Raw genomic sequence first — 72089 nt, forward strand, 5'->3', positions numbered from 1 at the left:
GTAAATGGGGTTTAAAATATGAACAGGTCGCAAAACGAAGGTCAGTAGTTCAAAGGATAAAGTCACAGATTCAGCTCAAAAGTCAAATCTGATGTCATATTTATAAGCTAATCCAGGTATTGTCGCCAAACGTAATATCCAGGTAAATGGCGATGAGACGACATGCAGAGCACGAGGACTGGTCAAAGGTTTAGATAAAAAATTGTATTCAGAGGTCAAGGGGGTCCATCAAATTTCCCGTCCGTAAGCATAACTTAAAACTGTTCAAGGTACTGACTATAGGAAGGTTGTGATGAGACGATGTGTAATTTGAAATGACCCATATTAGTCTCCCTTCTCCCTTACGCAACCCGCCACCGCCACCCCTCACCCACTCACTCTTACATTTACGTTTAGTTTGATGTGCCTTATATCCCGTCAATACTGCCACCCGGCCAGTTCCAACCCTCAACAGCAAATTTATCCTGTGGTGATCCCCAAGGTTAATTTTAGGTCCTTTGCTTTTTTGATTTACGTGAACGATATGTTTGCCGCTATAAAGAACAAATTCTACTTTATGCGGATGATTCAGCAATCGTTGTCTCGGCCAAAAACAAGCGAGACCTCGAAAAGATTTTGAGTCCTGACTTGAATATTGTCAGTCAGTGGCTTGTTTGTAATAAGCTGTTTTCGAATCTTGGCAAAACAGAATCTGTTTTATATGGGTTCCAAAAGAGGTTAATATCCAGGTCCAATCTTGATATCAACTGCAATGGTCAAACAATCGAATCCGAAAACTAAGTTGAATATATTGATGCCACCTTTGATCAGTGTTTGTCTTTTGATTCTATGGCTAGTTCTGCAATCAAGAAATACAATTTTTGTATCGTAAAAGTGAATTTCTCACCCCTTTAAGTCTCTTCCCTTTCAGAGTTCATTTTGACTATGCTTCCTCTGTTTGGTTCAACAGTTTATTTCAAGAGTTAAAACACAAGTAACAGGTTACTCAAAATAAGCTCATCAGATTTGTATTTAGTTTACATGCTAGGTCTCATATAGGTAAAGAGCATTTTTTTTTAAAATATTAAGTGGTTACCTGTTGCCGACAGAGTGAACCAAATAACTCTTTGTCATATTTTCAAAATTATTTCAAACCTTGCTCCCTCATATATGAGTGATAATGTTACACCTGTCAATGCTTCCATTATTACTCTACTAGGTTCAGGGTAAAGGCTGGTTCCAACTTTGACAGTCAATATGAGATAGTGTCAGATAGCAAGAGATATGCTATTCCTATTGTCAAATTCTCACTCATTGATATCTTCCTATGTCATACGGCACTACATCTCAAGGACCACAATAGAAATAAGAATTCATTTTAACTCTTTCTTGTATTATCCTTGACATATAATGTTAATTGACATGGCTATACTAATTCATGCAATGTTTATTGTTTGTTGTATTATTGTATCATTAATATCATACTTGCTATGTAATAGTACATTTTATGTTGAAATCAATCTATCTATCTGATCCCATTCATATTTCCCCCTCCTCATTTGGACTAACACTTTAGATGTATATTCGCTGTCTTTGTTGAGCTTTTGTTCTTGCCTTATGTTGTATCCTAACCTAATTTTGTTGTAGATGGGATTTGCAGGCATAGCTATCGGCGCAGCTATGGTATGTAGGTTTTCATTTTGTGTCATTGTGCAACGTTATATATTTATTAAATAAGTTGTGTTTACCTTAAGTATTTTATTCTAATGAAAAGCAACGATTAAGTATAGGTAGCCAAATTCTCTAAGATTAACTTCTTCTTTGTGGCTTATTTTATAATTTGATAAGACATTACATTAGAAATTTATTCATTCTATAAAAAATGACACATCGTCTTTAAGGGACGGTATTGCGATACTACGATGTGAAGATGCAATGTTTGATCTGTTGGGTTTCCGATTCTACTGAATAAATTAACTCCATTAGGCCAAATTCAATATTCCAATGGTGGTGACCTAGTATCTATCACAAGGAAAAGAACATTTCCCTTCTGTCTTTAATCCAGGGCGTATGTGCTGCAGTGTTAAACATTCCCTTAAGCCAAGCTCACTCTCATTGTATGCTGATTACCTTGTTTTGACATTTCAAGGTCTATCTTGTTGTCTAGACACGACTCTGGAATACTGTAAATGGTAATATGTTTACCGTATTTGCATATGTCTGTTTAACAACCTGTCCATTTGTTACTTTGGATTCAACATTGACAAAAATATATTTTCACTATGTGCATTGTCCTCGTAATATTTATCAACACTAGATTTGCACCTTTGTCCAAATTGATTTCATTCTTACATTCAAAACACTGTTTCCGTTTTGATAGGAAGGACTGAATAATTCCTTGTTTTTATACGTCTTTTGCCGTATGTGTCTTTCCTGAGGCTCATTTTACCATTTCTTTCCCCTGGCCTTGCGGTGTTATGGCCAAACAGCTGGCCTTGCAGAATTATGACCAGTTAGCTGGCCTTGGGAGTTATGACCAATATCCCATTGGTCCCGTGAGCTCCAGATACAGCTCCAGTTCATTTGTAGTGTTGGAATCTGAGATCTGAGATCTATCTTGCCACAAATTAAATCAATCAGGTTTCATATTAATTCAAGTTCAAGTCACATGCGCATTAAAGCTGTCATCATATAATGTTACTATGATGTGACAACGATTGTGCTCTTGTATGTCATGCTTTGCAAAACTGAAGAGTGACTCAGATTAAGCCTGAGCGAAAGGCAGACTACTATTCCAAGGTTGCTAGATAAGGTTACTGCATACTGTTACACAATGATTATATCGTGTCTTCGCATCGTATTGTCACATTTTCTCAGCGCATTTTGCGCTGTTGCGTCTTCGAATACTATTCACGCACTGCCGCCCTTACCAATCATGAGGGCAAGGGGTTGAAACAACGATGTCTCTAAAAGAATGCCGTACATATAACTTCTTCTTTCAGGCTGGCTTGAAGCCGGTTTGTGAGTTCATGTCGTTCAACTTTTCAATGCAGGCAATCGATCAGGTGAATATTTCTTTCCGTACGTTAGCTGTTTAAGATAATTTACTGATGTCTTGAGGTAGTCCTTAGAGAAACTTTTTACGTTCATTTGCTTTCTTTCGGTTTCTTTATCAGTATAATGAATGAGTTTGACTTTTCTGGCGAATAGACACAAGAAGGTCATATATCGCCGAAAAAAGTTAAACTGAAAGAAAAAACAAAGTAGAGTATCTTGAAATCCTACTGCAGCCATGCAGTGTTTATACCCCAACCAAATAATGTAGGTGTTTGAGTTGGATTGCTGTATAGGGATCACTTTGTCTCGTGCCGTTCCACCCCATCCTTCCATAATATCTCTGGAACAGCTACATTTCTCAATTTGAAACTGAAAAACAGAATTGTAGGATCATGAGACAAATTCACTTACCTGATCCTTAAACTCTGACATTTTTTAAAGTTATTTTCCTTTTCACTTGCAGAATGTCTTGTTGCGTCCATGCCCGTGACATGTCTGGGGCCGATAGAGATATCATTTTGAAACTTAAATCAGGCTTTAAGCATTATGAGACAAGTTCATATACCAATTCCTATAAGTGCGATTTTCCTTATACAGTAAACTTCACTTATAACGAATTTCTGGTTATGCATTATATGGAACAATTTCTTTGTTTTATGTGATAGATCAAAAGGATTTAAAATAACCAAGACAATACATTTTTTCCAAGTTGGCTTTTATGTATTAGTCAGAAATAACAACGTACAATACAAACGACGTCACGTCCGTTTGGGCGCGAACGTCAACGTGACAAAAAGCGCAAATATAGAATATATTTGTATTAATGTACATTTATTTTATGTAGAAATAAATAGTTATAGTGAGTTATCGAATATAAAAATGCATTGTTATAACAAACCCCATAATCAGAAGTATGTTTCTATCATACGCTTTTGAGGATTTATTTGCTATATTTGCATCAAACTCCGACTATGGTATAATTTATCATTTTAAAGAAATACAGAACTACATGCAGTTATAAACAGCAATATTTTCTGTAGAAATCTAAACGTATCAAAATTTTAAACAAGTAATGAACACACATCAAGTATCGAAGTATACAGAAACCTGTGTACGTTATTAAGGTAAGTTTCGAAAGTCATGAATAATCTTATTCATTTTGTTGATTTTCAAAGTAATAGTGTTGTCAAATCAAAATTTCTCGAGTCAAGATTATATTTTCAGTCTAGACATGTAACATTTATATCTCGCTTATATTTATCAAGAGATGTTCATACCTCAAATTTGCTTAATCACGTATGTAGTGAAATAATACAATCTTCAATAATCTTTGGGCGCCTTCGATACAAGTTATAACACATGTCATTAACTCTAGTAGTATCATATTAGTGACACAGTGAACTCTATAGTATTATTATTGGCACAGTGAACTCTATAGGGTTATAATTATGCGAGACAAATAAAGCCTGCATGTGATGTTCGTAACGTCCCATATATAAGTTTTAAGGCTTGAAGTTTAAATGTTAATTATGAATTTTAAACCCGTTTTTTACATCCGTCAGCATAGTTGGTTACAAATTTTAATATTTCATTTGTACAGGTTTATTATCGTATTAGTCAGACAAATTGCATTTTATTACTACACTGGAAAAAAGTGATATTAAGTGCACGTTCAACGTTTGTTATATAAAATAAGCGCACCAATTCAAATACTGTTTATCAGAAATTTGTTCGCTGTCAGTTAAAACAATCTCTTCTCGTCCTGACGAGTTCGCTATAACTGGAGTTTACTGTAGAAAATTATTTTCCTTTTTTGCACGTCCAATGAATATTTTTGAATATCTGGAACCGATATATATAATTCTTTTTGCAAAAGGGGTCATTAAACAACGTCACATGCCAAGTTATAATGCTGACATTTTTATTTCTATTTTACATTTGGAAAAATTCCTGTCTCATCTTGCACTGGTTTCCTTGAATATCTGTGGAGCTGATGTAGATAAGATTTTGAAATTAAAACAAGCTTTTATGATCATTAGACATGTTGAAATACAAGATCCCATAGCTTGGACTTTTCCTTTGACAAAATATTATTTCCCTTTTTGCTCTCGGAAAATGTACCAAAATGACATTTCCTTCAATATTTCTGATAATTACGCATATGCGTTTGAATTAAACATCAAATGTACATGAATATCTTTGAAACAATGGAGGAATTGAATCAGAACTTTATAAAAACCTCCAGAAACATACAGCAAGTTGAAGAAAGTCTCATAAATCTGACTGTCTTATAAACAAAATTGTCTCCCTGTTCATTCATATATGAATATTTAGGACAATAACTTTAAATCTAGTGAAGGAAATTTAGTTTTACTTGAAACAATGACAGATGGCAATAAGAAGAAGTGTAGAGGAAAAAACATAACTCTGATTTGAATGGTTTTAGAATTGTGTCCCTTTATGTTCTTACCTGTTCAAACTCTTCCACACTTTAAGCAAAAACCTTTGATTTCACTGAAGGGAATGCAAACATTATTACTTTATTGAAAACTGTTTATTACACAGTGAGGAATGGCAAAAAGAGCAAATGAAAGCATTACTGTCGAAATGTAACTTGTAGTATTTACTGAAAATATGATAGGAAATCTTGACTATTCCTATTTTCACTGACAACGCAGGGAAATCTCTAGTTGAACATGTTTTCCTAATACGTACTATTTCTACGAGTTTGTGGTCTGACAACTAAAACAGTACAGTTTTGAAGACCCCTACTCATTTCATATAAACAATAATACAATACAATGGAAATTATTTCATTATTTTGATTGTGTTTAAATTGTAAATCTTCTGTCATGTCCTCATTATTGGAAGAACCCCTGCTGAACAGAACTTTCCATTGACAAATAGTTGGTAGAATGTGGGTTTTAATAATGTCTTTGAATTTCTTATAGGTGATTAACTCTGCAGCCAAAGCGAGCTATATGTCGGCAGGAATAGTAAGTAATACGTTGTTTTGTCAACTTTTACAGCTCTACGGCAACACTCAGCCGGCAAAAGTTATCCAGTAAAGGTAAAAAAAAATGTCACCCAGATGCCAATGTGTCTACTAGCTCTCCTTAGTAACTTTCTAGAATAGGCACACGATTGTTACTTCTCATAGCGTCAGTTCAAGAGGGTTTAAATGATGTTTTCATTATTCTTGAGAGCGATTTTTATGCAATGTCTTATGCATGAATAGTTTAAATTTTTGTAAACATTCACAGATATAATTTTACAACTGCAATGACAGTGGTGAAATTGCACACGTCAATTAAATGAATTTGCATTTTCTGGAGTTTACAAGCCTTTCCTCTAGGTGTTTTGTCTTAAATATATTATCAATTAGCTACTTCTTTATTACTATTTTCATTGATGTACATATTATATTGACTCAGAACCTATGCCGCTGTAAAGAGGGAATCGTACACGTTTGATTTACTTAACCTTGAAAAATTGATAAAAGTTGTAGCGTTTAAACACATTTCCAACACGGGAAGTCACACGTCCCGCGGAATAACTGACGATTGAGCGTGTGTGAATTAAGTGAAACACAGTTCTTTTATATCATTTCGATAATAAAACGTCTTCTATGTAAAACAGATCAAATACAGTAGATCTCTTTTTCGGTGTCTATATGGACGAAGAATGAGAAAGAAGATAGGTGGTTAAATCGTTCCAAGTATATACTTTCCAACATTGTGTTTGGGACACTGTCATACATTTTTCTGTTAGCTTTGCGACATTGCAATGTTTGTGTAGAGTTTATAATTTTATTCGTAATTATAGTTCGACTGATTTTGCAAATATTTCATAGTAGTTAATATAGCTGTATCTCTTCAAACTGAAGAAAACGTACAATCAATTTTTTATTACACATAATAAATGAAACACCAAACCGTCTCGCACTGACCGACACCGTAACAATTGTCGTTGATGTTGTTACAAGTTATTGAGACACGACTTTCGTTGGAACGGACATCTCCCGGAGTATGCACAATAACAAAATCTTATGTCTCTCATTAAATTTATTACTTTTAAACAATTTTGTCCTCCTAAAAAAGAATCAAGCTGTAGCAATATTGTTTTGGTCATAGATTACCTCACATTGTATTTAGTTCTTAAAAGTATTAAGTAGGAGTAAGAATATTTAGTACAATAAAAAGATTACTGAATAGTGATGCAATGTCATTGAAATGTGTCTGGTCGCTACAACGTTTTCATCGTTTACTTTACTAGTTTATCAAAATTCACGACTCCCACATTAAAGTAGCATATGTTCTAAGTCAAGAACGAAAAAAGTAATGAACTTTCGGAAGTATTTGATCGATATTTCCTATATATTTACGACAAGACATCTACTGGAAAGGCCTGTAAACTCTAAACAATGCAAATTAATTAAGCTGTCTTATGCGATACCTCTACTGTCGCTTGTTCTTTGGGGGTTCAATGTTGCAATAACCTTTTGCTTTTGTAAGCATTAATTGTAAAACATACTGATACTTATTTAATTTGAATTTACTATTGAATGTGATGTAAATATTTAGTATTGACATGTGTTATGAGAAAGTAATAAAATCTTATTAAATAAATATATTTTCTTTGACTTTTTCAAAAGGTAGAAGAGGAATGCAACACTGCTATATCGCAAAAACGCTCACATTTTATTATTTTCTGTACCACACCTTCGTAAAATCAATTCTGGAACATTGAAAAGGTCGTAAAAACCCTAGAATCAACGCTAGAATTAGTAACAATCGTGTTCCCTTATCAGAAAAAGTTACTTGGGATAATCACCTTGAAATATGGAAGAACTATACAACCTTTATCTGACACCTGTCGACCTTGACAATGAGTGACAAAATTATGAGAACCGCATAATGTTATACTGCTTAAGTTTAAAACACAGATAAGTCAATAATAAACTTATTGCTTTGACGGGTACGAAAAATCATGGAAAAAGTCATTCCGATGTGGTTTGCCAATCGTTGACTGTTATTCTTGTTTAGTTCCTGATGCAAGAGAAATATATTTGAAGTCAGTAGGGTTTTATTTCCTTTCTGGTCCATAAAGCTGTCATCCATTAAGGCATTTTAATATTACTTGACACAAATGTTTCCCATGATGAAACAGTGTGTCATATGTGATACCCAGACAACTAGCTCAAAAGTCAACACTGATCTTTCCTGTCCAATCTGTAAAATATTTCAATGTAAGCTCATGTGTTATATGGACCCAATTAAAAAATATTCTTAGTATAGTTTCTTCAGAATTGCTTCCCTTTAATATGATGATTTCTTACACTTTTTCTCATAGTTTTCCCACCAATTTCAAAATAAAATGTTTATAAAAATTGAAATTAAATATTTTAATATTAATAGATGTTATAAGCAATGAACAACTGTAGATTTTTGTTTTAGCAAATTTCAATCTAGAAGTTGAGTTAAAACATATTGTGTATATAGTACAACATTGTTTAAACATCGTTGATAGATAAGAAAATTACTTGCCTTCCAGTAGGGGACTTTGTATTGTATGGCTGCTATGGCAGTACTTCATTCACTTGTTTCTATTAGATTTCAGATGCTGGCATCAGAGAACTGCTGAAACATATTCTTGTTACCTCTACATAGATTTCAGATGCTGACTGAGACTGTTTGAACTTGTTTGAATATTTACTTGCGTACCTCTGTTATATTTTAGGCGATCGTATCAGAGAAATGTTTGAAATGTTTACTTATTTTGCTCTAATAGATTTCAGTTCCGGTTGTGTTCCGAGGACCGAATGGTGCTCTACTTGGAGGATCAGCCTCTCATTCTCAGTGTTTTGCTGCATGGTACGGACACTGTCCCGGACTAAAAGTTGTCTCCCCTTATTCATCAGAAGACAGCAAAGGTCTGCTGAAAGCTTCCATTAGAGATCCCAATCCAGGTGATACTAAACAAGAGCTATCATAATTATAGTTTGATCTTCAATGTTTATTCAATTCAAGCGAATTTTGCTAGGCCTGGATTACAGGCGCCGAGTGTGACCCGGCGTAGTAAATTTCGGGGGAGCTGAATACATCCCAGGTTAAATTACTGTTGTACTGACACTACTTACCTCCACCTAGTTTCTTTTTCTATATATTTGCAAAGGCTCGATAGATATTTTGAAGAAAGACGATGCCTCCAAATTCTTTTTTATCATGCTTCAGGTGGGATTTAAGTGGAAATAAATGTTCACTTATTACAGAGAAACATGCCGAAAATTATAATTGGTACGTAGATTTTATATAGGTTTTATGTATAAAAATCAAAGGGCATTAACTCAGTTACAAATCTTTCAACAGTAAAACTCGTAATATGTATGCGTAACGAGACTTTCTACTGATTATACCAGAGGAGTTTTATTAAACTCTCATCAGTAGCATAGGAACAAGAGCAGTCTTAGGACAGCAACGATCGCTATTTATAAGCCATGTCAATTGAATGAATATAAATGTCAAAAAGGGGCATACTTTTGTAAAAACAGCAAGATACAGTTATGGGATATGTGTAATGTAAGTCAGTTTATCACAGTGAATAAGTGTATGAAGTTTCAATCATTCCCCACAAGTGGTTACTGAGATACCAGCTTACATATAAAATCTTACCCAAATGTGGGACGCCGACGCGGACACAGACGCCAAGGCACTCTGCAAAAAAGTAATTCATATGGTACAAGTCAATGATATGCAAAACTAGGAATTATATCAATTATTCTTGTGAAGTTACATTGAAAACTTGACAGAAGTTTAGAGATGAAGCACGGATATATGTTATGTAGAATAATCAAAGGGCCATAACTCAATTAAAATCAGTCAACCGCAAAATCCGTTATGTATACGCAACAAGGCTTAGTATTGATCATTCATATACCTTTTCAATTAAATGCCACCAAGGCTAAAGGAAAAGTAATCCGAACACATTTTATTTCAGCCTACGTGCACGAATATTGTGCAACAATCATAATTTACCGATAAGGGAAAACAACACTGTTGGACTTTGATTTATTTGAAGGGAAATGCAAGGTTGTGTTAATATAATGGCTGTAAAGTCATTTATGGCAATGGAAGAAATTTCAAAATTGGCGTAGTAATGAGAAAGCAATGAACATTAATATATCTGATCAAAATGACAGTCATTTTGTTTTCAAAATAACATAAAACAAAATGGCGGATTCTGTTCATTTTTAGATATCTATTCTAATTGTTTTATTTTAAATTCTTTGAGATTACTTCAATGTTTTCCCAGCTAGAATGAAAGCAATGATCATGCTTTATATTTTAAAGTGAAGAAACCATAGAAATTAATATCATTTCAGGGGTATTTGCTAAATAAATATTTCAGTAGGTTTCAAATGACGTCATGAACACACAAAAAATGGCGGCTTCCGTAGTAAAAAACAAAGACAAATATCAAACAGGGAATGCCACGTACCAAAATCGCAGCCTCCCCAAAACGAAACCTACAGCACGCAGACGTGCACACCACAAACACACACACACATACACGCGCACACACACAAAGCCAACACACGAGGACAAAACGAACAAACAAAGAAACACAGTGGGACACCGCCTTGGAATGGTCAGTGGCAAAAACACCACTGGGGAGCTTAAACCACTTTCTTAAAATTCAAAATATCATATCCTTTTCAATAGTGGCCTGATCTTAAAAATTCGTTCAGCATTAAAATGGTTGGACAACGGGATTCATATAAAATTACCATGCGGTTCGGCATTCCTTACATACTAAAATGAACTTTAAGGGACCATAACTCAACAAAAAGGAAGCCAGACGTTCCGACGATATACACAACTAGGCTTCATACCAATCGTTTTTGTGAAATTTCATTTAAATAAGACAGGATAAGCTAAATGCGAATTGACGGATGGTCAGACAGACAGCGAAGGCAAAAACAATATTACTCCCACGGAATGGGATGACATAATGACAAACTCCTTTAAAAAAATGTACGGTTTAAATATCGATGAACCTAGTTCGAATATAAGCTAAATATGGAAACGGTTTTCCCTCTGCTGAAATGCTGATCGAGACTTCTGTTAGTACGTGCTTTATGTGAAATACAAGCCGTATTTATAGATTATAATAAATCCTATTTCATGTAATAGCGAAATAAAGCGAATCGAAGAGCATCCAACTTTACAATGGTAATGGTGTCGTGTGGCTTCAGCAAAATTTATTGTGCCAAGCGTTAGCACCTTCGTGCAGGTAATCTTTCGCACCACAATCACCATGGCAGTGACCAGTATAGTTCCCGAACCGAAGTGGCTAATACCGATACTGGTACAATAAGGATAATTGGACAAAGCATTCTATCGTTTCGACGAAATTTGCGACGTTAGCTGAAACCAATCCTCTAACCATGAGCAATAGTCCTATAACATTGGAACAACACTAATATGTGATCAATTTCTTTATATTGTTTGTTATAGATCTAGAGTTATCAATTTAGTTATACCTTTATAAGGTTTCTTTTCAGTTATATTCTTAGAGAATAATTGTATGTATAATAAAGTATTCGAGATGTCGGATGAGGCGATGGACACAGATTTCTTACTCCCAATAGGAAAAGCTAAAGTCGAGCGGCAAGGTAAATGTTTGTTTAACTTATATCAATTTTTGATTTTTAATTTTGATAACACGCGCGGGGTATTAATGGTAATTTATTTCATTACACATATCGATTTAACGATTTGAAACTGAGACAAAACACCTGGTGGATCTCGTGGGATAGGTTGGTGTCCGAGCGCGGTAGGGCGAGGTACCGACATATCCCGAGCTTTTTTGCAGATGTAATAACATGAAACTAATATGCGCTAAACCTATTCTAGCACTAAACGTGTAAAAAGAACTCAAAACTGAATATATTGTACATCAACGTCATTAAATACCGATGAAATGCGCGGGAATGTCATCGTTGTTTGATGACGTCATCTAGCATAACGTCAAACATTATGCTTGACGACGCCACGTCTTCGCGTTCCAAACGTTGACGGTAAACAGCTTGTATGCTGAAGATTTCATTTCGCATCCAGCTTTTCGTCATATTATAAAGGTCAGTCACACTACACCATATAGCGTATACGGACGCCCAACGTATAGAACTTTTCGGCAGAAAGTTATACAGAGACAAAAGGCATCCTCCGCTGCTGCTCGGTACACAGGACGAACAACGTTCAAATGACGGACATCACCGTACTGGTAACGGACTTGTATCACGTAAAACGTAAGAGAAACTGACAGAACGTTCTTTGAACGTTTGACAAATGCACTGTCAGTTATCGTCCGAGGAACATACGTAACATCCGTTGCATGTCCGGTAGTAGTCCGGCCGTGAATCAGGTCCACCGGACAAGAACGGATGCGAACCAGACAAGTACAGAATAAGGAACGCACGAGTAACGAACAAAACGCATACCAGCACATTACTACCGTACATCTAACGGACAACTTTGTCCAGTAGTGTACGTTCCAAATTTTGAACATGCTTAAAACCTTCCACGGGATAGAACGAACATCGCCGGACAAGGAGTGCAGGCGCCGCATGAGAAACGGAAAAGAAACGCATGTGAACGGACACGAACGGATTAAAAATTTTGTTATACGTTGGACGTCCGTAATAACGCTATACGGTGTAGTGTGATTGACCCATTATACAATCAAATATCTATTTGTAATTCAGAAAAGGAGTAAGCTTTCCGTCGACGAAAAGTCAGAGAGCATATTTGACAATTATATCACCGTATAGGTTTCAACGGGCTTTTTATCTTAAAAGAAAAAAAGAAACCTTTTGAATTAAATGAATGCCCGAAAATCAAATCAATCGCCGTAAAAACGGCAACGTCACAACTATTAATGGCAAGGCTAAAACGTGATTTGTCGACGTCATGTGCGTAAAAAGTGTGCATTTGACCTTTTTAATAATTGTACATCGGGTGAAGATCAGCTTTTGCTATTATTTAAACAGGTTATCAAGGATGCAACTTGTTTTTGAAATTCCCGCTCATTACACCTTCTTTTCCTTAAAACGCTTTATTGCGGAATGCGCTCGTGTAAAATGTTGAGATATCATTGCGTGAGCGCGAAAATCTCATGTTTTCTCTCTTGCTGAAACATACCCTGAGAATGAAGAGCAACAGCAGTTTTATGCTAGAATATAGCTCAACGCGCACATGACTTTGCGTAAAAATCGGAGAAACCGCAAACGGGGAATAATGACAGTCGTTACTACCTTAATTAATATCACTAATTCGTGTAGGTACAGCTTTATATTGCTTTACCAAACCGGATCTTTCAATGACAAGGAAGGTGGGGAGGAAGCTAGGTAGGGAAACATTAAATCAGGAATGGATCTTTGTGCAATTTGACATATGCTTTTTCTTAATCTGCTTTTGCCGGTTTGCGTCCTCAATCAACAAAAGAACACATAACAGTCTGTTAAGTTAAGTTGATATTTATCAAACTACTCTTTGAATCAGTGTTTGGCCACTGTACAGCACGCACATTGGTGAAAATATTTCGCCGTAAAATTACATAAAATGTTTTCTCTGTTTACACCTTTCATGGATAAGGAGATACAAATTATAAACAAATAAATTTAATAAACATTTTAAATTTTAGGGGGCCTCCGTGGCCGAGTGGTTAAGGTCGCTGACTTCAAATCACTTGCCCCTCATCGATGTGGGTTCGAGCCTCACTCGGGGCGTTGAATTCTTCATGTGAGGAAGCCATCCAGCTGGCTTACGGAAGTTCGGTAGTTCTACCCGGGTGCCCGCTCGTGATGAAATAATGCACGGAGGGGCACCTGGGGTCTTCCTCTACCATTAGAGCTGGAAAGTCGCCATATGACCTATCATGTGTCGGTGCGACGTTAAATCCAACAAAATAAAATAAAACATTTTAAATTTTAAGGGAGGAGGCGGTCTGGTGATTAAGGTGTCGGCTGCTTAACCCGTGGGTTGTTGGTAAACTATATTATAAACAAACATATCAGAAGTCAATGAAATTTACTTTCTATGCAGGACACCATTGTACACTAGTGTCATTTTCAAAGTTTGTCGGGCTGTCCTTACAGGCAGCAGAAGAACTGGCGGGAATCGGTGTCGAATGTGAGGTAATTCTGTTAGTCATGACAATTGTCGATTACTGAATATCCCTTTTAAAGGCTAAAAAAATATCATATAGATGAAATGAAGTCTATTTTACGAAGTCGTATGTATTCCAAGCAGCAGGAACACACAGTGACTAGCACCCGCGGTTATAAAAAAAAAGTTAGGTAAAAATAGCACTCGCGGTTATTACAAAAAGGTAATTTTAAATGGTAGCAAAAATTAGCATAAAATGTAGTGAAAATACCGTGTTATTAAGAATTCATTACTACTTGTCAAATTTCTGCCATTTTGAAAAGTATCTTTAATAATCAAGAACAAATTCTCAGGCATGCTTCAGTACCGTTAGAATCGATATTTATACATGTATAACATAATCATATCTCATGCAAAATAAATAAGAAGTTCTTTTTTTGAAAAGGCCTGTAACGTCAAGTAACCAAAAATAGAATAAAAAAAAAAGAGCTTCTGTTGTTTTTAGGTGATCAACCTTAGGACAATTCGTCCAGTGGACGAGAAAGCCATTTTGAAATCAGTGAGGAAAACAAAACATCTTGTGACAATAGAAGGAGGCTGGCCACAGTTTGGTGTTGGTGCGGAAATTTGCTCAATAGTAGTTGAAAGTGAGTGGTATCTTATATATCTTAAAGAAATAGAAGTCATTCTGGTGTTCTTGTGTGTAGAATATTTCCTTTACGGGGTTACAAAGCAATACAAAAAATCTTTCACAAAATATTTTCTTTAGATATTTACCTTAAAATGTATAAAAATCCTCATCAAATGAATTTAACATGGATAAATGTATATATTATTTATCATTTGTGTATGTAGAGCTACATTTATAATTAAATGCTATCCAGTAACAGTCGTGTACTTAAAAAAAACTGCCAGTGTTTTTGTTTGTAGTGCATATTTGTACCGTGTTTGTGCATATTTGTACCGTGTTTGTGCAAATATGCACCGTGTTTGTGCATATTTGTACCGTGTTTGGCTGCTACACGTGCATTAAGCGCGTAATGTTTTAAACCTAATGCATAATACTGTCAACACACGAAAACTGCAACAAGGCATAATATCCTCTTTCAGTGTATCCGCAACATTGAAATCCATGTAAAGAATTAAAGTCGAATTAACGTCGACAGCGACACCCGACTATTTAACTTGATACATGTTTTGCAGGCGCATGATGAATCTATTTAACGTCATCTCCATCTGTGCATTATTTAGGCACGGGCTTTCTGGATAGATAGATTTAGATAGATAGATTTATTTCGGCAAAGGATAACATTTACATGATTAACAAACACAATACAGAATCAAACAATAAACATCATTAAATACTATATTATGCAGAAGAAAACCATGGCATGCTCCCAGGATAACTCAATAAAGAGCAAGCTCTTATTTCCATTGTGGTCCTTAGCATAGAGAGGCAATTATTAAAACATATTTTTGAATGAAATATTACATCTTTATCACAAATTGAAATTATCAAATTGATATTATCACAGTCAGTCTAAACATATTATTTAAATGAAAAATTAATCTTTATCACAAATTGAAATAATCAAATTATCAGAGTCACGCTATCACAAACTTTATCACATTGTTACTAACAGTATTAAAAAACCTGGTTAGAACCACAAATCATTCACTAGCCTGGCGAAAGGCATCTAAACATAAAGGAATTTTACATCCATTTAAGGGTTTCAGACTTTATGGTTTGACAAAACACGACTATAATCCGGATTAATCAATATAACTTATACAATCGATTTTTGATTCTGGTTCCCATTTTAAATAGATTGTTTCTATTTGTCTTGTAGGTGAAGTGTTTCACCACTTGAAGGCGCCAGTAAGCAGAGTGACAGGGGCCGATGTTCCGCTCCCATACGCTAAAACATTAGAACAAAATGCTGTGCCACAGATTGCCAATATAACTAGAAGTGTAAAGAAACTCCTTAACATAAAGTGATAGGCATTTAGCTTAACTTATTTGATCCTTTCACGTTACTTGGCTACGTCAATTTGGCCTCTTACTTAAGTCTTAATGCCTTTGTTTATAGGTTAAATAATTTTAAAACACACACATATTGCCAAATGGCTGATTCAAGTTATCGTGGTTAATATTTTGCACTGTAGGACGTTGCTCCTTCATTTCTTTGGAAAGTCGTACCGAAAAATCACATTGCAGGTTATTTAGCTACTATTTTCATCATGTAATGTTTACACATTAGAATTTGTAATGGAAATTTAGATTATACACCGTGCGTCTCACAGGCTGGTGGCCATTTTTCTTTTGATTTCGGATTAGTACTGGCACCTTGACTTTTAAAAGACATTCTAAAAGAACCGTGGTATGTACAGCAGAAACGTGCTAAGTTTGTTAACATTACATAAAATATAGATCATATACTCAGTGGGTTGATACCAAGTATTTGCCTTTGGAGGTATTTATTATAAATCCTCATAACCATTTTTTGCTTAAACCAACTTTTAAACACATCCTGAAAAAATCAGTCAATTTTTATTACTGATATTTTCGTTGTTTTCCTTAGCTGCATTCGCATGTTAGTTATTGTCTATCATTTTTAGATATTGCACATATTTAGATTAATTTATTTTAGGGATGGCAACGAATAGCATTTCTGTTAGTCAACCTTCCGAACGAATATTCGAATATTCGGTCATCAGCTGATCAACAAAACAACTCGAAATCTTATTTGTTTATCATACCCCCACGGCATACAAACACTAAATAGGAAAATGGCGAAAAAATGGTAGTCGCATAATAGAGGATTCAAATAGTCCTCATTTTTTGGTTTACTCTGTAGAGCTATTTTCCTTACTTTCTTTGCAAGTTTTTGCTGAAATCACATGACAGATCTATGCTTGACATGTAGGTAGCAGTTTCTTTATAAAATATTAACGTGACAGAATATGTCATGTGTACTTAGATCATACATCACCACTACAATTTAGGGTTTCATATTTTAGCTAATTTTGCAGTTTGTGTGTTTGACTGAAAATATTTTTCTTGCATCGAACATTACCCGAACTTATCTTTTTATTTTTATTCAACACTGACAATATCATTCATGAAAATATAATTTACAGACATTTAAATTGGGTCCTGATGTGTGCTGCAGTCATTGGAAATATGTCCATTTTACATAGAATAAAGAAGAACAGCTATTTAGTGTGTTGTAACCTATAAGGGAATATAGGCAAATATTGAAATCTGGCCACATGAGGGTTGAAATTGATAAGGGTTGAATTTGATGGAAAATGAAAAAATCATTGCAATTAAAATGCATTTACTCGTTATATACATTTTACGGAACATATTTTATATTCGTGTAATGAACGAATATTCGAATATACGTTGCCATCCTTATTTTAAGTTTATTTTTCACAAGTCGGTGTGCTGGTTCAATGTATTAGTGACACTTGTACATATATGTGATACATGTATATAAATTGTATCGCTTAACTTATGCATGAATAGACCCATTACACTAGTTGTTGCTTCATTTATGATTTAATACTTTGGGGTCGAAAATTACATACATATAATTTATGAAAATTTTCTTTTTTTTCATGTATTCTGTTACTGATTTATTTAAAGTACAGAAATATTAATTACAAATTCCTAGTAGAAACGTTCGTTCTATTTTTATTTTTTATTTTTTTGGCTAAAATTTCGAACTCTTGTAAGATTTGCTTGCAATTGATACTAAAGTAGTTCTGAATGCCGAAACACAAAGAAACTTTTCCATATGACAAATGCAAATGACGGGAATAGGACTCTTCCTATCAATCAATTTCTTTTCGAGGAAGGTTAGGAAAAATAGCTGCTTTTGCCCAAAATTTTGAACCCAGAATTTTTGCTTGCAAATGATGCTTCGATGGTCTTAAATGCCCAAGCATAAAGCAACTTTTCCATATAACCAGTGAAAATTTCGGGAATAGAGCTCTCCTAAATTGTCAACTTTCTTTACGAGGAGGTATGGAAAAATAGCTATTTTGCCAAAAATCTCGATTTTATGCAAGCAGTTGATCTAGAATGAACCTTCATGCCGAAGCACAAATAACTTTTCGATATAGCCGTCGAAAGTGACGGAAATTCGACCCTCCCAAACTGTCAATTTTCTCAACGTGGGGAGTCAAGAAAAATAGCTGTTTTTGGCCCAAAATATCCAACCTTGATTTCTGGCTTGCAATTAATGCTATGTTGGTCCCAGATACCAACGCACGAAATAACTTTTCAATATAACGGGAATGGGACCCCCAAATTTCTTTACGACGAGGGTCAGGAACATACCTAGTTTTCTCCCAAAATTTCAAACCAAATTTTTGGTTTGCAATAGATGCTAGGATCGTCCTAGTTGCCAAATCACAAAATAATTTTTCGATATAACCAGCGACAGTAACAGGGATAGTATCCTCCAAAGTCGTAAATTTTCCCTACGAGGACCGTAAGGAAAAATATCTGTTATAGCACAAAATTACGAAAACTGAATTTTTACTTGTAATTGCTGTGAGGATGGTCCTAGATGCCCAAGCACAAAACATCTTTTCGATATAACCAGCGAAAGTGACGGAAATAGAACCCTCCAAAATCGTAAATTTTCTCTTCGGAGGATGTTAGGAAAACTAGTTGTTTTTGTCCAAACTTTCGAAAGCTTTTGATATACAGGTATAAAATGATGGCCTCTGGTGCACTTATTGTCTAAATTTTGAGGTACTGGAGGGGTACTCCCCTTATTTTAGGGGGGTCAGAGGGTTCTCCCCCCTCGGCCTGGCCCTGGATCCGGGTCTGCGTATTCCGCCACAAAATGGTCATGCAACTTATTGTCTTAAACTCATACCGATTTGCTTTATTTCGAAATGAGGAGGGTATCTATGTTTTCAACGAATTTTACTGTTGTCTGCCTTTGCAAATATACTTTCATCATTTCTTGGAAAAAACCTAGTTAAACTGCTTCAAATCATAAGAAATAAATGGAAAAACAAATGATCTATATCTACACCAAAAGTAGTCGGTACACAGTGCATTGTTACCTTATATGAACTATGCCAGAAAATTAAATATGGAGACTCGAGCCTCGCTCTATCCACCGGAAGTGTGTGTTCTATATTAGATAACTACAAATTATGCTACATATAATACATTCTCTATTTGGTGTCTAGGATATTTATGAGAGCACGTCAAGTGACGTTGAGTAAAACCTTTCTAATATAAACTAGAATATACTTTTAACAGCATATTAAACATCGTTATTGTTTGAAAACATACAGAATACAAGTAGCTTACGAAGAAAATTGCATTCAATTTGTAATTTCTCACCTGTTTGGTACATGATAAATGTATAAGTTTTGTTGTTGTAGCATATAATTACCAAAAAGGTAGCAGATCTACATTGTTGATACTGTTAAGTCAGAACTAGACATTAATAGCAAATAGTTAGATTGACACAAGTCGCAACTAATGCCGTGGTGACTTAAGTTTGACTTATTTTTGTGTTACTATTTTCTTTAGTGCTTTCCATATACAATTTTATGGGAGCTAACTTTTCATGAGAGATGTGAACAACATTCAATCTTAACATCTCCCTTTAAATTCCGACTTCATTCGTTGTATTTAAGGTAAAAATTTGATTACAAATTCCAAAGTGAGAAAAGTAAACGAAAATTGATTCAACGAAAGATAATGATGTAACTGTTTACACACATTTAAATATTACCAATTCTTTTCTATTGTAGATTCTCTGAATCCAACTTTACCAAGCAAAACAATAGCTGACCGATTGTGTCTTATTATAAAAAGAAATTGAATGTGCAACATGTAGTAGATGACGAATATCACCAAAATAATAGCTAGCATACTTGATTTAATCACCGATCTACATCCAAATTCAATTATAAGCAGCGTGTTTAAAGTATTATTTCCATATTCGGGCTCACATCTGGCTTAATATATAAGATTTTGCATGTTTTACTGATTTATTGTCTCATCTTCAGGGAACGACTTAACTTGTTACAAGACCTTTGAATATCGAAAAGGTGTTCACCGATCTTTCAAGGTTTTGCTGACAACATTTATGTTTGGATAGTTTCACTAAGATAGTACTTAACGTTAAACTTTCTTCAGTCAGTCTTGGCTAGGAACATCTTCAACATTCAAGATATACTTAATAACTTCAGCGGTATAAGCGTTAGAAGCTCTAGGCCTTTTGCTGGCTGTACATTTTGTATATATCTGTGGACAGTGTTTCCTATTTTGATGCAAGCACATATATTTTAAGTATATTCTTTAAAATTTGAGTCGAACTACGGGAGTTCTACAGCAAGAGATTTTGTCCTGCAATCATAATAGTTACGTACAAGAAAGTCATTCCGGAACAAACCGTCTGTATATAATTTATGTAAAGCTTTGGTATTATATTACTTAATCGACCATAAGAGATAACTCGAAAACTATGGTATCATTATCACTGGTATTTGTTGTCTCGGTGATATCACAACTAGCATAGCTGTCAGAAGCAAACTCAACCTCTCATCACTGGTAATTTTATGTTTCAAAGGCATTTGGATAGGAAACATCATTATGAAATTGCAGTATTTAAAAGTTATAAAAATCTTACATTTATTGTTGGATGAGCAAGGTTAGGGATTACTTTCTGGAGAGAGTACGTATTAGAAACCTCGAGATTTCTAGATATTACCTTTCTTTGAAAGTACAAAAAAAAGAAAACTTTGCGGCAATTTATATTAGTTTTGACGTATCCGAAACAGTTGAAACCAGTGATAACAATTTCGACTACAAATCACGGTAGTAATCCCGGAGTAGCAACACCAATTTACAAGGAATTTTTGTCAGTATTTTTTCATAAGCAACATTTTATCCAAAAAACATGTAGTAATCATTGGAAATTAGATCACTTTTCCCCTTTTTACGCTTCTTGTCGGTCGAGTTTTTGTAATAAGAGGGCCGATTCTTAAGCTAGAAAGCAGATACTTCACCACACATATGATTTTTATAATCATGTTTGTGTCGAATGGCTCTTTGCTGTTTTCGATAACCTTCGTGAATGTATCCTAAGTAGCAAAACTAATAGTTCACCTACATAAAATTCTTTCTTTCTTACGAGCAACACCAGCACCGGACGCCGCGCAACCGCCGCCATTAAATTGCCCCTACTGGATGTGCGCACGTATTTAGTGTACACGTTTAACATAGGTTTGATAGTGTACATGCGTGAGAATTAATGCCGACCGTCGCGCTACCCATTTTAAGCGTTCTCCCTGAAGGAATGGTATTGCACGTTTGCCACCAGCGATTAAATGTTAACTTTTGTGCATTAAGACGGTTATTGTTATCCATAAATCCTGGTTGCCGAATTTGATTCAAATGGTCATTTTTTTGTAAAGTGTTGTACCTACGTGTCAACCAAGTTAATTGTTGCTTTACTGCTGCACTAATCCAACATTAGAGACACAGGCTCGCAGATACATTTATCCTCTAGATGCGACTGAAAGCAATACGCTTGCATCAGACCAGAGAATATTGCTCCCTGAATCCAGGTATGAGCCCAGGACAGAGCATCTCCGGCCAAATAAATAGTTTCAGTGGGTTTTGTCAGGAGATTCATGTGATTTATAAACTCATGGGGCTTCAAAAATGCGAAGGCGCCTTGAGCTACTGGATCACTGTGCCAAGCCTGAACGGTGCCAACCTCGAATTCGCTCTTTATTTCTGGATGTATTTTACTTATATCACGTACTGCGCTAAGGATAGCCATTTCTTTCGATTGAGAGCCATACGTCAGGGCACTTTCAGCCGTTGTAAATAGCGACAAGATTCCACGCTCATCGTCATCAATTCCAGAACTTTCATAATCCGGGTAACGTAACTGCCCGGTAGTCATTTTGCTGAAACCTCCTTGGCCCACATCTTTCTGCCAGAATCTTGTCTTGCACTGTAACATAATTTTCGTATAGGCAACACAATGAATATGGGAAAGAGCATTTTGTTGCTCTTTGCTGAACGGTATGTCCAACTGTCGCAGAATGTGTAGCGGTAATGTCAAAATAACGGCATCCGCTTCGGTAACTTCCATTTGTCCAGTAGTTCGGTTAATTCCCGTGACCTTGACTTTCTTTCTTTTTTTCATTGTTTCAAAGTTTTCGACAGCAGTAACCATGATGCCAAACTTTATATTTTTTGAGAGGTCAACATCAATGTTCCAACCTTTCTCGTTCTTTTTTGCAAACGCCTTTGGCAAGGTGTCCATTCCAAATTTAGGTGTTTTCATGGGCTCTTTCTGCAAAGTATCAAGATTTCCTCGAAGATGTGTAGCTAGATTCCTTTTAAGCGTTGGTATGAATGTAGATTCCTTTTATTGAAAAATATAAAAACAGAAATGCGACATGAAATGAAAAGTAAACCTAGGACGACAAGAAATAATGAACTTTTAAAGTTATCGCTGGATCCTACTTTGTGTGAAGAACAAACGGACAGACGGATGGACGGATGGACAAAGACTTTGGTGGACTGTCGGGGAGCAAACCATAAATCTTCTCCAGTGAAACATTGGTAGGGAACTAATAACACTTGCCATATATGTAAAAATTTACACTTCAAGAAAGCAGCGGGAAATCAAACAGAGAAAACTGTAACAACGCATCGCAAGAGTCTTTTCCTTTTCTTGTTTTCACATACATGTATACGGTGGTATGTTTAGGACATCCATTTGTTTTTTTTTAAGATTTTATATAAGCTTATGTATAGTCGCCACTGTTAACCCATATGGGCGACTCCTCCAGAATACTGTTTAGTAATGTAAGTAGGAGGATAGTGCAAGATACAGAAGACTCTCCAATTCTAGAAGCTTGCCTGGTTCTTAAGCGTGTCAGGTGCAACGCACCCATACACGGGACTCTTATCCCAATGCTAGTTATTTTTAGTTGGAGAAGCTGCGGCTCGAACTCACAACCCCTGGTTTTGTAGTCAGTCAGTGTTACCACTGGACCACTGCGTCCGCTCTAAGATTAAATTATCTCGTGCGCACGGCATTTTATCTCATGCGCCCGACATCTTATCTCGGGGCGACGTTTGGCGGAGCGACATTCGGCGGGGCGTCATAACGACATTCGGCGGGGTGATATTCGGCAGGGCGACGTTCGTCGGGACACCATAACGACGTTTGTCATTCTGTTTATAGAAAACAATAACACTGTAGTTTTGTAAGGAGCCTATGGAAGGCCGGTGTGCCATGCTAATTTCAAAATGCTAAAATGTTCTGTGCACGAGATAAGATGTCGAGCACTCGAGATAAGATGTCATGCTATCGAGATAAGATGTAGCTGTATCCATGTCGGAACACACAGAATGTTAGAAAACAAGGTCCATATAGAAAAGGAATATCTATCTTGACTCCAGTTATGATTAAAAGATGATTTTAATAGACGATTTGCAGTTTTCTGCACTTAATAACTGACCGATTTCCATTTTAGAGAAAAATATTATTTAAATGGTATGTATATTATAGATAGTACCATACATTTTAAATTATCAAAAACGAATTTTAAATTTACGCAGGTTACTTATATATAACATTTAAGTCCTAGTATGATACTGAAGTCTTGATTTGATCCTTTTCATGCATGTAATTTTTGACTTTCAGAAACTTCCTTTTTAATTTCCATGTAGCCGCTCCTGCAGATAGTCCTACCTATCAAGCCATTGATAAATATCCCAGTCATAAATGTATTGTTGCGGGAGGAACTTATCTCAATGAAATATGGTTGTCAGATACATGCATATCGTATGACATCAGAAAACTTTTCATGTCCAATAAAATAAATTCAGATCCGCTATTTAAGCTGAAATTTATCACACATCATATATAAAAACAAGAAAAAACTCTTCAGTATTTACCATGAAAATTGACATTATAATGAAAGGACCTGTCACTAAGTTTTTAACCAGACAGTTACTTCTTTGTTCCTTTTAACTTGTGTCATACAGGTGTATAGGTGAATGCAAGGTAGGATTATTATTTGTGTCATTGATTAAGCTCTATTACAATCTATATAGTTCGATAACACATGTACAAAATAAAGTTACAAAAGAATCCCAGAGGCATTAAACACATAAAACGAAACCAAAGCCACACAACGTAGAACATACTATTGTAATGGAAAAGATTTAAACAAAATACATTTTAAAAGCAGTGCGTTATAACTATTGATTGTGTTTGTTTGTTTTGGGTTTAACGCCGTTTTTCAACAGTATTTCAGTCATGTAACGGCGGGCAGTTAACCTAACCAGTGTTCCTGGATTCTGTACCAGTAATAACCTGTTCTCCGCAAGTAACTGCCAACTTCCCCACATGAATAATCAGAGGTGGAGGACTAATGATTTCAGACACAATGTCGTTTATCAAATAGTCACGGAGAACATACGCCCCGCCCGAGGATCGAACTCGCGACCCAGGGGTCCGCAGACCAACGCTCTTACCTACTGAGCTAAGCGGGCGGGCTATAACTATTGATAAAGTGGTGCAATACGAATAATATAGTTTATAACTATTGATAAAGTGGTGCAATACGAATATATAAAACTAAAGAAATAACACAAAACGGCACGGACAAAAAGTAAGCAGAAAGTAGGGACAACTTTTTCAGAGTATCTTAAGTATCCGTCGTAGCCTTTGAAAAATAAGTAATCTTGTAAAGGAGATTTTCGGATGCAAAGGCCTTGTATCAAATTATCTGAAGAGACAGTTGATTCAAATAATTCCCCACTAAGCTACCGTTACAAATTATATTAGGAAGATGCTAGTAATAAAGTCGATAAAGATTGATTTCTTAAAGGGAAATAAAAACATCTGAAAGCTTTCTGTACCATTAAACCTTCAATGGCTGGCTCAGGCCATGCTGTTAGCGGGTAACCTTTTTTGTCGACACAGCAACCTCGTAGGAAATCCTCACCCGAGATTTTAGACCATTTGCACAACCAGTCATGCCATGTTTTCTCTGTTGGGCACGTTCCTAGTTCATCCATGACTGGCCTCATTGTTGCCGTATAGTACGTCACTATATATGTAATACATTAAAATAACATTTTCTGTTGACAAAAAGGCAAAGCTAACTGCAATGAATGGGCACCTAACACATTTTTTAGAATTTTGCTTCCATGGGCATATTTTACCTTAAAATTTTCTGTTTTCTTTTAATTACTATCTTTTAAATGTCATTATACCACAGTTTATTATCTGTTATGTTTTAAAAACGAACTCCAAATACATTTCGGAATAATCATTATTTGTCTTTATATTAAAATAGCCTATTCATATGAAACTTACGGATTCCGTCAATTTTGTACTTTTCCTTGTCCTCATCGGTCAGATTCTTGTCCCAGCCTGGCCAGAATTTATCGCAGTATTTTTTGTTATTGTTTTTCCAATCTGAAATACACATACTAATGTTTTGTTGATAAATAAATGGAACCCACCGTTTTGGATTTTCTTTAAAATTTAGGCATGAAATGAAAATAATAAGGTAAGATGCCAAACAACGTTTCGTCTGAAGAAAGGGTTATGTTGATGTGATCGTTTCTAGTTTACTTGTTCTCATCAAAATCAATTATCTATCTTAATCAATTAATGAAGGATTAACATTTATATAAGAAATTGGCTTACATTAAAACGTTGAAAATACAGTATAAACAATGTGGAAAGATTATTTCATTTATTTGTTTGGTTTAGAATTACACAAACACAATTTATGTCATATGTCGACTTTTCCAGCTTTTTCTGAATAACAATCAAACGGGCATAAACCAGTTACTATAATATATGTGCAAGGCTACCAGAAATAATGTAAAGGACAAATATAGAGAAATAAATGGCGTGAAGCACTGCAAAAAGTATATTTCAATGTGCGCATGCGTGTAGGTGTCGTGGGTTAAGTATCTGACTAATAAAGTAAATTGCAAATTAGTGAGATAGTAACTGGTAAGTGTTGGATGTGTAGTTTTAAGATATAGTGTATGTGTGTTGTGTGACAGGTGCCAATAGTGTATATAATGTGAATATGTACGACGAACAAGACAGAGACAAACAAAATAAAAGTAAAGTACGGAGGACAATGCACGGTACCACAATGAAGGAACCGACCATGTGTCGGTTGAAATTTGTGATATTTGCATTTCTGCATTTTATAGACTGCATGATGGAGCATTGAGTTTTGCGTTTTAAAATTTATTAAACAGATGTTTGAAATTGTTGTTTATTTGTATTTTAACGCAAGCATTGCTGAACACATGAAATGAAAATTCACTACATGCAACATTCGTCGTAAGACACAATTTTGGAGGTGACCCCCCTCCGTTTATACTAACGTTCTGGTGTCCAAAATGGCAGAAATATACAAAGGAAACACCCTATAAAATATTTTTGTCGAGGAATTAAAAACCAATCAAAGTAGACTAATCTGAAAATTTATAATATAAGGTAATGTCCTATACCTGAAGAGAAATTAAGGATTACCTATTACAAAAAGGGTGGATCAAACAGTTGGGTAAGAACTCTGACAAAATGTTCCATCGAATCTAGCTAGTTAAAGTGGGTACGTCAGTCCGTCCTCATAGTAATTCGTGCTTGGGAGATCGGAAAGAGTGTACATAGTTCAATTTCTTAAGGAACTGATATACACCTTACTTACCATCCAGTCTTATCTTTTCACCATACAAGTATAGATACCCTTTTCCGTTGTAATTCTGGAATGGTACGGTCTCGATGTCGAACAAATTCAGGTAGTGCCATGTAAGGTAATGGTTGGAAGGAAGTCGCATTGCCCCACCTGTCGTTTAGAAAGTTCAAGTTTTTATTACAGGACTCCTTGTATATATCTTGGTCCATAGTTTGTGCTAGTGACCTGCTATAGATTAACATGTAATTTTACTTGGCTAAATACGAAAATAAAATTCTGATGTCATGTAATAAAATCCTTACAGCATGACTGCTTATATAAAACGCCGGTCCATAGTTTGTGATATTGACGCATATAGCATGACTGCTTATATAAAACGCCGGTCCATAGTTTGTGATATTGACGGGTGTATAGTTCAACACATAGTTTGGCGAGATAAAGTCAAAACTAGAGAAGAAATCTACTTTGAAATTTCTTTCTAATGTCATAATAAAACACTTCGGACCTCGGGCAAATGGTTTTGACTATTGACCAACAAGCCATTCAATAACTGTATAATTATTACTGGATTCTTTATACAAATCTTTGGACAATAGTTTTTGTTGTGTGACCTCTATAGCTTGGTTGCAGCCAATAGACTGTGTGTCTCTACTCTGGTTATGAGGCAAATCACACACACACACACACACACACACAAAATGTGCCTGGGGCTGAAAAGTTTGCGGAAGTTTCCAGAGAAGATTTTTGACACATTTCGGATAAAGAGATAAATGAAATAAACGATAAGAAAATGGCAAGTCATATAAAATAACCAATTCTAAATGTGACGATGTCAGAGGAATTAAACTGAATGTAAATATTCTGAAGCAGAATTTGAGAAAAGGCCAAATTTTCATCTCGGCATATTCAGCACAGGTTTGCTTGGTTAAAGTCAACACTTGAAGAATAAAAAGATCTTCGCAGTTATTTCTAATGTCATAGAATCTATATATAAACATTTATTACATAGATCTACTCATTCAAAAACCCCTTTACATTTCAATGGAACCTGAAACGTCAATATTTTTTTCGGAAGCTCAAATATCATATCGGGTTTGTGACGTTATAAATAGAATCATTTTAAGTGTAGATGTGTATGTAATAAAAAGAGTATTTGATTTGCATCGAGAAATATGCACTCATTCTTTCGCGGAATAATATTGCTCTCCTAAAGTCGGGCAATATCTCTGCCCCAGAACTCATGCATATTTCACGATACAAAGATAACCTATAAATAATCACGTTCAAATTTTATATCGAGCGTAAGACGCCTTTTGTGACATCAGTTTCATGTGTGCAATCGAGTTTAAAAGTTCTTCAAATATTCGCCTTCCAAAATTATGTCATAGGCACTACTGAATCAATGGAAACGATTTGAAAGAATGAGAACAAACTTTCAAACATAAAATAATAATCGCAGTTTAGTAATTTCCTTCTGATATAAAATATGTAGTTGTGTTTAAAGTACGCGTGCGGCCTCCACACACTTAAAACAAGCCCAATTATTCCATACCCAGAGGTAAACTACTAAACGGTGTTCACTTTCTTAAGGTTTAGAGCCATGCGTTTTTTTATTTTGTACTACACATTCTAAGAATTTGATAATAGAATACCAGCTAGAACTTTTCAAATGTTAATCTTAACGGTTTTGAATTGTGTAATAATAGAATCTAGTAAGAAAATGTAAAATATATAGTCTGCCAATATCTGAGGAAAATGTGACTTATGATGGCATTTTTTGTTAATGCTCGGATATTATTATAAAAGTGTTCCTTAGGATCAAACATTAAATTTAAAAGGGGCTGTCGCCTTATGGGGTTCCTCATTACAGTATAATGGGGTCAAAGGTCAAATGAGTGCATTTACAGATAAACTATACCGCTGTTCACTCGTTTTATTTTTATAAAACATCTAAATTGGTTTAAATATTGTTTTTCAACGCTCTTTAGTATTTTATAAATAAAACTGATGATAATATTAAAAATATATATACATAATATATATATATATTATATATAGAATAATATATATCTAGGAAAAGTGGCATACGATGGCAAAGTGTGTTATACTTGACATGTTTGCCAATCTAATATGTAGATCAACTGCAAAAATATTTTTGGTACTGTCGTATCCAAGGGTTATTTTAATGTAATTTCAAGGTCACAGACATGTCAAGGTCAAAAATGAACTTTTGAAAATGACTTCTAAGGCACTAAAGGAAGCAAAATAGTGCATTTATTAATAATAAACTCAACAACTTTTCTAACTCCACACCTGTTTTTTTTTCTTTTGTCGCCAAATTTTGACAGATTTAAATCATGTTCTACACAATGTTTAATGATTATTTTATTATAATAAAACATAAAAACGATCATAGCCTGAATTATATTCATTTAACCGTAAGGGTAACATTCTGTGACGTTTTATTTTTAGGTTACCTTATTTGAACTGTTATATGGCTCAATGAATGTACGCACAGTTGATATCGCTGTTATGTTTATTTAACTGAACTGGTCATTAAACAATGTGTCCAATTTTCATTCAAATCTGTCAAAATTTGGCAAAGATAAAAACAAAAGTCAGTTAGCAATAAAATTTGAATTTAAGCTTTGAACTGACTATCAAAAGATTATTTACATACTGTACACCTTTTGATAAATGTGTGCGAAAGGAAAAATGTGGTTGGTTTTGAGGAGGAAGACTACCACGAAAATGAATTACATATAAATATATATAAAAAATTCTCACATAAACAGTTAAAATCACTTTACTGTCATGAATACAACCAAGTATTTTAGCTCAATAAGGAGAGCGCAGATCTAAGGATCGCGGGGTCGTAAGTTTGATCCCAAGGAGAGGTGTATGTTCTCCATGATAATTTGATAATAGACATTGTAAGGAGTAATTGCGTCCTCCACTTCTGGATCATATGGAAAAGTTGGCAGTTACTTGCGGGGAAAAGGCTAATACTTGTAGAGACTCCAGAAACACTGATTAGGTTAATTGACCGCCGTTACATGATTGAGGTACTGTTGAAAGTAACATTTACATATATGGAATGCTTCTCCAGCTTCTAAAGTAATCATTTCAATACTGGTGATAATTCATTATATGATATATATTTATGTTAATTTGTCCACGCGGTGAGTGTTAAATAGGACAATTTTACAGGAATAACTGAAATATAGGTCACAATACACAGAACATGTACGGTAATAAACAAAACAGAACAGATCTGTAGGAATTCAACTAGTTACTCTATACACCATGTCTTTGATCTGCTGTAATTTGTTTCCTTTTTTACTAACAGTCAGACATTTATCATCATATTTCATGTATTTGTAATTTAATAAAGTAGAACATTTCAAGAACTATCAACGAAGCTCTTAATGCGATATTTGCATTATTTTATTCTAAAAATTCAGCACGCTATTTCGTTTTCGAATCTTATAATTTTTGGCTTTGCTTCCACACGCTCACTTCCTGTTCAAAACAGCAGTTGAAAACGAATCAGATCATAACAATTTACACTTCTGACACTTGGTTTCAGACAGGATGTCTTTGATTACATTGTGAAAAGAAAGCTAGTATCTTGACACTGAAACATTAGTCATTCATATGTTTTACAAATTAAAATGTAAAAATAAAGATATAAAAAACATCAGAAAGGCTGCTTTAGATTTATTATAATAGTAACATTAAGGCAGATTCAGTGAAATATTGAAAATATACCTTTCGATATCTTCATGATTACTGACAGATGATGGTTCAGCTAATCAAAATGATGAATTATGGCCGTTCGATAGTAACTTAGAGATATACAATGTGTAAAAATAACATTCTTCATGATGAGAAGACTGAGCATGAAGAAGAGATTTGAAATTCAAAACGATGGATTTATAATAAACAAATACTGTCGATTGAATATGTCAGGCTAAGACGTCTATAGCTTGTGCTCCCATTTGATTCATTTTATAACATCAGATTCCTTTGTGATACATTGGTAAGTTTGCTCTACCCGGTTCTACCACCAACCAAATACTTGGAAATCTAAAGGCGTTGTAACAGGCAAACAAACATGCTTACCCCTATATTCACAGTCATAAAGATAATACTAATAATATTCGATATACTTTCAAATTCACTGACAATTATTAAGCCTTTTTGAGTGTGACATTGATAGAACCAACATAAACAAACACTGGTAGTTACAAAATTGTAGATATTGAAAACACTTGAAGAGCGGTTATCAGTCCTTATAGTAGCCTAATGTTAATGTGCAAAGAAATATTTTTTAGCTGATTCAAAAATATGATGAGTACCATTTTCATGCTAATGAAATGAAAATAAAAACAACATAACATTTGCGGTTATCTAATATCTATATTCAACCTTTGATATCGCTTACTTTTTGTACATAGATGGTATTTCTAAATGCCCACGCATTCCTGAAATTACTACATCACATGCGTAAACCACTGGAATAGATTTTTAATTGACAGGATAGACCATTTTAGGTAACGCTTGAGAGAATTTGCACATTTCATACTATCTCACAAACAGACTTAATCAAACTGAGTTTGCTATTTTACGTCCTTGAGTTCTATGCTTCAGAAAGAATCTTTAGATCTGTCAATAGTTATTACAGTCAAACTATGTTCGCTAGTGCTCGAAGGGACAAGCAAAATGTGTTCGAGATATCAGTAGTACAAGCCAACGTGAAGTACACATTATATAGACCTGACAATGAGTTAGAGCCAAGAGTAGTACGGGAATAATCCTAATTCGAGCAAACGAAGTTTAACTGTACCAGTCTTATAATATGCGCCATAGAATTTTTCTGCCTGTACTGTTCATACAGACAATCATATAGGCAATCAAATAGCCTTTTTAAAAAGTGTTAGCCTGAAAATGGAAGTTTTAGAATATCAAACATGAAAAAGATAGCTTTTATAAATGAACAAAATATCAGAGCGTACGAAAAATGAAGCTCATTCTATAGAAATAACTCTAGTCGTTTTGAATTTTGCCAGTCTCAAATGCAATAAATCTACACGAAGTAACTTATTTACTTCTAAAATTCATAATTATCACCGAAAAATTACAAGTTTATATTAAAAGGTAGCAAAAATGGCGAAAATCTGACGTTTATAACAAATATGCACTTATTGACCTTTGACCTTGTGCTGTGACCTTACTATGACCCTTAGAAGGCGACAGCCCCGCTGAAACTTTTCCAATTTTTATAAAGTTAACAATGAACATGGCTGTCGGGAATTAACAAAAATGCCATCAAAGGCAATTTCTAGGCCACTTTTCTGGATATATAGGCAGACTAATATATATTTTCATAAATAATTATTAGAGTACCTTCACAAAGAAGACCTTCAGCAAAACCTTCTCTAACTGTTTTCACACGTCCGCCAACACAGTACTGTGCCTCTAGTATTGTTACCTGTGGAACATATAAAAACTTAAAGTGTAAAGACAATGATCTCTAGATAGGGTATTAGTGTATACAATCGCTCTGTTTCGATTTTTAGCTCATATGAGCATTTTGCTCCCATGGGTTTTTGTGATCATCCTCTGTCCGTCGTCGGACATCGTCCGTCCGTCGGAGTCAACATGTTACTTAAACACCTTCTACTCCGAAACTCTGCAACATCCTGGTAAGGTCCACTCCTAAATTGTTCAAACGGTTTTGTTTGATTGGTGTTTAAGGACCGCGAGAGCAAAAAATAACAAAAAAAAAAAACAAAAAAAAAAAACAAAGAAAAAAACGAAATGAAAAGAAAAAAATTAAAAGAAAAACCTTTAAACCACTTATTCTTATGTGAGCCACTCGACGGATCAGCACCAAACTTGGTCTTAGCATCTTAGCAAACTTTTCTCTCGGACTGTTTCAAATATTCGCTTGAATGATTTAGGGGGCCCCCAGAGCTATAAATAGAAAACAAACGAAACAGCTTCTTCACAATTACCGCTTCAAGGATCATCACCAAACTTAGTATGTTGCATCTTTGTACGATCCCCTCTCACGTTTGTTCAAATGGTTCCGCTTGATTGTTTTTAGGGGCCTGTCAGAGCTAAAAATAGAAAAAAAGCCTTGAAACGACCTCTCCCGATGAACCACTCGTAGAATCATCGTCAAACTTGATCTGTAGCATCCTGGTAAGGTTGGTTATAATTTGAGAAAAACGTAACATTATAATCATATACTGATCAGGCTATTGATTTTTTTTTTGATATTTACATTATATTTATACGTGTAGATGTGTATGTAATAAAAAGGTTATTATCTTTGCATCGGGAAATATGCACTCGTTCTTCAGCGGAAGAATATTGCGCTCCTAAATTTGCGCGATATTTCCGCTGAGAACTCGTGCATATTTCCCGATACAAAGCTAATAACCTATAATTACTTTACAATTTTCAAGTCAAAGTATATTATAATGAATAATTATTGATTGGGTTGTCCCAATGACAATTAACCTGATTTGGCCTGTACTTCCACTGATAGATATATGCATGTTTTATCAATTCTCCTTTAATTCAAATAATTATTCAGTTAAAAATGAAAGTTTTAGATACTGAAACAAATAGAAATTTATGTACATTAGATTAAAATCACTTGTGATTTTCTCGCAATATGTCAGACTGCAGCGTTCGAAGGAAAATTTGAACTTTTGACAGTTTTTTTTCCCGAAAAAAAGTACCTCTAATAAAATTTTAAGGATATTGAGTTGATACACTTAAAAGTTAACATGACAATATGCCAAATTGTAGCCATAAAGTATGTCTTTATTTCATTTCTTTTAATTTTCCTTGGATGAATTTCTACCAAGGCCGACTCTATTAAAACTATTACCTCCATCTGCTTGGCTTATAAGTATATAGAGGACACTTTGAAAATTATCTTGTTTGAAACAATCTGATTTAGGAATAATTTCACAGAATTTTTCCTCGGGTGACCCTCTATCAATCAAACCATAGCCCTAAAGAAAAAGGTTTTAAATTTCTGTGAACGATCTTAGCCATCATGACTCTTCTTGTTTTTTTTATCGAAGGGATGAGAATCCATGCCGTCTCTACGGGATTTTCGTTTAATACTTTCCTTTTGAGTGATTTACAGAATCTAAAGGTAATTACTAGGATATGCCTTATTGTAACAATTATGCCAATCTGTCTCAAAACAAAAAATTCAATATCACTAATATAATGTTAAAAGGTATTCTCTTTACCTCATGGCCTACTTGAGCAAGTTCATATGCTGCAGCCAGGCCTGCCATCCCCGCACCAACTATAATCACATGACGTTTCATTTCTTTATCGACTTTCTTCCGGTAAACGATTTACTGGGGTGCCGTGGTACATCGCATACGCATATCTGAGCCCGCCGTCGGTGATCCATCCCATGAACTCCCTGTAATTTTCGTCTTGTTGAATCCCTCTTTCACTATAATTAAAGTGGGTCTGTCTAACCACATACAACATATAGAGTTTTAAGCATCTTTTGTGTAAAAGTCACTATGTCAATGTTTCCCAGTAGACTTTAGAAATTGTGCAAGGTCAATAAAATTGACAGATATAAGTGCACAGCTTGATTTTGTCTAATTATACCGTATTGTTGTATTAAAATATTATCATAAGATTTAAAGATGTTGGCAAATTGTAAGTATTTCGTCAGAAGGTTTTTAAGCGACTCGTCCACACATTTTAAAGGAAAAGATTATTTCAAGAATCCATAAAAACGCGGGTACTGTGAAAGTGATTTGTGATACAAACTTACGGACGTAATTTCTTTTTGCAAGAAACAAAACTATTGTGTAGAATTGAGTTTTTAAAGTGATTGAGAGAATCAACGTTCTTCCTGTTTTCTTTACCAAGAATTAAGACTTATTTTTTCTCATTCTACTATTATTTTCAAGGTCATATATACATTCTATGCCAAACTTGACGGAAATGAACAAGTTGAAAAATTTTCTCTCAATCTGTAGGCGAGTAGCTTTATCCCTACTAAAGATGTCCGTAAGTACCTTAACATTGCAGTCAATGCATGATATACTTTTAATATTTTACGTTTGATTTAATGTAGCCAATGTAAACTAGAAAGGATTATTTTTTAATGTCCGAAATGTTTTTCCCTTTTTTGTCATTTAACCCTTAACATGCTGGACACGATTCATTCTGCCTGCCTTTGCGACCAGTGAAGATCATGATCAGCTTGCACATCCATGCAGTCTGATTGTATTTCCTTGATTTACATGAAAAAAAATGCGAGGTACAAGTATTAAGTTACAAACTGACATTGACATATACTAGGCCAAGACTATGCGTTTAAAGTCTTAACATTGTAGCAATATGTACAGTAATCAGTGTATTTAGTTAAATTTCGATCACACCTTGTTTCTACAGTGTAAGATACTTATTCGTCTATGTTTTTAGAACTATACTGAAAAGAGATTGACTGAGTAAGTTTGCAGATGAAGTTGTGTTTATCTGGGAAGGGCCTAACTTGTCCACCTGAAAACTTGTAGTATAGCTGCATGTTACCTGTATTATCAGAATGATTTTCAAGAAGATTTTGTGGGAGAAACATGTAGGTCACTAGGTTGTGGTGGGTCCTTAGTAACCTACTTTTTCTTCTCACGTGAACTTCGTGCAAATCTTTCTGGTAATACTGGTATAATACAGCTATTCTAAAATAAGTCAGGCGGACAATTTAGGCCATCTCTGAATTAATGCGTTTCCAATCTCTTTTCAGTATACTATTAAAAACAAAGACAAATAACTATCTTACATTTTAGAAACAAGTATGTTTCTAACCCTTTAATACATTAAATGCTGTGCATTCTGCTACATTCATTCAATAATTTTTTTATAGACATTAAACACATTGTCTTGGTCTTATATATGTCACTGTCAGTTTGTAACTATATACTTGTATTTCTCATTTTTTCCCATGCAAATCATGTTTAACTAGAAGATGCTTTTGTAAAAAAGCACATGTCTCCCCCGAAAGCATAGTCATAGGCAAGAAGTCAATAGGGGGCATGAACCAAACTCAAAGTGACCCTGATGGTTTGCTAAGCGACTGAAATGCAACAGCGATCACCTAGGCCATCTATATGAAAATGGTTCTCACAATGTTCAGGTTCCTGTGGTCTGGGTGCTGGGTGTGTGTGGGTGGGGCGGGGGGGGGGAGTATGTGTAGTCATACTTTTCGATTATTCCATCATCCTAGGGAGTGTCAAGGTTCTGGGTCAATTGGATTTCGAGATATAGGTCGGAAACAGTTTTCATGCCTCTGGGCTCTGTGAGCTTGACCTTTGACCTACAGATCCTTAAATCAATTGGGGACATCTACATCTACTCCGCATGTCCAAACATCCTATGAAATGTAAAGGTTCTGGAAACGGGTTTCCATTTTCTGACCTCTGTATCATTGACCTTTGACTGAGTGACCTCAAAGTCAAGAGGGGTCATTGACTCGACATGTCCAATCATCCTGTGAAGTTTCAAGGTTCTTAGTTAAGTGGTTCTCAAAAAAAGAATCAGAATTGGGTTTCCATGTTCTAGCTTCTGTGACCTTGCCCTTTGAAAGAGTGACCCCCGAGTTCATCTGCTCTGCATATCCAATCATCCTATGAAGATTCGGCTTACTTGGTCAAGTTGTTCTCAAGTTATTGATCAGAAATGGTTTTCCATGTTCTTGTCCCTGTAACCTTGACCTTCAACCGAGTGACCCCAAAATCTATAGTGGCCATCTACTCGGCATATTCAGTCATCCTAAGAAGCTTCAATGAATAGAGTGGTTCTAAAGTTATTTTCCATGTTCTGGCCCTTGCGACCTTTGTCCGAGTGACTCCAAAATCAATAGCAGTCTGCTACATCGCATGTCCAATCATCCCATGAAGTGTCAATGTCCTGAGTCAAGTGAATCTCAGGTTATATTCTGGCCCCTGTGACCTTGATCTTAGACCTACTCATCTCAAAATCAAGACCTTCTGCTTGGCATGTCCAATCATCCTATGATGTTTCAAGGATCTGGGTGGTTGAGTGGTTCTCAAGTTATTGGTTGGAAACGGTTTTCCATCACCAGGTCCCTGTGACCTAGACCTTTGATGGAGTGGCCCCAAAACAACAGGATTCATCTATTCTATAAGCCCTATCACTCTATGGAGTTTGAAGGTTCTAGGTGAAATGGGTCTTAAGTTATTGATCAGAAAAGAAGTGTGATGGACGGACGGAATGACGGACAAGGCAAAATGATACCATCACGGAAATACAAAAGAATACAGTTATTCTGTGGCGCGTCTTTAAATTAAGTAGCACGTGAAACTAATCTAATAACAGTATGCCCTTGCATTTATTGAATAGGCCTTCATAAAGTATTAGATTACGGTAGTGCATTATGCACTTTCTATTATTTACAAGCAGATACTTAACCGCTGCGATATTTATATTTTTTTCTTTTTATAGTTTAACACAGTTATACAGCTGACACCGGTTACGGCGGCAACGCATATTATAACGTGTAAGTAGTGGTGAAAAAAAAGCTACGTACATGTGTTAAGCAAGCAATTCACAAAAACTGACAACCGGCATTATAGTGAAATAGGTCTATTTTATACCAATTCTTTGTATAAGAAATTCACGAACTTTGTTCTTTATTGCGTCGAATAGCATTTATATCTGTTTATTTTGTACTGTGCAATAAATTATGTCAGAACCGTTTGTAAATTTGCACTTGTAAATACAGATGTATACAATATTTCACATACTAACGAATGTTTTCGAATATTTCTTAGGGTAAAAGTATGTCTTTATTTTAACAGTCCAAATGATTTGCAAAAGCCATTTCGTTCTGAAAGTGGAGCGGTTGTTTAAGAACAAGTTGATAAAGTGTCGCTAGGGACCACCCCCACCCAGCATATTCCTAACATAATAGAGTCAACAAGCAATATTTTAATGACCACTCTAGCCATTTCCAGGCAATTGTAACAAATTTGTCCGTGGACATCAGCGACATCGCCCAAGATCAGCTCGTTTGGTTTGCAATCTAATTTTATTTATGGAATTCTTTCTTTGTTCTTTTTATAGAATTTTGTACCTCCATCCATTTTCTTCAAATGGATTTTGTTTTTCATTATATCATTTTCGAAATCCTCAACAGATGTTTCAGTTTCTTATACCAATACAACCTGCTACAATAAGCATTTTTTAGTTTGGAATCAGGAAGTTGCCTATGGAAAGTCGACATTAGAATGGTGTAAGCTTTAAAGTGCAACCGAATTGTTCTTTTAAATCACGATTTATCGCGCGACGCCGTAGACAGTAGCACATAAGCGAATAATTATATAAATAAATACTGTCAGGTCTTATATATAAATAATTGTTGACCAATAAATGAATGTATCAATTTTCGAAGCATTCAATATAAATCAGGAAGCGTTCCCGTTCGATTTTAAGTTTTTTTTACGTGTTAGCGTATATAATACACTTAGCAAAAGTTCTATCTAGACCCCTAACATGTTGAATAATAATTTCCACATATATGCATAACAGAAATTTTATATAATATATATTACCGTATAAAATCAAACACGTGCCAAACAAACTTTAGTAAATGTCTGTTTTGGGGCATATTTTGCTAGTTCTGCGTCTTGTTGTACAAAAAATCAGGAATATTTTATAAAACGTGCTGTTCATTTATTACAATTATGCTATTAGGTACATCAATTAATTATTTGGAAATCACACCCTAAAAATCCATTCTAAATCTCATTAGATTGAAACGAAACTTTACACGAATGATTCCCTTTAAATGAAGATTACGCAGATTGTAGTAGTGAAAACTTTAGGGGTCTAGTAAGAAAGTTTGTTAAGTATATAATACAAACCAAACCCTCACCTTATCCCTAGCCCTAACCTTAATTTTGGGAGTTGTCAAAACATCCCTTTGATATCGCTTTAAAAATATACAATACAATGTACTATCAAGATTATGCTTGGTAGATGAAAAGAAGTCTCACCATATGTACCAAATGACAAACATTCCTCACCTGCAACGAGGTGGATCTGTCAGAGTCTCTGCTTCATTATGCTGTCTCTTTAATTGCTTCTTTGGACTTACGTGTTTGACACCTCCCTGTCCCTTTCTCTTCTTCATTTTGTCCTTTTGTTATGACAGAAGTAAATCTTATTGCCATGAGTATCACTTTTTACCTGCAAGTTATAAAGACGTCCTTAGACTGATTAAAATTAAACTCAAAGAAAAATCACAAAATGTTGTTATACGGTATTTATTATTACATTATTTATAATAAAAGTTGTTGATTATATGAGCAGCAAAATGCGACACATTAAATGACCAATGGCAGTAAGCGTTTTGGTCACGTGATATATAATGGAATGAAGCAGGTCTTTCCCGTCTTTCAATATTGATTAGGCTAATTTTAAGATAGTATAATTTTTCACGCAATTGCTGTTTCGAGAAGGACTTATTGTATATAATTTCCTGATATTGAAATTGCTCATCGTAGTTCTATTTCACGGCACTTGTATTGCGTAAAATAGTATGTCGACGTGACATGAATATTGTGTATACAAAGCTTGACTTCTTTCTTTGTTTAACTGATAAAGAAGTCGAGCAATGCTAGAATATATATTTGTTATTATCTGACAAAATGGCTGTGCACTTTGTATTAACACTACGTCCACCCCACCCCCTCATTTACTCACAAATTGTTTGAATTAAATTACAACGGAAATTCTAGTCAATCTATCCTACCTCCATGCGAAACACAGTGCGAAATCTTGGGGTATAATACATTTTTACACGTCCGTTTTGGAAAAAAATCTTTTATGTGATGGCGCGTACGTCTTTCCATCCCTCCGTTTGTCCGTCATATTTCTAGTCCGGAGCATAACTCAATAACCATTCAAGGTATTGTCTTTACGCTTGGCATATAGGCAGATGGCGATGAGACAATATGCAGAGCACATCAATAACAGCTGCTCAAATTATAGACTTTAAACTTTGCATTTAGGTAGATGGCGACGAAACGACGTCAGAGCGCATAAACCAGGTAAGCAGGTCAAAGGTCAAGGTCACAAATGGAGCTCAAAGGCAATATTTGTCCTTCATATTTCGTGTCCGGAGCAAAACTTAATATCCATTGATGACATTGACTTCAGCCTTTGTATAATATATAGGTAGGTGGCATTTAGGCGCTGTGAAGAGTTCATGAATCAGGTCTGTAGGACAAAGGTCAGGGTCACAGCAAGGTCAAATCTATCCATCTTATTTTGTGCCAAGAGCCTAACTTGAAAACCATTCAAGATATTAACTTCAAACTTTACATATAAGTAGGTTGCGGAGAGACGATCTACATAGCGCATGAACTTGGTAAGTAGGGCAAGGGTCAATGTCACAAATTGAGTTAAACTCTGTCTTTTGTATTTTGTGCCCATGGCACAACTTCAAAACTATTCAAGATATTGACTTTAAACTTGAAATATAGGTGGGTGGTGATGTGTTAATTTGACGAGTGCAACAACCCATATTATTATACCACCCGCCCCCCTCCGCCCCCATCCCCGCACACGAAAAAAAAGTTTATATTTTGTGCCGTAGTATTCGAGCACATAGGTAGATCAAGGTCAATTTTGCCCGTCATATTTTGTGTCCAGAGCATAACTTAATAAGGTTGGTGGGAGGTGATGAGGTGATTTGCGGAGTGCAACAATCTACATTACACACCGTCCAACCCCCATCCCCCATACATATAAACCCTTTCCTCCACCCTGAAAAAATCATTTTAAGTTTCTTGTGCTTTAGTATTCTATTACCAGTAAACCCAAAACCCCAACCCACTGCCACATTACATCCCCAACTTCGAAACACATACCCAAGAAGTCTTTAAAAGCTCCTCTCCTCGTGTGTATATTGCCCCGTTTGCGACAAAATATTGTCCCGCTTTGCGGAGCTCTTGTGCTTCATTATGTCAATGTCGTAATAAAGCTTTGTCAGACATCTTTTTTTTTGGCAATATGTTTAAAGATCTAAAACTTTCTAACTGCATGTAGAAAGCTCTGCGTTTGCTTTTGGTTTGTGTTCATCTTATTACATTACATTATATTAAATTAAACAGAGAAAATTTACCTGAATATATTACTCCATCGTGTAGCTGAAAAATCCAATATTTAGTTCATATTGCATAATTGTGCATACGGTCGGCTGATTTTACACGCTGTTATTCACAATTCAATAAATATCTGTCTCTTATGTTAGCGATTTTCTAGATTGTAAACAATACTTTTGTTTAAGACAGGCATGTACTTAGTTGGTAATTAGTTTAATAAAAAAAGCTTAGGGTAAATAGAACATGAGGTAAATGTCTATAACTCACGTCATAAAATTAGATTTATATTAATATTCCCTATATATCTCCATTTTTTCATTTAGTAATAACGATACTTTAACAATCCAGTATTAAACTACTGCATTTAAGGTTATTGACTGCGCCTGGGACGGCGCATGTTTAAACTTATTGGTAGACACGTACATATTAATGTAATGCGTGATGCACCATCTGATTACATAATACTGTTATTTTATGTTTGCAAGGCTGGCAATTTCTTTAGAAAGGTGGCGTAATTTTTCCTTCTTTGACTGCGAAGCCTATACTACACCATTAAGGCAGAACAACATTGTGAATACTTGTAATTGTTTTATAAACAAAATAAACTTAAATAGATCAAATTTTCTGTTTACCCCTTAATCAAGTTTTGCAATCTAATTTAAAGATGCTCTTAACAAAGTTATTCAAAGTACCAGCTGCATACTTTAGATAGCCTTCGATAAAGTTTAGCAAGAGTATGTAAGCAATTGCAGCCCGTATTCTTATAAATTCTGTTCTACGCTGTGACATGCAACAGAAAAATGTACTGGTCAGTTTGTGAAACGTTGTGCACAGAACTTGGTTTTTAGCAGGCTTTTGAAAGCAGCAAGAGTGTTGGCCTCCCTAATGTTTACGGAAAGGGAGTTCAAAAAATAGGGAACAGTGAACGAAAAGCTCCGATTGCCATAAATCATGGATTTAGTCTTTGGCACAACCAGTGACAGCTTGTCTAATAATGTTATTTTAGGTTTCTAACAGGTCTATACACTTCTATTGTATCCCTTATATAGGCAGGGGACAGATCGTGCAGAGCCACAACCTTGTACTGTACCATGTATTTCACTAGCAACAAATGGAGCTCCTTTAGAAGCGGTGCATGTGACGGAACGGGGCATCCTAGTGATAACACGAGCTACCATGTTCTGGACATGTTGAGACTTGTCAAGTGTGCTGTTAACAAGGCATTACAGTAGTTTAACCACGAGGTAACCAGGCAATTGACTGGGGTCTTTGTGGCATCACTGGTAAGATTCCGTCCTTTGTGACCCATTCTGCTTAGTTGTGCGTATCCAACCCGGCACACAGAGTTGACTTGCTGTTCCATATCCATACTGTTGTCTAATAATGCACCAAGATTCATAACACATTTTGTTGATTTTTTCACAGAGTCACCGACCTTAACCGATAAGTCCTCAGTGTACTTGGAATTATGCTTTGATGTGAATAACATTACCTTTGTTTTATCAGCATTGAGTTTCAGCATATTACAATGCATCCACAATTTCAGCCAGACAACTCCCAAAACGGCGCAAAGCCTCATTTTTATCCACAGCTACTATTGGCTCAAAGGACAGGTATAATTGAGAGTCATCGGCGTAGAAGAGATGAAGCAGTCCATGACATCTGCATATGCCACCAACGAGGTTAGTGTACGATATAGTTCTTATGACCTAGTACTGATCCCTGGGGCATTATGTACTTGTTTAACATAGGCGTCGGCAACTCACCATCAACGTCAACGCATACAGTTTGATAGCGGTCGCTTAGATATGACGATATCCATGCATTTGTTTGTCTGTGACTTCACAATGATGATCGAGACGATGTTACAGTCTTTGTTGGTCAATCGTATTGAAAGTTGCAGACAGATCGAGTAGCGCGAGGATTGTATTCTTAAGGCGAGGAGATGAACAACCGGCAACAGCAAGTAAACCAAAGGGATCTGGAAGTGAGAGTAGATGCGGCGGTATATCCATGTGGATCAAGCTGCTTTTTGTTATCTTTGTGGCGTTTCTCGTCTATCTGGTGTTATTCAACATGAACCCTTCAGCAGTAAACAAAATACCATTGACTTTGAGGAGAAAGTGTGAAGCGGGAAAATTGTTATTTATATATTTATGGAGATGCACTTTTCAAATTTGATTTAATTGTCTTGAAAAAGTCATTTGGATAAAGTAAACAGCAGTTCTTTTAAGGATGCAATATACCTTGAAACCAGGGTAGATTAAAAATATTATCTGTAGCAAATCATGATACTTTGTGTAATGAAATGTTTTAGCTGCTAAAATCGATTTGTTTGCCTCTGTCACTTATCCAAGTTTGAAGTACGTGGCCCTCTAAAGGTATATAATATTGAAAGTTAACAAGGAAAATATTAATATTGTCCTCTTCGTCTTATTTCGGTTTTATTACTGTTTTATTATCTAGCTTTTGTTCACATGGTAATCATTTTCTCTCATTTTTAAGCAACTATAGACAATAACCAGGTTTTAACATTCTTTGTCTGACTTACATATGGAAAAAATATGTGCTTGCAATTATTATTCTCGTGGACCATTTTGATATACAGTTAAAAAGCTGAAAATAGACCAGTGTCAGAGCCTTTGAATTTCAAAGATGGAAGATATGTAGGTTGCACGGTTAGTTTCCATTGTAACATTAAGTTCACAATAACACTATCTCTTCTACTGAAATATGGACAACTTTAGCTTAGTTATTAGTATATTTGACAGGGCTTTTTTCCCCTGTAAAGCTTCCATCCGTAACATAAGGCAATCCCAAAGCAAAAAAAAAAATGTATTTTCCCCCAATACTGAACTTATTTCCAAACCATTGTTATTGGCTAGGTTTTTTTTTAAATTTCAACAATAGTTTTGCTATTTTGTAAGCTACTACTAATTAGATTTAGTTAACTGTTATCAGAATGCCATCGCACATTTCAAAACGTTATTCAAATAGAAATCAATTATATTTTGTTAAGTTTCCATTATTCCAGATTTAGTTAGGATGGTCCCAACTGCCAAAGCACAAAATAACTTTTCAATATAACGGGAATGGGACTCCTTAAATTTCTTTACGAGGAGGGTCAGTAGCATAAGCTACTTTTTCCAAAATTTCAAACCAAGAAATATTGCTTGCAATTGGTGCTAGGATATTCCGAGTTGCCAAATCACAAAATAACTTTCCGATATAACCAGCGAGGTTAGCAGGGATAGTATCCTCCAAAGTCGTCAAATTTCCCTACGAGGAGCGTCAAGAAAAATATCCGTTATTGCCAAAAAACTGAATTTTTGCTTGTAATTGCTGTTAGGATGGCCCTAGATGCCCAAGCACAGAACAACTTTTCGATATATCCAGCGAAAATGACGGAAATAGGATCCTCCCAAATCGTCAATTTTCTCTTTGAAGAGTGTCAGGAAAACTAGCTGTTTTTGCCCAAAATTTCGAACCCAAATATTTGTTTTGCAGATGATGCTAGGATTGTCCTAGATGCCAAAGCACACAATTACTTTTTGATATAACCAGCGGTTTTTCAAACTAGAAAACAGGAGCTTTAACCCTTACTTCTTCATCTGAAAAATAATATAACATTACATAACCTTTGACAAATCAAAACGACTGAAGCATGATCTGTAACAAAACTGGCTCACTGTTGAACATTGAGAGCCAATGAGATGCATCCAAGAAACAAGACGATTTGAGTTTATATCTTAAGGAAGGGTAACGATCCAAAAGGTAAATAGAAAAAGTTGAAACTCCACAGGCCGCCAAAAATGACACCAAATGAAAATGTTGCAGACTTGGTTTGATTGTGCTTGTTCGTAGACAGTAGTGGAAATGTATTCTATCGTCCAAACTTCACACCCCGGTCGAGACACTACGCTTCCCTCTTTGATTGTGTCTGACGGAAGAGGGGGAGGACTCTATGATAAGCATTTTTTAAAATCCCACCAGGACTGAACTGTTTTGATATCTGTCTTCTGGCCTGTTTCGTCGGGCCCTTAAGGGTGTTTCTCTTGTTGCTTTGTCTTCTGCAAATGAATTGAGTACATACGTTATTGGTTCTTAAGGTTTGCTTTTTATATATTTATACAGGAGCAATTTTGTGTTTTACATGCCATGCCTTTTTGTTTCCATTACATGTATTAGAGATTCACCTGGCGGGGATTACTTTTATTTTCACTGTCATGTGTCTTTGAAACATGGTGGGGGTAAGAGTGAGGTTGGTGCGTACCATAAACCGGTTTAAGCTCCCCAGTGATGTTTTCCCACTGACCGTTCCGGGGCGATGCCCCACTATGTTCCTTTATATGTTCGTTTTGTCCTCGTGTGTTTGCTTTGTATGCGAGAGTGTGCGTGTGCGTGTTTGTAGTGTGCACGTCTGTGTGCTGTGGGTTTCGTTTTGGGGAGGCTGCGTTTTTGGAACATGGCATTCCCTGTTTGATATTTGTCCTTGTTCTTTTAGGCAGAACTCAACATATGCCATTTCAAAAATACCAAGATTCAGGGTCAACCCGTAGATGCGTCTGTATCAAATAGCCCCAGCAAACTAAAACCCTACGGCAGGGTATGTATCAATGTTTGCATTATTAAACTATACACAAAAATCATACCTTACGGCAGGGTATGTATCAATGTTTGCATTATTAAACTATACACAAAATCATACCCTACGGCAGGGTATGTATCAATGTTTGCATTATTAAACTATACACAAAAATCATACCCTACGGCAGGGTATGTATCAATGTTTGCATTATTAAACTATACACAAAAATCATACCCTACGGCAGTGTATGTATCAATGTTTGCATTATTAAACTATACACAAAAATCATACCCTACGGCAGTGTATGTATCAATGTTTGCATTATTAAACTATACACAAAAATCATACCCTACGGCAGTGTATGTATCAATGTGTGCATTATTAAACTATACACAAAAATCATACCCTACGGCAGTGTATGTATGTATCAATGTGTGCATTATTAAACTATACACAAAAATCGCAGACAGCAGAAAACATACTGAAAACGATTACTTAACAATACATTATGGCACCGCTGTTAAAATATAAAAAGTGGAAACTCAACAGGTCGCTCAACACGACAAAAACGAAAATGTTGCAGGCTTGGCTAAGTCTTTTTTCAATACACAGGTAATGCAGTGATTATTCCTTACATGGTTCATAACTCCGTTATCCATCAACCATCAAAATTTTTTTAAATCATCTGGCATAAATGTTCCCCATAACAGAACAATGTGTCAACGTCAAGTTTAAAGATGGAGGACCAGTTAACATTGATATTTTTCTGCCTGGTCTGTAAAATATTTAAGGTTACATTTCTTGTGCTGTCTGTAACTCAAACTTAAAGAAGTCTTGTGTTATTTCATCTCTTTATATACAGCATATCATAAAACAGACGGGTACATACAGACTGACTGTATGTTCACCCAGCCAGCGAAAAGTGTTTGACATTAAGCTGAGGTTTTCTATTTCATGGTATTTTGATGTGAAATAAGTAGTACAATAAAAATACATAGATCAGCAAAATACTAAAGGAATAACGGATTGAAGCGGCGCGGGAAAGCTATTGAATATTGTCGGTTCTCGCGGCATCTCGGATTATGCTGTAAATAAAATCTGGAAAGTAGATCCCTCGAAAGCACCGAGAACAAGGCAAACAGTGAAAATTGCAGACTCGGTTTGATTGAGTCTGTTCATGAGCAGTAATGGAAAATGCAACACTACCCACGCCCCCTAGCACCGGCTTAAGCAGTATTCAATCTTCAAATCTAAATGAGTTGAAATCAATGATCCCGAAGGACCAGAAAATATAACAACACTGAGATGAAGTCGGGGCGACGTTTTACGGCCGCCACACAGCACTTAACACCCGCTGTTGTGAAGTAAATAAAATCTGGAAAGTAGATCCCTCGAAAGCACCGAGAACAAGGCAAACAGTGAAAATTGCAGACTTGTAAAGCATTTAGCCTTTTGGTATTTCGGATAAGATGTATTCTGTGAAGAGGGTATCACGTTTCCAATGTAAGCTAGGATGGTTCGGACAGTCTTTACTAGTTCATCAAAGGACGACACATCTGAGAAAATCATCTTTGGCATTTAACAGCACTAAGGTACATATTTACATTATAATTTATACAGGAGATTTGTTTGTTTCAGTGTAAGACTGAAATATCTTTCACGCCACGAATATTTTCATGAGTTGCATACAACGGGTAACTAAACTGTTCAGAGAAAATGTTGACAAAAGCGTATATTTTTTTTCAACAAACGAACCACAAAAATCATGTTTCTTCTTCTTATGATTGCAGACAGAATTTGAAAAGAAATAACAAAAAAAAACGAAAAAAAAAAAAAAAAAAAAAAACAAACAACAATTATATGGTCAGAAAGAGGAACCCCGAAGTTGGCAGCAAAACTATTTCTTTTTCACACAGCAATATGCACATAAGGCATGATGTCAATTAAAAATATCTTATATTTGTTTTTCAATATTAGTAGTTACATCGCTTTAGGTTAGGACACCGAAAATTATTTTACGGAAATATATGAAATATTCAGGAGTGCCAAGTCAGCACTTCGGGACAAGATGAATATTTAAGAATATTTACGACTCGCTGAACACTGAAAAGAACGACTTCATTATAGTTGCAGCTGCAGTTGCAGATTAAAAATAGAACAAACGTTCTAAGTTTTGCAATTCCAAAACCTGTGTCTGAGGACAAAATATTTCATAGCAGTTAAAGTAATACTGAACAAAATCAAGAAACTTACTTACTGTTGTCGTGAAAAAAAAATGAATATATGTCAAGGATCTATTATCATTCACTGAATGCATTTAATATTCATGTTATCGACGGATATGTTTGATTCAAAAGTAGGAAAATACGGAACCCTGTTAAGTTCATTTCGTGTGTCGTCCGTCGTGCTTATTCTCATCCATCGTATCGTGTGTGGAGCGTCGTGCGTTGTGTCGCGCGCCGTATCACATGTCGTACGCCGACCAAGAAGAGTAGACGGTCGACACACAACACGACGCACGATAATGTAGGGTTAACACATGTTTTCATGTTATAACATCTGCAGAATACCGGGAGATTTGTTGGTGCCCGGGCCAGTAGGGCGAGGGTACCAAAGTATCCCGAGGAATTCTGAAGATGTTATAACACGAAATGAACATGCGCTAACGCTACTCCAGCATAAAACCCGAAAACAAAAACACTAATAAATGAATACATTATCCCTCAATGTCATTAACTTTCCATCAAATGCGCGGGAATATCTGAGTTGATTTTTCACGATGATATCATTTCCTTTTGAATTATTCGTTTTTGGGCCGCAATATTTCAACGCTTTGCCACAGAACGCTCATTAATAAAAAGATGTTTTATCAGTACATGATAACGTGAGAATCTCTCACCTGTTAAAACACCCACGAAAAGTGACAAGAACAGCAGTTTTATGCTAGAATGCGATGCGACACTCGATACACGATACGACGGACGACAATACGACACGACGTCGCGACATCAATGTGTGGCGCATCATGTTGCGCGTCGTGCGTCGACCTAAAACACAACGGACGACACACAACATGAGCTAAAGAGGATTCCGTATATGTACGAAAAGTTAAAGGGTCTGTATTGTTGAATATACAAACTCAATTTCAACACTTATGTCAGCAGTTCAAAAGACTCACACACAGGCACATGTAGCCGAGTGGTTAAAGTCGCTAACTTTGGATCCCTTGATACTCAACGCTGTGGTTTCGCATACTTGTTTAGAGTGAAGAATTCTTTCTTGTGACATTGTCATCCAGCTGCCGTACGGAAGGTTGGTGGTTATACCCAGGGGCCCGCTCGTGCCTGAAATAATGCCTACACGGGCATCTTGGGTCGTCCTCCACAATCAAAAGTTGCAAAGTCTCCATCTGACCTATAACTGTGTCAAAGTGACGTTAAACATAACAGTGCAAATGAATGTAAGTTGCATCACTGGCTAGTAAAAAACTCTCATTTATATTTGAATACTATAAAATAGGAATACTTTAAAACTTTACACATTTCTAGGGAAGTGTTATCAGTTATTGCCGATTTAAGATTTAGGATAAATATGGCTGGCTAAGGGTTACCGATAAGTTTTCTTATGTTTTTATTTATGTTTTAAAGCTGTTATTGTTCCGGAAAATTATGTAAACACTTTTAAAGCTGTTACTATTCACAGAAATATAATCAATAAAAAGAGGTTATGTTTCCAGTGTCAGTTTGTTAATTGTCTTATTTCAGGAAATCCTAATATGACATTTAATATGTGTGACTATTTTTTCAGACAATGTCTGTATGTGACGCTTTGAATACTGCCTTGTATGAAGAACTGGAGAGAGACCCTAAAGTTTTTCTGATAGGTGAAGATATTGGCAGATACGGAGGAGTTTGTCAGGTAAGGACTACAGCCTCTATTGAGTATAATCATAGGTATAAAAGTACTAAAATTTAATAGGTACTAGTAACTAAGCAGCACAGCTAGTCAGATAACTGCGGTAAGCGAAAATCCTCATTTTTCCCGGTTGAATGACATTTTCATGTTTAATGTAAGACAGTGTAAGCTTCAATTTCATTGTGATCCTATACTTCACGTTTATAAAGCATCTTCGAGGAGAATTGTACATTAATAGAAATGTGGACAAACCTTATGAGACATGCGCTCATGCCGATATTTTACATGCCAGTTTGGAAGATGTTTCATGGTGTTTATCTGTCAGACAAAAATATCTTTTAGATACTTTTCTTGTTGATTTTTTTTTGTGGTTTATAAGGTCAGTAAATATTATTTTTAAATGGGACTGTCTATGTGTGACAACTCTCAGTAGATTGTTTATTTTATATAGAACGTATAACAAAATTATTCATTTCTGTCATACCTCATACAAAATATTTTTCCGAACGCGCTTTATAAACACGTAATTTCGGTTAATATGGTACCGCTACACCCGCTACAGCAAGTATATGGTGCATATTTCTCAAGCTTAATGTATCCTATAGCACCATTGTCGAAACTTGTAGTTTTTCTTTCAAGGCATCATTCTGCAGCAGTGTGATATTTTTGAGAAAAAAGTTACTACTACTCCAGACCACCATAGATTATATCCAAAAGAGTAAAAACGTTGCGTGGCTTCATTTTGAGAAATCAGCAGTACATACTATATAGCTTATTTAGAAACGGGCATAGCTAAGAAGCGATTATGATGAGAACAACAATACTAGTATGTTGAAAAAAAAGGATACTTTTTTGTTTTATAGTAGAGAAAGAACTCAAGGTAATACAAAAAATGATAAAGAAACAAAAAAGAACCCAAAATTTGATTTTATGTGAAAATCATTACAATAATTGACAGTAATAATTCATATAAATGTTTAGCGAATAAAAAAATGTTCTGATCTTTACTATAGATACGATATATTCAAATTTATGAGCAATTCATGGGGCCTGATTTTATTATATTTGACATTTTTCATCATCGTCGACACAACGATACTATACAACGTGATATTTTCACAGTAGAAAATTTATTTTCCACCAATCCGGAAAATTAAAGGGAATGGTAATCATTTAAGTAAGTGAAATAATTGTAAAAATCAGCTTAAAAAGAGAAAGTTATGTACATTTCAATATTTGATCAAAATGGCACACATTTTGCTAAAACGTTTAAACTTGTTTTCTTTACTCTGTAAAATTTCTCCGTTTTTGGCTCAACTGAGCATGAAGTGCTCATGGTGAGCTATTGTGGTCACGCTGCCTCCGTCGTCCATCGTCCGCCGTGCGTGCGTGTGTCCGTCGTCAACAATTTCTTTAAAATAATTTCACACAAATGATCCTTGTTGAAACATGGCCGCCAAAGAGCGTGGGTACTATTCCCTATAGGTATATGGTAGTAACTTAAAAATCTTCTTGTATGAAACGGCTTGCCTAATTTTAAATAATTTCACACAAGTGCCCTAGGGTGATCTTCTACAAAAATTGTACAAATTATTCTGATTTGCGAAAAACATGGCCTTCAGAGGGCGTGGTCACTTTTCCCTATATGTATATAGTGGAAACTATAAAAATGTTCTCGTCTGAAACAGCAGGCTCATTTTCATAAACAATTTTACACAAATGTTTCTTGGATATTTGGCGTGTGATATCAGGATTTGACTGTCTATCGTAATTGTTCAAATTATTGCCATATGTTCAAAAAATGGCCATGCCCATGTATGTTATATAGGCTAATATAAAAAAAACTTTGAATATCTTCTTCCCTGAATCCATAACAGCAAGAGCTTTGATATTTATAAAAGCCTAACTCTGTACTTGTACCATTACGTTATATAAACACACTTACACAGTTGGGCGCTTTAGGGTCAATGACCCTCTTGTTTTTTCTTCAAACTATAGGTTAGCGACGAACAATTGTTATCCCATAAACTTTCATTATAACAGTATAGCGTGCACAGCCTTCAGTAAATCGAAATAAGTAATATCTAATAACATTATGTTTCAAGAACTTTCCTAGTTCCACCAAGATAACGGATGAAAAACGGATGAAAAACATATTCAAAGTGATACTATATTTGAGTATTTTTCGTGTGAATGATATGACCCCCTGTATGATATTATGATATGACCCCTTGTTTACATCGTTGGCATAATGGGAAAAACCGTTTCATGAAAAGTTTTCAATAAGCGTCAAATGTAGCAAATATTGTCAAAAAAAACAAACAAACAAACAAACTCTAAACGCATTAAAGCGGCTCAGTTTCGAACGAAACCACTTCTTGGCTTAGTTTACATTGCTGGCCAAACTTTACCTTATTCCCAGGTATATGAATTTCATATTCCAAGTAAGTCCCTTGTACTTTTTTTTAAATTGGTAGTCTCTGACCTTTAAGGAAAGAAATAGCCATTCTTTACATCTTAAACTAAATAAATAGAAATTAATTCATTTAAAGAGGTATTTGCTAAAAACATAATTCAGTTTGACGTAATTAACCCACTGAAATGGCTGCCTCCATGATTAGCTATTTGTTAACCTCCAAAATTGTCATGTTATCATTTTCGATATTGCTGACTTAAAAAAAAATCTTAGCGTTATGAAAGGCTTATAAATAGTCTTACATTTTGTCCTTTAGCATAATAATGCATGAATTAAAATGACGTATTATGAACATTTAATTAATCCTAATTAGCATAAACAGTATGCAGTACAATGAAAAGAGTCTCAAAATCTAAGCAATATCAGAAGATAAAATTATGTAAGCGGTTAAAGAATAAATACTATTTGTAATTCTCGCACCAAAACCCCACTCATGTGAGAACAGTACGTGAATGCGTTGGATTACATCTAAAACACAATGATATCGTTATTATGTCTGCAAAAAAGTAAACACATGTAACAATAGAAATAGAAGAAAGAATACTAAAGGAAATATAACAACACGTCATATAAAAATATGAACACTGCATGACTGTTGCACTTTGTGATAAGACATACAGAAAGAACATATAAATAAGAAAGAAAACATAAATAAGAAAGAAAAAAAGAGTAAGAAACAAGAAAAAAATGTTGTGGCAGAATTTTCATTGAATTACACAACATTTTCATCATCATTCTTTGTTCACATTCTGTTGGGACTATATCTAATGTATCTGATGTACTTCTAAGGCTTCATCTATGTTCATGTTTGTTCTCGGATTTGCTGGACATTATCTTGCTGATTTCTGACTGTTTTGTCAAATATCATACTCGTCTGAAACTTGTCGGTTTTCATTACAGCTGTTCTGTCCAGCGAAAATAGTCTAGCATCTTTAAAGCCATTGATAGCATTTTCAACTTTTGATGAAGCTAACCATGCTCAGATTTCGGAACATACTGCTTTGTCAATCTCTCAGTGCTACTTTCAGTGACTTCTTCAAAATGATCAAAATAGGCTAAGGTCACAAGGCTGCATTAGATACGACCCTGTTCAAGGAGGCAGTATAAAATGGTTTGATTGCGGGTGCCGGATGCGTGTAAGGTGTGTTTATGTCCATCGACAAAGAGTGTTACTGGTCTCTTAACATGCCACTGTTCAATGTCTGGAATGGAAAGTACTTGGCCACCTGGTAAATAATTCACTGTCCATCCAAACACTTTCACTCCTGCCTAACCTTGCCTTTTCGAGACTCTCCAGCATATGTCTGGGGAACCGCTGGGCAGGAAATACGGTCAAAGATCTCAAGAAATGGACAACAACACTAAATATACATATTTCTTATATTTGCGATCTACCTGAAACAGGCACGTTGTATACCGACTTTGCACCTTGTAAACAAAGCACATTCCCCCAAAACGCTATCTAAATTACCAGCAGTGTATACAGAATTCTGGCAACACTTGCAAAAGATGGTCGTTGTAACGCAACAAGATTGCAAAACATGCACGTACTACGCTCAATTCATATGCTTCTACATTTTTGTCAAGATTCATAAATTATTTTGTAAATGATTACCAACATTAAATAAATATTCCAGCACAGTCTTGTTTTGCCATTACACATTTTCGTTGGTAACTACACCGGTAACCGTGTGTTTGGATTTGTCTAATATAGCCTCCCCCGAATACAAAAAAAAAACATTACGTAAGTATTTCTGATTTCAGCCATTTAACATATCGGTAATAGTTTTACATAACAATTTATACTGTCTTGTCTCATCATTCTAAGCTATTGGATATAAAACGATCAAAACATTCCAGTTTAAACCATTAAGTGATAAAAACGTGCAGGTTATGGCTTTCAAGAAGCAAAAACGAAACTTCAGTTTTAAATGTATGTAACCAAAATTATTGCAATAAAATCATCAGTACAAATTGTTAAGAAGAAAAAAGATGCAGTCATTTGTCTTTCAACTGAAAATTTATTATTTTTGCGACAAGCTACAACATGAATTCAACATATATTAAGTATGTAACGGTTTGGATACAAGTAATCGAAAAACTCTGAACGGTTTGGAGCGGTGCTCCACTGTGTTCCTTTGTTAGTTCGTTCGTGTGTGTGCGTGTGCACATCTGCGTGCTGTGAGTTTCGTTTTGGGGAGGGTGCGTTTATGGAAATTTGCATTCTCTGTTTGATATTTATCCTTGTTTTTTAATATACGTAACGGTTTGGATAGCAACAAAATTCACATGATCGGTATCAAGGTTGATAAAACCAGATACAGCTATTATTGTCTCCTTCGCTAATTTCTGGAACATCAGAGTGGCCTTGTACAAGGATAGCATAAACATAGTAATTTGGATTTTACGGAGATTCGAAAGAAACAAACTAAAATAAAATAAAAAACTAAATATTTCAGGTAAAAGATTAAACTTGTGTATAAACGATTCAAATATTAACACTGTATCAAATGTTTTTTTTTGTTACTAATGCGCGAGAATGTGTTACGTACTATAAAGGATATATTTCTAAAATGAATTAAGCATTATATATCCTGAAATACAGGTCAAAAAGAATTTTAAAATATTGGGTGTAAGAACGTTTCAGTGCCTAACTTGTTCTGATTATCCAAATCAGTCGTTTTTGAATCTATTGGTTCGATTACAAACCAGTCTTCCTTCTCTAGGATGATTTGATCTAAAACAAATTCGTTTAAAGTTCATTTGTCTACCTCATTTGTCAGTTGCGTTTTAGGAACAGCGATAAGTAAATGAAGAGAAACTAGACACCCTGTACAAAATAATTTTCGTAAAGAAGTTTGAAGAATACGCAGGGCTATTGTTTCGCGACTTCAGCATTCCGATTTCAACTTCACAAACCTGTTTACTGAGATGATCTAACAAACAAGGAACAGGTATCATAACTCTGATTTTGGCTTTGTCACGAAGTTATGCCTCCTCTTCGACTTAACAAATTTTGTTAATCTTTTGTTTGCATGTATGTGTGTATGTATGTTTGTTTGTTTATTCAATACCGTCCATGAAGAGGCTCAATAAAACCGAGCCTGCAACATTTTAGTTTTTGTCGTGTTGAGCGACCTGTGGAGTTTCTACTTTTTCTATTTTACTGGCCACTTTTAAGAATGAAATGAAACTTCATAACTTCCACACTTGTTCGCTGTGATGATTAAGTTTTTGTTTGATTTCAAGTATGTCATTTAGCATTAAAAGTGGGAAAAGTTCAATGGAGGGGATTACTTTTATTTACACTGTCCCGTGTCTTTGGAACATGGTGGGGGGTAAGAGCGAGGTTGGATGCGCACCATAAACCGGTTTAAGCTCCCCAGTGGTGTTTTTGCCACTGACCGTTCCAAGGCGGTGCCCCGCTGTGTTCCTTTGTTTGTTCGTTTTGTCCTAATGTGTTGGCTTTGTGTGTGCGCGTGTATGTGTGTGTGTGTGTGTTTGTGGTGTATTGGCTTTGTGTGTGTGTGCGCGTGTATATGTGTGTGTGTGCGGGTGGTGTGCACGTCTGCGTGCTGTAGGTTTCGTTTTGGGGAGGCTGCGTTTTTGGTGCGTGGCATTCCCTGTTTGATATTTGTCTTTGTTTTTTTTTTACACACAAGTTTAAGTAAAATTGTTTTTGTCATTGATTAATTTCTTTAGATACAAGGCACTTTAATAGGCGAGCTTTGTTGTCCGTTTTAAATGTAAACAGTCCTGAAATGACTTTAAAAGAAAACAGAAATCAGTATTTGATTTAACAAGCAGTGAATAATTATTTTTTTAAGAAAGTTCTACCTACATTCCCTTGAAATGTAGACTCTGGAGGCAGCAAAGGTTTTAAATGGGACCTTCTCATCTGGTAAACTAGCCACCATGCATATTTAATAATATATATTCCTGTACCCTTTCAGTCAGTAAAATACATGCCTGGTGCATTTGCATTTCCATTTATGATGAAAACTGTTCACCATTACTTTTCTAAGTCATTCCTCTCCAACTTGTGTTTCAAATGGAAAAAAATAACTGCTACGCTTGAAAAATGAAAAAAATATCCAATAGGGAAAACCACGTCTTAACAACGCAATCCATTTAAACCGAAAACCTTACAACAGTGTACGCATGGATGTGTACACACAAAAATGCATAGATAAACCTTAATTTATAGATAACGTAGGAAAAAAAAACAAAAAGAAAGCATTTGGGCATCGCGATTGAGCTGTCATTGGCAAAGTCACCACAAAGGAGTACAGAATCTGAAAGAAGATCGTTTGGAAGCAAAGAATGCAACCAAGCAAAATAATAGCAGACTCGGCTTAACTGAATCTGTTTATGAGAGGTGGTTGAAAGTACAACATCACTCACACCCTCTATAAACTTGTAGTACACATGGAAAGGTGTTATGGTAAAATTTTCGTCTGTTAGTCCTGAACACCAACCGCTAAATATTCAACCTATCGCTTAATGTATTTCTCGCAGGCCTAAAGCTATCCCCTTTACAGATATCATGCAACGTGAACGTGCCAATGCATGTACTACATTTGAGGTTTGTGTCAATGTGTATAAAACTGAATTTGGCCCCATGGAACTTTTACACCAAAACGTTTTCTTTAACAGCCTTTTGTTATATCCATTTTAAACAACCTTGAAAAGACTGTCTTCCAAACTGACAGTAGTAAAATCGGTTTGATTAAATACACAAGTAAAATTAACAATTCATATTGATCAAGAAATGAGTATTTCTTTCAAAGTATACATCTGTATTTAATAAGCATATACATTTATAAAAATCTAACAACCAATGATTCGTTTATCCGAGGATGTATTTGAACATTTACCACTAACCATTTTATGCTTTCAATGCAAACTATGAATATATAAGTTAGAAAACAAACATTAACAGTTAGAAAGGCAAGTCCAAACCGCAAACATCCGAAGAGACTGGTACATTCATATTCCTACTACACTCAATGTTGTGTGTCCTGTTGAATATTTAGGTGTTTTGTACATATCACTAATGATGCATACTTATACTTGAGGTTACTATCAAGTAAAATCAAATTTTAGAACATCTCACAGACACGAAACTTAACAATGTCTATAAATTTTGAAGACATATTTATAATGCCGGCGGAGCAAATTATCTTACTTGTCTGCCTTAGGCAGGTGTTTTCCCAACTCTCGTATTTGCGCTTGGTTTTTTTCCTTCCCACGCTGTCCCTCGAGTTTGGGAATACCCTATTTTACACCGGCAGGCATGTAAGATCCTTAAAGTCTGCTTCTTGGACCTTTATCTTTGCTTTTTACAAGGTATATCAAATGAAAGACTAAATCCGGACACTTGTTATTGTTAAGCTGACGGGGCATACTAAGCTAAAATATCATATAATGTATGATTTCCTTCCTAACAAATTCTTGGAACCGAATTTTATCAATATCACACGCATTTGCCTCCCCTTATAATAAACAAGAGGGCCATGATGGCCCTATATTGCTCACCAGCGTTGATCTGGCCTACTGACCCAGTTTTAGACCCCACATATCCCAGTTTCAAACTTGACGTAGAGATTATCAAGACAAACATTCTGATCAAGTTCAATTAAAATTGGTTCACAACTGTGGCCTCTAGAGTGTTTACAATTTTTTCCTTTGATTTGACGGGGTGTCCTAGTTTTTGAGTCCACATGACCCAGTTCAAACTTGACCTAGAAGTTATTAAGACAAATATTCTGACCAATTATCATGAGTTTCAAACTTAAACTGTTGACTCTAGAGTGTTAACAAAATTTTCATTTGATCTGGCCTACTGACCTACTTTTTAATCCCACATGACACAGTTTCAAACTTAACCTAGAGATCATCAAGGAAAACATTCTGACCAAGTTTCATAAAGATAGAGTCACAACTGTGGCCTCTAGAGTGTTAACAAGTATTTCCTTTGATTTGACCGGGTGACCTTATTTTTGACCCCACATAACCCAGATTCGAACTTGACCTAGAGATCATCAAAATAAAATTCTGACTAATTCTCATGAGTTTCAAATTTAAATTGTGGACTCTAGAGTGTTAACAAGATTTTCATTTGATCTGGCCTACTGACCTAGTTTTTAACTCCAACATAAGCTAATTTCAAACTTGACCTAAAGATCAAGACAAATATTCTGACAAAGTTTCGTAAAGATTGGGTTACAAATGTGGCCTCTACAGTGTTAACAAGGCAAATGCTGATGGACGACGCACGAAGGACGACGACGGACGCCGGACAATGACCGGTCACGATAGCTCACCTTGAGCACATCGTGCTCTGGTTTGCTAAAAAGATATTTTTTATCATTTGATATTATACTTAAGTTATTGAATTTTTTATTGCTTTCAGAAATTTAAATTTAATGTGGGTGATATAAATGAAACAATAACACCGAAAGCAAGAAAATAATATTTGAATTTCTTTTCAATGAACATGTGATTTTTATTGTCACATGGTATTTGTGACGGCCGCTAGGGTAGATAATCGCTGCAAGAAGTTTGCCAGATAATGAGCTTTTACCGAACAGAAAAACAAAGAAAGTGGCAACTAAAAGACAGACAAAATCAGGCATATTGTGAATATTTACTTAGATCAAAATTCGACAGAAGAAATAGGTGTAGGAACAGGTGTGTGTGGGGGGGGGGGGGGGGGGGGGGGGCGGAAAGCTGGAGGGACTGCCCCTCAATTTTTTTTAGAGTAAGGGCCAGCATATGGTTTGGTTACTATCCCACTAAACCCTCACACACAGAGTTTTTGACCCAAAAATATGGTTGTCCAAAAATATTAAGGGGAAATCTGGGGAGGTTTAGCTGGCCGGTCCCCTTTACCCCTTTCCCCCAACTTCGAGTTTGTTCCTACACCAATTGAAGAGATCCGCCTTGCTTTTTATAAAGATAACATGTACATGAAGTTAGCAACTCATTAATATATCATTTTCAGGTAACGAAAAACCTATGGAAGAAATGGGGAGACCACAGGATCAAAGACACACCTATCACAGAAGTAAATCATACAACGTCACCTATTCAGTAAAAAATGTTCATTGATTTCTCATTTAAATGTCGTCAATCACATTAATAGGTAGTCAATATGCTTTTTATCATGTTATGAATTTGTTCGAAATTTTATCAGTTCTCTATGCTCGCAGGGCACTGAATGTTATAATTTTTCTAGAGGTGTTTTTAAAATTTTGTTTTTCTATCCTGGTTTTCCAACTAAGGTTTTTGGCATAAGTGTTAATTTGATAAAAAATACTTTGCGCCACGAATGACATTAAGTTCGATTGTGTTACATTTGTCAAAAGATAAGCCTTTTCAAAAATATTTTTAGCCAAAATACATTGAAAATGCACATTTCTATTACCTTTTGCCAATTAATATAGCATGGAAACAATTGTACACTATGCGGGGCAATATACACCCGAAGTTCTAGATCTATGGAGGATGTATTAAAACTTTAGATTTTTTGTGGGTATCTGTGTAGGAGGCGAATGTAATGTGGCGGGGAGGGGTGGGGTGGCGGCGCAGACAAATATGGAATACTAAGGCACAAGAAGCTAAGGGATTTAAATTTATCTCGTTTTGTGTGTGGTGTGTCGCGGGGATTGAAGGAGTAATGTGGATTGTGCCACTCTTCAATTTATCTCCCACACAGCTGTTTTCCAAGTTTGAAGTCAATTACTTGATAAGTTTTGAAGTTGTGCTCCGAGCACAAAATGCAAACATCAGATTTGACATATGAATTAATTTTGTGACCTTGACCTATCGACAAAGTTCATACGCTGTGCACATCGTCTCATCGCCACTTAATCTGTTTGCCAAGTTTTAAGTTGATATCTTTAATGGTTATTAAGTTAAGCGCTGCACACAAAATATGACATACAAATTTGACCTTGTTGTGTCCTTAATCTTTGACCTACCAACCCGCTGTATGCGCTCGAATATTAATGTACAAGAAACTAGAAGTGATTTGTTTTGGGAGGTTTGTGTGTGCGTGCGTGTACACGTGTGTGTGTGTGTGTGTGTTGGGAAGTGTTAATGCGTGTGTGTGTGTGTATGTGCGTGCGTGTGTGCGCGCGCGCGTGTGTGTGTGTGTGTGTAAGTGAGGCAAAGAGTAATGTGGATTTTTGTACTGTTCAAATCATCTCATTACCTAACTCCTATATTCCAAGTTTCAAGTCAATACCTTAAACGTTAATTAAGTTATACTTTGGACACAAATATGATAGACAGGTTTGACCTCGTTGTGACCTCGATCTTTGACCGACCGATCTGGTGTATGCGCTCAGCCCTTTGTCTCATCGCCACCTATATATAGTGCATAATTGCAGTCAATATCTTAAATGGTTATTAACTTATGTTCCGGACACGAAATATTTTGATCTTTGAGCCGAATTTGTTCTTTGAACTTTATTCTACCGACCTGCTTCATGCTGCACATCATCTTATGGCCACCTAGTTTTATGCCAAGTTTAAAGTCAATACCTTGAAAAGTCATTAAGTTATGTCTGTGAGTCAAATATAATATTTTAGCTCCACTTGTGACCTAGACATTTGGCTTACCAACCTGGTACATGTACTGTACACATCGTCTTGTCGCCACCTACCTATATACCAAGTTTAATGTCAAAACCTTGAATGGTTAACATATCGCGACAGTAATCAGTCGTAAACGTAAAACTAGAAAATGTATTCAAATCAAGGAATTATCAGCTTTTTAACTGCTTTTATATTAAGGGGAAGTAATTTCAAAACTTTATAACACTTAGTAAGGCATAGAATTCTACTAGTGATCTAACTTCATGTAAAGAACTTTTTATTCTAAGATATAACAGCATTTAGGAAAAAATAAAATTTGAATAGAGTTGGATCCCTATCAGAAATGTAATATTCATGAAACTTTATGAAAGTCTTAAAAACGCATTTCTAGCGATCAGAGTAATGATGCTACTTTTTTGAAACAACGTAAAAGCATTTATCGATGGTCCCCATGTTCAGCGATGTACGGGCTTTACTCTTAAAGGATAGGACTTACTAAAATTTCTCAGCTAGCACCAGCACGCATCAGAGAAATGTGCAATAATTATTTACCATGTTCATCGATAAAAGTGCATTTCAATAAATAGCCAAACGACTTGATTTACAAATCGGCACGAATGTGACTTTTTTTCTCTAGCAAATCATCCAGGGACATAATTATGTTTTGTGCCTTATTTTGTCAGTATGGGGGGACACGTGACCTCAGATAATGCATAGCACGGAAAAATGACATCACAGACGAGCCAATTCGAGGTAGGTGACATTCATACGTACTAGTAACTGAATTTTTTCAAACACAATCTAGACAGCACAAAAATTTCTCCTCAACGGTATAAATCTCCTAACCCCACTGTTTACATGTTTCCTAGATTACATCTAGGTTTTCAGCGGGTCAAGAAAACCTCTTCAAAATAAAATGGTATGGTGCTTTACACGTATAGTTAATTTATTTATCAAACATGAAGATTGAAAACAGGAATTGAGGAAATCTTATCAAAACACATAGTGTTTACCAGCTTTTAGCCGCTACATCTTCACGTGAACAAGAATTTAAAGTGGCATTATGCCCATCTTACTGTACATAATGTGTTTTGGTGAATATTTTATAAAATCAATTTTCGGTTGCTGTGCATTTAAATGTGTTAGATTAACGATAATGCCGCATAAGTATTTGAAGTTGATGCTTTAGAAATAAAGAAATCCGACTAATAAAATGTTATTTATTTTCTTCAACCTTATACGCAGTGATCTCCCTTACCTATAGGTAGAGATTTCTGAAGTTGAAGGGAAACAACTCCTGCGTGTAGTGTGACTTTCCTTAAAAAGACTGCCCCAGTCAAAATAAGAAATGCCATATTTAGAAATTTATTATTTCGTACTAGGAACAGGAAGAGTTTGGTATATTTGGTTAAAAGCACCCTTTTTACACACACATCTATTTCAGCTGGATTTTTACTTGAAAAAAAATGCGCATAATTCCACTTTAATGGGAAAATAGTGCGTCATACGTAGGTTTATTTGATTAAAGAAGATGATGTTTACTACAAAAATCTCTCAATCCATTCTTCAATATGCAACTGATATGAATTTAAATCTATTTGCCGTTTGTCCTTTGCAGAAACTTTGCCTTCAACAAAAACAGTCCTCTGCGTACAAAGTGGCTCAGATCTGTCCAAAAAGTTGATTTAGTTGATTTAGCCAAAAATGCTTCTAACAAGACACAGGGGACTGTAATAATTTGTATTTTTGCGTTTAGGAAATTACAGTTCATCTATATTATATTGATTACTAACTTGCAAGACCTTACTTCTAATGTGTATTAATATCGTATTTGTTTTATTCACGTTTGTATCATATTTAAATGGCCGATGGCATTGTATGTATATAGATGACGATTGCGGATAATGTTGATTTGAGTTTGACGTGAGTTAATAAAAAATGTGCTTCGATATCTTCAGTATGAGGTCGAAGTAAAGTATTCTGTGTGATATTAAATATATTCTTGATACATCGTGTCTGCAACATTATTTCTTAGAAAACATTTTATCTTAAAACTGATAATGGATGACAAAGCACTTACTTTACCTTTTCAATGCACACAGAATGAAATTTACGTGTCATTATGATATTTAAAAAGTATGTAGCCGAAAATTTCAAAACACTGAAACAGTAAATTATCAGAATATTACATCTGTATAATTCTTCCCACGATTGAAACATCTCTTTAAACGAATTTTACTCGGTTAATTAACGCCATATAATATAAAAATATGTAGATTAGTTTTATAAAACATTTTATACGTATATCCCATTAAATATGAAAATTCACATTTTCAGTTTGACTACACAACAGTCAATAAACACTGTGAACAGAAGTGGTTTGTAAGAAGCTAAAACCAAAAGAAAGAAAGCAGTCTTCTTTCTTCATCCAATAAGTAGTATTAAAGGAGTTTAAACACCTCATTCCTCCCATCAGATTTTTCATTTAATTGAAGTGTTCACCATATTTATATATATTTATCCGCCATATACTTTTTCGTGCTGGTCACGTGTTCGCCTACATTCATTTCTATTTTGAAACTATTTTTTGCACTATTTGCTTTCTAAAGCATTATATTTACCGACTCACTGCCCTGTTGCTCGCTTATTTTACTATTTTCAACTTTTGCACTCAATGACAATAATCCCTTTTAATCTGTGGGCCCGTGCAAATTATTTTAGAGAAGTGGTTTTCGGATATCACGATGTGTCCACATCATGGTATAAAAATGTTTTTGGAAAAAGCTTTAATAGTATTAGGATTTTAGGCAATTTGATTTGTTAAACGTAAATACACTATTCTGATTTAATTTTAGAGCCATGACCTTTAACCTGAAGTTATTCGAATCTAAGGCCGACACGGGCTTTAACACGAGTACTGTAACAGGTTTTTTTTTGTTCTTAACTTTAATTAACTTAGCCTTATTTTGCTGCACTGAATCCTCCGTCATTCCGACCTTTTAAGTATTTCATATCCTATATCAGTCTTAAGACCTCTAATGTAATAAAGAGTAAATGTATTTATTGTTATCAATAGGACTGGTATAATATAAACAAGCACAACACCCTCTACAAAAAGCCTGTCTTGTTCTGAACAATTGTTATATGAACAAGTGAGCGCAAAAAGCTCTGTGCAAGATGACCCAGTTTCGAACTTATCCAAGATCCTGGAGCTTCTATGAAGACAAACGTACGTACAGGGCTTTTTGTAAATCAGGAAGAAAATCTGTCCTCTGGTTATTCTAAGATCTGGCTGAGAGACCTTATATCTACTCTCAAATGTCCCAGTATTTCATTTCACATAGATTTCATCAAAACATCAAGATAAACATTCCGTAAAACTTTCTCAAAAGTGTTCTTTAAATTTACACAGTGATCTAGTTTTTATCCCAGACGACCCAGTTTCATGTTGACCTAGATTTCATCATGACATAAATTTTTGTCGTTTTCATGTAGATGGGAATGGTCATAAGCTTTTGCTAGTATCAAACACGCCCGTGATTTTGTTCAGGCAAACATTCTGACCAAGTTTCATGGAGATTCAGCCAATATTGTGACCTCTAGAGTGTTAACAATAAAATTGTTAAAGAGGACACACGACGATGACACACGGACGGCGACGAACGACAAATGATGGCTATTTCAAGCTGAAACATCCAGAAATGAAATCCACTTTTGAGTTGGTAATCATTTGAGGGGAGGTAATAAACAATTTACACGAATCTAAAAAACGAGAAAATAATTCTGTGCGAACACGGTATGATTTGTTTTATATACTGTATAAACCTTTTCACAGAATATGTTAAAGAAATATATATTTTTTTAAAAAAGGACGTATTATGTAAAGTTGCATGCATCTGTCTGTGTACATCATAATGCGTGCCTGGAGCATAACATAAAAATAATTAAGGTGTTATCTTCAAAACCAGCATATATGTAGGTGGCGATGAGACGTAGTGAAGAGCGCATGAAGTGGGTAGGTCAGAGGTTAGGTCACAAATTTTAATGGTCAAATCTGTCCATTATATATTGTGTCCTGAACAATACTAAAAACTATTCAAGGAAACGACTTCAATCTTGGGTTTAAAAGACAGACAGATCGCAAAACCAAGGTCTGTAGTTCAAAGGATAAAGTCACATATTCAGTTCAAAGGTCAAATCTGACGTCATATTTATAAACTATTTCAGGTATTGTCGCCAAACGTAATATTTAAGTAAATGGCGATGAGACGACATTCACAGCACAAGAACTGGTCGGTTGGTCAAAGGTGTATATAAAAAATTGAACTCAGAGGTCAAGGGTGTCCATCAAATGTCGTGTCCGTAAGCATAACTTAAAACTGTTCAATGTATTGACTTGAAACTTGGAGTATAGGAAGGTGGTGATGAGATGATTTGCAGATTGCAACAACTCATATTAGTCCCCCTTCTCAATCCAGCAACCCACCACCGCGCCCCCACACACGCACTAACTATTAACGTTTAGTGCCTTAGTATCCCGCAACCACTGACACCCGGTGATGTCCAAATCCCCCATTTACAATTTTCCCTCCTCATTTGGACGAACACTTGTGATGTATATTTACACGCTTTGTGGAGCTGTTGTTCTTGCCTTATGTTGTGTCCTTAACTAATTTTGTTGTAGATGGGATTTGCTGGTATAGCTATCGGCGCAGCCATGGTATGTACTGTTTTCATTTTGTATCATTGTGCAACGTTATAGATTTATTAAATAGATTGTGTTAACCTAAAGTTTTATATTCTAATGAAAAACAACGATTAAGAATAGACACATTCTAAGTTTGATAACTTGTATAAGGTAGCCAAATGCATCTCTAAGATAATTTTATAATTTGATAAGACATGACATTAGAGATTATTCATTCTAACAATTACCCTAGACGATAATTTATTTCAGTTTATCCAGTTACAACATGTTTTAAATGACAAGTTTTATTCAGCTTTGAATGAGACAAATAAAAATGACACATTGCCTTTAAGGGACGATAGTGCGATACTACGATGTGAAAGTGCAAATAGTGCAAAATATCCTGTGTCTTTGATGGAGTGGGTGTAAATTGGGTAGTAAATTAATGTTCATTTACTTTGGAGTCATTATCACCTGACTAAAATATCCTTTAGATTGACAGACCTTCAGTTATGTCGATGTGACGTTAAACCGAACAAAAACAAAAAAGAGCAAAAACATTATAGTTGCTATTACACCGGTTCTATTTTCTTCATTAGCATTCAGAGTGAGAGTTATCTCGTGGATCTCCGATTCTACTGGATAAATTTACTCAATTAGGCCAAAGTCCATGCTCAAATGCTGGTGACCTGGTATCTCCTACATAGAAAAGAACATTTTCCTTCTGTCTTAATCCTGGGTGTATTAGGTGGAGTGTTAAACATCCACTTCAAAACAGCTCAATCTCATTGCATGCAGACTACCTTTTCTGACATTTCAAGGTAGGACTTGCTGTCTAGACTCTGAAATACTGTAAATGGTAATATGTTGACTATATCTGCCTATATCTGTTTAGTAGGATCAACCTCTATCCCTTCAACTACCTGCCCATTTGTTACTTTGGATTACTTTGGATTCAACACTGTCAAAATATATTTTCACTATGTGCGCAGTCCTTATAATTTCCATAAACACTTTATAAATAATCTTTTCCATCTGCACGTTTGTCCAAAATGATTCCATTTTTTACATTCAAAACACTGTTTCCTTTTTGATGGGAATGACTGAGTAATTCTGTGTTTTTATACGTCTTTCGCTATTTGTGTCTTCCCTGAGACTAATTTTACCATTTCTTTCCCCTGGCCTTGCGATTTTATGGCCAGTAAGCTGGCCTGAGGAGTTATGACCAATATCCCGTTGGTTCCGTGAGACTCTGACTGCGTTGACAATGGTGTCTGTGGCATGTGTTAAGACTAACTGCGCATATTCTATTGACTGGCATAATACCACAGCGTCAAATGTATTGATCAGTTTTTCCCTTATTCTAAGAAACTAGCTTGTCTCGGATCATTTCATCTTTTTTATGAATATTGCAGTCTATTGCAAGCAGTCTCAGTCGTCAAATTTATGTTCCCCTTCCATAGTAAAACTATTTATTGTGCAAAGTTTCTTCTATTCTAATCAGAGGCCCCTTTGTTATTAGTTCACAAAGTTTCTGGAATTTTCTCCATACCTCAGACAACTCCAGTTCATTTGTAGTGTTGGAATACCACCGAGATCCATCTTGTCATAAATTAAATAAATCAGATTTCAAATTAATTAAAGTTTAAGTCATATGCACATTAAGTTACAGATTTTTATCCTTCGGTTGTGAGTTCAATATTTTTTATTCTGTCATCATGTTATGTTACTAGCATAGCATGATGGCGAAGGTATAGAATGACAGTGATTGTGCTCCAACTAGATTTATTGTGTATGTTGTCCTATGCAAAACTGAAGAGTGAACCAGATTAAGCCTGCAGTAAGATATATGAGCGAAGGGCAGACTGCATACTGTTACATAACGATCATATCGGTTTTCGCATCGTTTTTCAGCATTTTCTCAGCGCATTTTGCACTGTCACGTCTTCGAATACTATTCACGCACTACCGTCCTTACCAATCAAGAGGGCAAGGGGTTGAAACAACGATGTCTCTAAAAGAATGCCTTACATATAACTTCTTCTTTCAGGCTGGTTTGAAGCCGGTTTGTGAGTTCATGTCGTTCAATTTTTCAATGCAGGCAATCGATCAGGTGAACATTTCTTTTCATATGTTAGATGTTTAAGATAATTTAGTAATGTCTTTACGGTTATTTGCCTTTGCTTCGGCTTATTGATCAGTACAACGAATCGTTGTTCGACACAAGAAGGTCAAAGTTAAACTGAAAACGTACAAAGTATAACATCTTGAAATCCTACTGCAGTGTTTATACCCCAGTTAAATAATGTAGGGGTTGGGAGTTGGGTTGCTTTGTCTCGTGCTGTTCTACCCACATCCTTCCTGAATATCTGAATATCTCTGGAACTGGTATCACTTTGAAACTAAAAACAGACATGAAGGATCATGACACAAATTCACGCACCAGATCCTTTAACTCTGATTTTTCTTTGACAAAGTTATTTCTTCACTTGGAAAATGTTACGTCGCGTTCAGTGCGACCGATAGAGATATTATTTTGAAACTTAAGTTAGGCTTTTAGCATCATGAGACAATTTGACAATTTCATATACCAGGTCCACTACGTGCAACCTTCCATACACAGTAAACTTTACTTATGTGGTTCTGGGGCGATCTGTGTATGAAAAGAATTGGAACCACTGCCTTACCCTTGCATGATCGTAAGAGGCGGCTAATAGGGTCTTAACACTTGGTTTTGCAGTAACTCTGTGATTCCAGTAGGTATGCAAATTTTGATTCCATATCTCATATTTTAGTTCGATGTAAATGAGATGTGGAACCGAAATTTGTAGTCCTGTTTGGCGCCATATAACCTATACTGTGTTGGTGAGCCGTAAAACCCAAATAAATAAATAAATATAACGAATTCCTGGTTATGTGGAACAGTTTCTTTGTTTTATGTAGAATTAAATAGTTATAGCGAATTACCGAATATAAATATGCACTGCTATAACAAACCCCAAGATCAGAAAATTTAATTTAGCATCATGTTTCTATTTGCTATATTTTCTACAAAATGCGACTATGGTATTATTTATCATTTTAAAGAAATACAGAACTACATGTAGTCATAAACAGCAAAATTTTCTGTAGAAATTCAAACGTATTAAAATTAAAAAAAAAAAGAATACACATCCTTCGAAATATACAGAAACCTGTGTACGATTATTAAGGTAAGTTTTGAAAACCATGGTTAATATTATTCATTTTGTTGATTTTCTCAGGATTTTGTAATATTGTAGTAAGATCCTAATTTCTTGAGTCTAAATGTAAACAGAGCGAATATTTTGCCAAGCATATATTTTCATATATGTAACAGTCATACATTTTTGTACCTCGTTTATATTTATCTACAAATGTCCATACCTCATATTTGCTGAATCATGTATGTAGTGAAATAATATAATCTTCAATAATCTTTTGAGCGTACTCAATGCAAGTTATAACACATGTCATTAACTCTAGTTGTGACATTTTAGAGACACAGTGAACTTTATGGTATTATAGTTATGCCTGTGGTGTTCTGCATCTTAATCGTCCCATTCGAAAGTTTTATGGCGTGAAGTTTCAAACATAAATTATGAAGTTTTTTATATCCCGTCAGTATAGATGGTGACAGATTTTGATATTTCATTTGTACAAGTTTATGAAAAAAGTAACAAATCGTAAATTAATCAGATAAATTGCATTTTATTACTACACTTGACAAGAAGGTGAAACGAAGTGCACGTTCAATTAGTTTGTCATATAAATGAGTTCACCATTTAAATACTGTTTATAAGGAATTCGGTTATAATTCTGACTTTCTTTGGACAAAATGATTTCCTTTTTGCATTTGGAAAATATCCCATCCCATCCCACATTGTTTTCCTAGAATATCTTTGGAGCCGATGCAGATAATATTTTGAAATTAAAAGAAGTTTTTATGATCATGAGACAAGTTAAAATACCAGATCCCATAACTCGGACTTTTGACAAAATATTATTTCCCTTATGGTTCTCGGAAAATATACCAAAATGACATTTCCTTCAATATTTCTGATACGTATGCATGCATTCGATTTAACCTTCACACCCACATGAACAATGAAGGATTGAATCGGAACTGTATATAAACGTCCAGAAAAATACAGCAAGTTGAAAAAACAAGTCCGATTAATCTGACTGTATTCTTAACAAAATTGTCTCCCTTTTTATTAATCTTTTCATTCATCTTTGGATATTTCGGGCAATTTCTTTAAATCTACTGAAGGGAATTTAGCTTAACTTGAAACAATGACAGATGGCAATAAGAAGATGTGTAGAGCATAATAACCATAACTCTAATTTGAATGGTTTTAGAATTGTCTCCCTTTGTTCATAATCTTTCACAGTTTAGACATAACCAGGGAATGTAACGTAACCTGATGATTATAAATAGCGATGAGGGTAAGTAAATTGCACAAGAATCAAAGTTCTGTCTTGTCTAATTTCATGAATGTACCTCACTCGGCTATTTGAAATTTTTGTCGATGTAGGCGTCGGCGCAACAAATTTTGCATGTAAGCATGTTTTTCAAAAACTACTGGTCAGTTCAAACTTCACTAATTAGATAATATCACAGGGCACAGAACTCTAGCTTTTATTTCTTAATTATTTCCCTTTTAAAGATGGAAATGTTGGTTTAAGTTTTGCATGGAAGTAGGTTTCTCAGAACCTTTTGGGCAAAATGTTCGTACCTACTTCTTTTGTGAACATCAGATAAGTATAACCAATCATTGTCCTTCTCTTAATTAAAAACTGCATTGTTTGTCCTGAGCTAATTTTTTTAACTGTTAGTCACATTGGCGAGTGGCCTGGTGGTCTAGTGGCTGCGCTCTTGGCTGTCAGCCGACAGGTCTTTGGTTAAGAAAATGAGTACTATGTATATTCAACAATTGGTAATTATCTTTCATCGTGCACCAGTCACATTTTCTTACTGTTTCTTATCTCAGAGATACTATTTTTTAGTTTTAGTCAGCGCTAAAATGCTAAAAATATCATGACACTACTCTTTGTTGACGGTGACACGTACTAGCTCGGACGTTGCTACAAAGCAATTTACCGTCAACATCTTAAAGAGGTAGCTCTGTTGTTTCTTAAGAGTAAAGGTTTACCTTCTCCAAACCTTGTCCGAAGTATCCTTGTATGATTCTCTCTCAAGTTTGTTCAATTGGTTCTGCTTGGTCCCTTTTAGTCGCCGTCAGAGCTAAAATAGGAAAAGATTTAAACACTTCTGCTCATGACCCAGATGACAGATCTTCATCAAAGTTGGTCGGTACCATCTTTGTATGGATCCCTCTCCAAGTTGGTTAGATAGTTATGCTTGGCCACTTTTAGGTACCTCAGATATAAAAATAGATAAATAAAAAAGATACAGGTAGCAACTGAAGCATGTACATTCAATCAAATGCTAAATCATAATCTTATAAAACTAGACTGGTGTGTTATTATCATATATGTTAGTACACATATGTACCTGGATAAAACAATCTTGGTCACTCAATCACCAAGATGGAGACAATGTACCCTTAATTTTTTTTTAAATATTGCCACACAGTTTATTTTATATCTTTTTTATAAATTAAAGGCTTTTTCAAAAGCAGATTATGATCACCTAGGTCAAATACAGCAAAGTTTTACTTCAGTGGTCCACTTGACGATAGTTATCACATTTCTGTTTTTTATTCAAGAATTTCAACAAGATCAATCTCTGATTTTGTCTGCCTTCCTCAAACTAAAGAAGAGAATTTCAACACGATTGATTTTAAGTCATACATTTGTCATTGTGATTTTGCCCTGCATTTCTTGGACATCACTGTCAAGCAACAGCTAGTCTGACAAAATTCAAGTAATCCATAATCTAGCTGTATACATTGAAAATATAATATGATAGCATACAGTCATGCATGTCATGTATGTGAAAGACTCATAAATCTCTGGGGACATTTTACAAGCATTTTATTGCATTTCATAATCAGTTTCCACCTGTAAAATTTAGCAAACAAAATTTCTATCAAATTCCTGTTCACTGAAACTTTTTCTAACCAAATTTCAAGGATGATATCTAAATTGTTAGACAGCTGACAATATTATTAGATGATGCTAATCAGGTATGATATCAAACAAACTTCCTCTCCACCCTTGACACACTTATTGTTGCTTAGTCTCTACAGCATGGCACACTGAAAATTACTGCAAGTCTACCTTCATTGTGGAGGAGATATTGCCCTGAACAATTTTTTCCCCTAAACTTCGATTAGCATACGATTAGTTGGATTAACTGCCACTCATGAGTAGCTGCTTTTAATTTCTGACATTAACAGCCACCTGTCACACTACAAAAAGCTGGATGGGTAGGATTATCTCGCCTATCCCCACCTCAATCCCCTTGTACAGTTGACTGAGGCAGACTCAGTTATATCATCGGCAAAAAATAATGATAATCTACTCTTGACTACAATTATTTGGACTAGACAGGGCAGGTATTAAGTTTATTCTGTAAGTTGGTATGGAGTAATCTAGTCCAAATAATGGGACGTTTTGGCACAGCGTGATAACTTTTCATATTTATACAACATGGCATCCTGATCTGCAAAATGAGTAACGATAGGCATAATGGTGGTAT

At 35.4% G+C, this 72089-nt stretch overlaps 2 protein-coding genes and 1 pseudogene across 5 annotated transcripts; 2 read left to right on the forward strand and 1 right to left on the reverse strand.

The window, feature by feature from the left end:
• The first annotated feature begins 1626 nt into the window (after positions 1-1626).
• On the forward strand, positions 1627-17193 carry LOC128548046 (pyruvate dehydrogenase E1 component subunit beta, mitochondrial-like). The gene is made up of 8 exons (XM_053522347.1): positions 1627-1662; positions 2982-3044; positions 5988-6032; positions 8827-9004; positions 11600-11710; positions 14142-14233; positions 14710-14851; positions 16055-17193. The coding sequence occupies exons 1-8, from the start codon at positions 1627-1629 to the stop codon at positions 16201-16203; spliced, it is 816 nt and encodes a 271-aa protein (XP_053378322.1). The 3' UTR covers positions 16204-17193.
• Positions 17194-21294: 4101 nt separating this feature from the next.
• Positions 21295-41435, reverse strand: LOC123528636 (putative L-amino-acid oxidase YobN). Of its 4 annotated transcripts, none has more exons than XM_045308510.2 (8): positions 41155-41432; positions 39053-39165; positions 34229-34443; positions 32358-32442; positions 26961-27098; positions 25601-25702; positions 25141-25331; positions 21295-22627 (listed from the first exon to the last, which is right to left on the reverse strand). In XM_045308510.2, exons 3-8 carry the CDS (start codon positions 34307-34309, stop codon positions 21710-21712), a joined length of 1515 nt encoding a protein of 504 aa, XP_045164445.2. In that variant the 5' UTR covers positions 34310-34443; positions 39053-39165; positions 41155-41432; the 3' UTR covers positions 21295-21709. The 4 variants fall into 4 exon arrangements, with proteins under 4 accessions (XP_045164445.2, XP_045164444.2, XP_053378316.1 ...); XM_045308509.2 differs by having other exon boundaries at positions 39053-39215; XM_053522341.1 differs by lacking the exon at positions 34229-34443 and having other exon boundaries at positions 41155-41435.
• Positions 41436-49529: 8094 nt separating this feature from the next.
• The window catches only part of LOC123529186 (pyruvate dehydrogenase E1 component subunit beta, mitochondrial-like), a 35787-nt pseudogene continuing 13227 nt past the window's right edge, over positions 49530-72089 (forward strand).

Source organism: Mercenaria mercenaria, chromosome 13, assembly GCF_021730395.1.
Source record: "Mercenaria mercenaria strain notata chromosome 13, MADL_Memer_1, whole genome shotgun sequence".
Classification (NCBI taxonomy): Eukaryota; Metazoa; Mollusca; class Bivalvia; order Venerida; family Veneridae; genus Mercenaria; species Mercenaria mercenaria.

Excerpts from the sequence above, each read along its gene's own strand:
- LOC128548046 (XM_053522347.1), top strand. The coding sequence starts at position 1,627 with ATGGGATTTGCAGGCATAGCTATCGGCGCAGCTATG. Across the intron at positions 1,663-2,981 it reads TAGCTATCGGCGCAGCTATG|GCTGGCTTGAAGCCGGTTTG; the intron begins GTATGTAGGTTT and ends TTCTTCTTTCAG. Across the intron at positions 9,005-11,599 it reads CATTAGAGATCCCAATCCAG|TTATATTCTTAGAGAATAAT; the intron begins GTGATACTAAAC and ends GTTTCTTTTCAG.
- LOC123528636 (XM_045308510.2), bottom strand. The coding sequence starts at position 34,309 with ATGAAACGTCATGTGATTATAGTTGGTGCGGGGATGGCAGGCCTGGCT. Across the intron at positions 32,443-34,228 it reads TTGCTCAAGTAGGCCATGAG|GTAACAATACTAGAGGCACA; the intron begins GTAAAGAGAATA and ends TATGTTCCACAG. Across the intron at positions 27,099-32,357 it reads TGAAGGTCTTCTTTGTGAAG|GTGGGGCAATGCGACTTCCT; the intron begins GTACTCTAATAA and ends TCTAAACGACAG.